Raw genomic sequence first — 72,089 nt, 5'->3', positions numbered from 1 at the left:
GATCTCAGCTTACTGCAAGCTCCGCCTCCCGGGTTCACGCCATTCTCCTGCCTCAGCCTCCCGAGTAGCTGGGACTACAGGTGCCTGCCACCACACCCGGCTAATTGTTTGAAATTTTAATAGAGACAGGGTTTCACCCTGTTAGCCAGGATGGTCTTCAACTCCTGACCTCGTGATCTGCCCACCTTGGCCTCCCAAAGTGCTGGGATTACAGGCATGAGCCACCGCACTCAGCCCATTATGATTTCTTTATTTTGTGGTATGGCCTGAGCATCAGGATTTTTTTTTATTATTATACCTTAAGTTCTAGGGTACATGTGCACAACGTGCAGGTTTGTTACGTAGGTATACACGTGCCATGTTGGTTTGCTGCACCCATCAACTCATCATTTACATTAGGTATTTCTCCTAACGCTATCCTTCCCCCAGCCCCCCAGCCCCCCACCCCCCAACAGGCCCTGGTGTGTGATGTCTCCCACCCTGTGTCCAAGTGTTCTCATTGTTCAATTTCCACCTATAAGTGAGAACATGTGCTGTTTGGTTTTCTGCCCTTGCGATAGTTTGCTGAGAATGATGATTTCCAGCTTCATCCATGTCCCTGCAAAGGACATGAACTCATTCTTTTTCATGGCTGCATAGTATTCCATGGTGTACATGTGCCACATTTTCTTAATCCAGCCTGTCATCGATGGACATTTGAGTTGGTTCCAAGTCTTTGCTATTGTGAATAGTGCCACAATAAACATACATGTGCATGTGTCTTTATAGTAGCATGATTTATAATCCTTTGGGTATGTACCCAGTAATGGGATTGCTGGGTCAAATGGTAATTCTAGCTCTAGATCCTTGAGGAATCACCACACTGTCTTCCACAATGGTTGAACTAATTTACACTCCCACCAACAGTGTAAAAGCATTCCTATTTCTCCACATCCTCTCCAGCATCTGTTGTTTCCTGACTTTTTAATGATCACCATTCTACCTGGCATGAGATCTTATCTCACTGTGGTTTTCATTTGCATTTCTCTGGAGCATCAGGATTTTTAAAAGCTCCCTAGGTAATCCTGATATGCAACTGAAATTAAGAATATAGCCCAGCATGTGAATGAAAGATTTAAGGGTTTCTTTGATAAGACTTAAATTCACTGCTCAGATGTATAAAATGGAACACTTGCTCAGAATGAAGTTATCCTTTGAGGAAAGGAAATCTTTCTACCCAAGAGGAATGGCACTTGGGTAGAAAGTAAGCAGGTCTCTGAATTAGCCAAACAGGATTAGATTTAAAGCCCAAGTGGATGAATAAGCTGTATAGAAGGGAGCAGCCCCTTCCTCTGAGATTGAGGCAAGAAGAGCAACACAAGATTTTGTTAGGGGCTAGAAGCTGGGGCATTCATGTCAACTGTTTTGTAGAGGAAGAGATATTCAGCCAAGCAAACACTTTCTGAGCACTTAGCATGTCCCAGGGGAGGTCACCTGCTGAGCATGGGAAATGAAAGTGGAGTGAAAGACTTGAAGAGAATTGTGAAAATTTAGAACAGTTTCTGTGAACACTAGGAGAAGATGCAGAGCAGGAGACAAATGGCTTTCCCAGTGCTGTTGTCGGCCAGCTGCAGTTAGAAACATTTTTCTGCTGAATAAAAGGAAGAATTTACTGACAGTAAAAACTGTCCTGAGTTGCCATGGGCTTCCCTCGGAAATGGGGAACTTCCAGTGGCTGGATCTCAACCATAGGTTAGATCAGCACTTTTCATCCGAAAAACCTATGTACCAAGAATAGCTGAGTGGGGTGTTACTAGTAATTTTGGCTAATAATGATACCGACCTATGCAAATTCTTAACTTTTAAAATGCACTCTAGGATACAATCAAGGCTGAGCCTGTAATAGCATCCCTCTTAATTACTTGCATTATTGATTCACTTTGAGCGGAAAATAAAAGGTGTGGTGCAAGCTTAGCTGCCAGGAATTGTACAGAACCCACAAACTATCTGATCTCATCAGCAGAGGTAATGTATTTCATATGTGAATGTTATCCATTGAGTGTAGGGGAATGGAAAAATGGGCTGAGAACTGTTGAGACAGATGTCAATGTGGTATTGGGAGATCTAAGAATTGAATGGAGATCTAAGAGTTGAATGTGGAATGGGGATGTTGACTTGAACAGTTAAAGTCCTTCCAACTCTGATATTCTGTGATTCTAAGAAAACACCTGTGTGTCTGGATCTTCTTTGGGCTTGAAACTAAAAGCTTCACACAAGAAGGGAATGAATCACTACATAAATTATTCAGCGCTTGAAGGCCCTCAGAGAATTACTCTCTGTTCTTTGATTGAGGCAGGGATTTTCTCCTAGATCCTTAGTCTGAATAAAGGCTGAGTTTTGGATCTCTCAGGTCCAGAAAAAATGCTATAGATAATTAGGCCGTCATTATCTAGGCCTCCTCCATCTTGAATCATTATGACTATAAAAGCATTACCTTGTGCATAGCTTGCAATACATTCTTTTCCCTACTTACAGTCCAGAATTGCTGGTTGAGATAGATAAGGTGTTGTTGCAAAGGGATTTCATAGCTAGTGGGAAACAGTATGACATAACAGTATGCCTGGGGCCAGATACCAGTTTTACTATGTTCCAGGTGGTTACCTTAACCAGGTTACTTTCTGCTCAGTGCCAGCCTCATCACTGGTAAAATGAGAATAATAATGTATCAGAGGGTTACCATGAAGACATAATACACATCGAGTGCTTAGAATAGCACCTGGCAGGTATAAGGTAGGTAAGTATTCCAGCTACCTTACTTACATAATTGCTACCTTCCAGGAGCTGGAAGAAAGATACACTTAGATGGACATACTTTTTCAACCCATGCAGCCAACAAAATAAGAACATAAAACCAAAACAAAATTAGACAGTGGGTATTTTATTACCTCTTTTTTTTTTTTTTTTGAGAGAGAGAGTCTCGCTCTGTTGCCCAGGCTGGAGTGCAGTGGCGCAATCTCGGCTCACTGCAACCTCCACCTCCCTGGTTCATGCCATTCTCCTGCCTCAGCCTCCTGAGTAGCTGGGACTACGGGTGCCCGCCACCATGCCTGGGTAATTTTTTTTGTATTTTTAGTAGAGATGGGGTTTCACCGTGTTAGCCAGGATGGTCTCAATCTCCTGACCTCATGACCTGCTCGCCTTGGCCTCCCAAAGTGTTGGGATTACAGGCGGGAGACATCGCAACCCACCCTTCCTCCTTTCATAGGTTCTCCTTGTTTAGAAAATTAGACGCCAACTCTTTAGCTTGGTATCAGAATCCTTCATGACAATGCCAATGTTTCAACACACATAATACACTCTTCCCCATTAAGTCAATAACCTACACTTGAACAAAATCAGACCATCTGCTGTGGTCCCAGTGGGCATGATATGTCCCCATCTCTGAAAGCTTACTCATAGTATTCACCCAGTCTGTATGCAATATATTTTTCACTCGTCTTTGCTGGTTGGTATCTTCTCATCCTTTACCATCCAAGCCAAGTGACTTTCTCTATGAAGACTTTCTTTAAAACCCCAGTAGATAAAATATGTCTATCCCTCTCTGTGATACCTTAACACTTTATATACTTGATACTTTCATTACCATACTTTTCATACACTTCCTTGGTATAGAGTTATTTTGTAAATTCCTCCAGATTTTAACTGCCTTGAAAGAGAATTTGTTTCTTATTCATCTTTATTTCTCCTCCTGTGACTGGCTCCCACCGTCACTGCCCCCACAATATGCACAGTGCAGGCCATGCTGCCTTATACACTATAGGCATTTGATAAATGTGGGCTGGTTATGGGACTCTCTGGGATGTAAGAAAGCACTTAATTGGAATGAAGATTGGGAAGAGTTCCCTATCCAGCTTAAGTGGGGCAAGAAAGAACAGATGCTATAACCCAGGGGCTTTGAGCACTTATTAAAATTAGATATTGAATGTCTGAGAACAAATTCTAGCACATACTGAGTATTAGGCATATTTTAGATGCTAGCCACCCCCTCTTCTAGAAGATCTGCCTCCTACCCACAACCCCCGATGAAGTGGTGAATGAATCATCTGTCTTTGTTCTACTGCAGTCCCCACTCCATCTTGAGTCAAAGCCTACCTACCCTACAGCCTCATGAGACAAGATGAGCTCAGCCACTGTCTCTCTCCACTAAGATTTCAAGTTAGGACTTAAAAATACTCAAGTAGGAGCTATAAACTCTAAAATTGTTGCAATACTAACAACAACAAGAACAACTGTATTTATTGAGTGTATACTATGTGCCAGTCACTGTGTGGCACATAGTACATGCTCAATGTACTTAAGGACAATATCTTTACTCCTCACACTACTGTGAAGATGAGGCTGTTATTACCCCCATTTTATTTTATTTTTTATTCTTATTTTTTGAGACGGATTCTTGTTCTGTTGCCCAGGTTGGAGTGCAGTGGCACCATCTTGGCTCACTGCAACCTTTGCCTCCCAGGTTCAAGCGATTCTCCTGCCTCAGACTCCCGTGTAGCAGGAACTACAGACGGGCACCACCACACCTGGTTAGTTTTTGTGTTTTCAGTAGAGACAGGGTTTCACCATTTTGGCCAGGCTGGTCTTGAACTTCTGACCTCAAGTGATCCGCCTGCCTCAGCCTCCCAAAGTGTTGAGATTACAGGTGTGAGCCACTGTGCCCGGCCTCCCCCATTTTACAGGTGAGAAAAGTGGAAAACAGAGAAGTGAAGTTTTAAATCGAGAGTCAAACTCCAGCAACCTGTCTCCAGAGTCTATGCTCTTAACCACTATACTAAAACATGTTTCCCCGGGGCAGGGCAAGTCAAGGTGAAATGTCTCAAGGACTCAAAGATGGGGCACTGACAAGCCAATGAGTAAGCAAAGGAAGTCAGTCTACAGACGTAAAAACAACTAAGGGGTAGGAGCAAAGGGAGAAACATACATGAAAGATTACACAGCCACGAGGCAGCCACAGAAAGACACAGGACAACCCCATTTCCCGATAGCTATAAAATTCCTGCGGCTTGGCAACATCACATTTCCTGCCTTAGGATTTTGTAACCCTCACTGCTTATGATAAACTGACCTTTGCACTAGCTAAATAAGTGGAGCATAAAAAGAACCTGGTGTATATTGTTAAAAGCCTGTGTCTCCATGTTCAGTGTGGACTCAGAAGTCACACTCATTGCTCAGTCCTCAAGTCAGGCCAGCTCCCACTTTGCAGATCATGAGTGAGAAGACCTTATTGGAGCTCTAGCTCTGCCAAGTTATTAAAACGGAGAAACTTTGAACTGGTCCTTAATGTGCTTGGACTTCAGCAGTTTCATTTATAAAATGAGTGTCAGGGGAGGGAAGAACCAATAACAAAACATTAGACCTGCCATCTGCCTCCAGCCAAAAGTTGTGACTGAGGCTCAGTGGAAAGGCCATGCAAATATGGAACTTTTTTTTTTTTTTAAGCTTAGCATTCCTTCGGGCTTGTGTGTAAACCGTGACTGTTATCGGTGGTGGTAAGCCAGTCAGTAAAGAAAAAAGTAATGCTACCTATCACGCTGGCATTGCCCTCTCTCACATCTCTGTTTACAAAGTTACAGGTATTGCCAGAAAATACCCGCATTCCTTTGTTCTCACTAATGAGTCAACTCTGGAAGCACCAGTCCCTTTATCAGTAAGACAGATCTACCTTTTCCAAGTCTCTGTTTACTCATCAACAGAAACATTCTCCTGGGCTGTTCTCCATAGTCTTGGCTCACAGTCTTCCTGTGTCTTTGTGCTTCACCAGACTTTACCTTTTCTGCCCACTTGGACCTAGATGACCTCCCACCCCCAACAACAATGACTGTGATTCCTGCCAGCGAGTCTCTTGCTTGTTTTGGGGAGAAGCTTACTTGGCAACAAAGAGATGGGTCAGATAGTGATTAGCTTGAGTGCCCAGACAGTGTGATTCTCTGATACAGTTAAATTTACAGGACACAGAGATGTTACATTTAATTGAGTTTTGTTGTAGATTTATTTTGCTGAATAAAATTCACAGGAGGCCATTGGTTTGGACTGAGCTCCCCCTGCACTAGATCCACCAGGCCAAACCAAAATGGAGTCACTCGTGCTAATGTTCTGTGCTACCATGTCGAAACTGAGTTGTTTATCTGACCTACCAAGAAATCAAGAGATAATAGCCAACTCCCCAAACAGGCGAGTTTTAGGAAGCCTGCTCTGCCTTAACCTTTACAAGAAAAGCAACTTTGAACACCAATCTACTCTTTGTTCTCTGTTGGGGCTTTCCTCAGCCCTTGCTGAGAAGCTAACCTCCCCTGCTCAGCTCATAGGAACACTCATTCAATTTTATGGAATGAGGTGTTGCCCAACTCTAGAATGGCAAACAAAAGCCAATTAAGATCTTTAAATTTGTTGTAATTTTGTCTTTTGACAGTTTGTAAATGAACTATGCTGCCCTCATAAATATTACTTATATTGGGTTGTCCCCAACTTCAGAAAGGTCTTATGTCTCATCAAAACCACAATATCACTAAATCATAGTCTTCCTGTCTTGTAACTCTTGCAGATATGACCACAATTTCCCACAAATAAATGATAAGATATTTGAAGCTTGCTTTGTTAGATTATGGAATGGGAAGGACCCCGGCAAGTTAAAAGCCCTGGGGTAGGATTGCCAGATAAAATACAGAATGCTGAGTATATATGTGTGTGTATATATATATTTTCTTTTATATATATATATATTTTTTTCTTTTTTCTTTTTTTTTTTCTTTGCTCTGTTGTCTAGGCTGGAATGCAGTAGCATGAACACAGCTCACTGCAGCCTCAACCTCCTGGGCTCAAGTGCTCCTCCTGCCTCAGCTTCCCAAGTAGCTGGGACTACAGGCCTGGGCCACCATGCCTGGCTAATTCCCTTCCCTTCCCTTCCCTTCCCTTCCCTTCCCTTCCCTTCCCTTCCCTTCCCTTCCCTTCCCTTCTCCCTCCCCCCTCCCCCTCCACTCCCCTCCACTCGCCCTCCCCCTCCCCTCCCCATCCCCCTCCCCTCCCCCCCTCTGCTCCCCTCCCCCTGCCCCTCCCCCTCTGCTCCCCCCTCCCCCTCCCCCTCCGCTCCCCCTCCCCCTCCCCCTCCCCTCCCCCCTCCCCCTCCCCCTCCCCTCCCCCCTCCCCCTCCCCCTCCCCTCCCCCCTCCCCCTCCCCTCCCCCTCCCCCTCTCCCTCTCCTTCCCCTCCCCTCCTCCCCTTCCCCTCCCCTCCCCATCCCCCTCCCCATCCCCTCCCCTTCCCCTTCCCTCCCCTCCCCTTCCCCTCCCCTCCCCTTCCCCTCCCCTTCCCCTCCCCTGCCCTTCCCCTCTCCTGGCCTTCCCCTCCCCTCCCCATCCCCCTGCCCTCCCCTCCCTTCCCTTCCGTTTTTGTAAAGACGAGGTCTTGCCATGTTTTCCAGGCTGGTCTTGAACTCCTGGGCTCAAGCAGTCCTCCTGCCTCAGCCTCCCAAAGTGCTGGGATTACTGGCATGAGCTACCACATCCAGCCCCAAGTTAAATTTGAACTCCAGATAAATAATGAATAAACAACCAATATTGCATGGGGCAGAATTATACTAAAAAATTATTTGCTGATAACTGAAATTCAAACTTAAAGGGAATCCTATATTTTCATTTGCTAAATCTGGCAACCCTACCCAGACGTCCAATTCTGACTCTTACAACAGGTAAGAGTTGTAAATTTAAATTTGTCATCCTCAGAATCCTCCATAAAATGAAAAGGCTGAACAAGATGAATCCTAAGGTTTCTTGCAGTTCAATAATTATGTAATTCTGTGACTCAAGTACTAATGAACTACAAATGTGACACTGGGCAAGTTAATTTCTTGGTGGATCAATTTCCTCCTCTTCAAAATAAGGATGATAAAGCCAATGTCAAAATTATTAGATGAATAGACCTGGTTCATGACTTGTCTTAGATAAACAAAGCTAGATATTAGTTAAAGAGGTGAAAGCAGATTTTATTCAACTACTGACAGTAAGGAAAGAGTTGGGCTGCCTTCTGATTTGTGCAAAGGTAACTGGGCATTTTAAAGGGAAAATAAGGGAGGAGGAAGTGTGAGCAGCTCAGGCAGAGTCAGGGAAAGTGAAAAATGACCAAGGGTTAGTCAGGGTAAATGTGATTAGGCTGGCTGCATCTGCTAGCTGGCAATTATGGAAGTCAGGATTCTATCCTCCCGCAGAGACTGGGACTCCCAGACCCTGTTCTTCCTGATTATATTTCAAAGGAATCGTTTTCAGTTCCTTGAGAAAGATACTCCTGAGTTGTAGGACATATGTATACATCTCAAAGCAACAGAGAAAGGACTCAGAATTGTAAGCCACTTTGATTTCATGTGCTAGGAAAGGGAAGTCAGGGGCCTATTGTCAGATGTTGATGAGAACAAACAGTAAATGCTTTTGACAGCCTTGAGATTTTCCTGACAGGAACTCAAAAGGGGGCAGGGTTTTCTCAGTGATGCTGCCTTCCATGCTAGAAACCATTCTATGATTGGTCAAGTCTTAGGGCAGGGGTATGGACTGAGCGGTTGTTATGAGCCAATAGTTCTTTGCAGTTCTCATCTTCAAAAGTGCGTGGCATAGTAACTTGTGCTTAATAATTAATCTCTTGTTTATTCATTTAAAATACTATAAAATCCCTCATGATCAAGCTGTATCTAAAGAAACTTTTTTGTTTTGTTTTGTTTTGTTTTGTTTTGAGACGGAGTCTCGGTCTGTTGCCCAGGCTGGAGTGCAGTGGTGCGATCTCGGCTCACTGCAAGCTCCGCCTCCCAGGTTCACGCCATCCTGTTGCCTCAGCCTCCCAAGTAGCTGGGACTGCAGGCGCCCACCACCACGCCCGGCTAATTTTGTTTTTGTATTTTTAGTAGAGACGGGGTTTCTCTGTGTTAGCCAGGATGGTTTCGATCTCCTGACCTTGTGATCCACCAGCCTCGGCCTCCCAAAGTGCTGGGATTACAGGCGTGAGCCACCGGGCCCAGCCTAAGGAACATTTTTTTTTATAACTTAGTTCTGTGTGAAGAAACGGCTTTTGATGCAAACTTTAAGTGAGAAAAAAGTATAGGACACTTGCTTAACTTGCTCACTTTTTTTATTTTTTTGAGACAGGATTTCACTCTGTCACCCAGGCTGGAGTGTAGTGGTGCGATCACAGCTCACTGCAGCTTTGAACCTCCAGGGCTCTCATGATCCTCCTGCCTCAGCCTCCCAAGTAGCTGAGACCACAGGTGTGTGCCACCATGCCTGGCTATTTTTTTAATTTTTAGTAGAGATGAGGTCTCACTATGTTGCTCAGACTGGTCTGGAGCTCCTGGGCTCAAGTGATCCTCTTGGTTTGGCCTCCCAGAGTGCTGGGATTTCAGGTGTGAGCTACCATGTCTTACCACTTGCTTAAAATATTATGAGTCTTAGCAAATTGTTGGTAAGCAATGATGGTGCTGCAGTTTAAAATGAATGTTATTTCTTCATTAAGGTATCTCTTAAGACTTGTCATTGTCACCATTTTTGTTGACACGAAGTTGGTGACCTATGGACTCAAAATACACATCTTTACTCTAGAATTTGTATGTTAGCTTTCAGCTTGCCCTCCCTTCAGTTGGTCCAAAACAAAAAGATTCCTCAGTTTCTGAATAGGTGAAGGTACTACACTGATTTAATTATATCTGTATTGCGGCAAATCTGAGCTGGATCTGGGGAAGAGTGTGTGTCCTATTTTTGTTTCTCTTTACTCATTAGATTTCTATTTTTAAATGGTGCTAAATTGTGAATTTAATGCAGTGCACACAGAAGCAGTCATGGGTGGAATTTTATCCCTCCTTGGCTCTAAAGAGTTTTCACAGATTTAGGCTTTGTATAAAGAACTTCTTGGCCAGGCGCGGTGGCTCACGCCTGTAATCCCAGCACTTTGGGAGGCCGAGATGGGCGGATCACAAGGTCAGGAGATAGAGACCATCCTGGCTAACACAGTGAAACCCCATCTCTACTAAAAATGCAAAAAAAATTAGCTGGGTGTGGTGGCAGGCGCCTGTAGTCCCAGCTACTTGGGAGGCTGAGGCAGGAGAATAGCATGAACCCAGGAGGCAGAGCTTGCAGTGAGCTGAGATGGCACCACTGTACTCCAGCCTGGGTGACAGAGCGAGACTCCATCTCAAAAAAATAAAAAATAAAAGAAAGAAAGAATTTCTTAATCTTTCTCAGATTATCCTTTTTCTCCACTCCATTGATGTTGCCTTGGTTCTGGCCTTCATTACTGCTTGCCTGGATGATTATCCTCTTGGTTTTTTTTGTTGTTGTTTTGTTTTTTGTTTGTTTGTTTGTTTTGAGATGGATTTTCGCTCTTGTTGCCCAGGCTGGAGTGTAGTGGTGCAATCTCGGCTCTCTGCAACCTTTGCCTCCCAGATTCAAGTGATTCTCCTGCCTCAGTCTCCCTAGTAGCTGGGATTACAGGCATGCACCACCACACCTGGTTAATTTTTTTGTATTTTTAGTAGATATGGAGTTTCACCAGCTTGGCCAGGCTGGTCTGGAACTCCTGACCGCAGATGATCCACCTGCCTCAGCCTCCCAAAGTGCTGGGATTACAGGCGTGAGCCACCGCACCCAGCCGATACTCTTGTTTTAAAATGGTCACTCTGCTTCCAGCATCCCTCACAGTATTTGTTAGGCTAAACTGTATGTAACAAAAGCCCCAAGTAAGAGTGGTATAAACGAGATAGAAATGTATTCTTCTTGCAGATCTTCTGGAGGTGGGGGGATTTTCCCCACTGGCATGGGGAAGAAATGCTGGATAGAAACATGGGGTTGTTTGAGAGAAAGAGATATGGTAGCTGCCATATGACAGAGAACTAGAGAGATACAGAGATGTTTAAGATTTATGTGCAATGCATTTCCCTTCTCCATATTCACAAGAAATTTTAGTAACAATTGACATTACTTGTCTGTGCTTTTATAGCAGCAGTCCCCAACCTTTTTGGCACCAGGGACAGAACTGGTTTTGTAGAAGACAATTTTTCCACAGATCAGGAGTCAGGGATGGTTTCAGGATGAAACTGTTCCACCTTGGATCATCAGGCATTAGATTCTCATAAGGAGCGGGCAACCTAGGTCCTTCACATGCTCAGTTCACAGTAGGGTTTGTGCTCCTGTGAGACTCTAATGTCCCTGCGTGTGTGGTTCACAATGAGGTTCATGCTCCTATGAGAATCTAATACCACCGCTAATCTGACAGGAGGCAGAGCTCAGGTGGTAATGCTCACTCCCCCACAGCTCACTTTCTGTTGTGCAGCCTGATCCCTAACAGGCCATGGACCAGTACCGGTCCACAGCCTGGGGGTTGGGGACCCTTGTTTTAGAGACTCATTTAAATTTGTGATTCTTCCAGAATCATTAAGGCAGGTACTAGGACTTGCCCAAGGAGGCTCAGTTGCATTTAGATTGCAAATGGGTGATGATATCTACCTGGACCCTCTACAGCACCTGGTGAGGTTTCAGAGCAGCATCTTTCAGTGTGTGCGAGTTTAGAAATAGTCATGGGCATTTCCACCAACATACTCTGCTTTTCTCACTTCAAGAGAAATTACCTTTCATCTTTAGCACCAACTCTTATTTATCATGAACAAATAGAATAACTGAGACCACACAAAGGCACTAAGATTCTCAAATCTTTTCTGTTCACAGTTGACTTTGGTAGAATGAAAGAACTCACAGGCTGACTATTCCCAATGGCTTCTTACTACCCTCACCTAAGAAAGAAAGAAACATCAAGATAAGTGGCTAAGTGAGCCCAAATAAGGGGCATCTACATTGTGTTAAATATGATTCTTTATTCTCTGTGGCCAAAACAAAAGCACAGACATGAGTTTCACACAGACCAATAGGAAAGCCCCTATCTAATGTGTCTTGTGGCCTCTGCACCACATTGTGAGAACCATTGCCATCAACTTTTGCTTTATGTTGGTCTTTTGAGACCTTCCTTGCATTCACTGACATTCCCATCCTTATTCTTATTGTCTTTCAAACCTCTGTTTGAAGAAAGAGCTGAAGCAATCCTGACCCTCAATCCTCAGCAGAATATGTCATGAGGCAGTCAGGGGCTTACATTCAAATGTTCTTTTTTGAGGGAAAACAACCACAACTGCCAACAGAATGTCATTTATTGATTGTGCAATGAGAATAGAACGCTGCTTCATGCAGTGAGTAATGACACATAATCATCTACTGTGACGAGGCATGGGTGGAAAAAGCCTTAAGCTTGGAGTCAGAAAACCTGGGCTCAAATCTTGACTTTTTCACTAATACACATTTACGTTATTTGCAAAACCTCTCTAAGCTTTCACTTCTTCATCTATAAAACAGACATGATATTATCTATCTCACAGGATAGTTTTAAGGATAAAATGAGATAATCGATGTAAAATTTCTAGAACCATGTTAGGCGTTCAAAAAATCTGCGTGGGGTGCGGGGCAAGGGGAGGGAGAATATTAGGACAAATACCTAAGGCATGCAGGGCTTAAAACCTAGATGATGGGTTGACAGGTGCAGCAAACCACCGTGATATGTGTATACCTATGTAACAAACCTGCATGATCTGCACATGTATCCCAGAACTTAAAGTAAAAAAAAAAAAAAAAAAAAAAATTAATCTGTGCAAACATTGTACCTCCTCCTTCCATGTAGTCCAGTTGCTAAAAGAAGTAACTTTCAAATAAATACAACCAAAGAGCCAAAAATAATTTTTAGAAAGGACTCAAGCCGGGCACGGTGGCTCACGCCTGTAATCCCAGCACTTTGGGAGGCTGAGGCGGGTGGATCAAGAGGTCAGGAGATCGAGACCATCTTGGCTAACATGGTGAAACCCCGTCTCTGCTAAAAAATACAAAAAATTAGCCGGGCGTGCTGGCGGGCGCCTGTAGTCCCAACTACTTGGGAGGCTGAGGCAGGAGAATGGCGTGAACCCAGGAGGCGGAGCTTGCAGTGAGCCGAGATCGTGCCACTGCGCTCCAGACCAGGAGAGAGAGCTAGACTCCATCTCAAAAAAAAAAAAAAAAGGGACTCAAAACTACTTCTTGGAAAATATGAGAGTATCCAACTCAGATTGTTAGTAAAACTTCTCCCAACCCGTTTCCTATTCTTCTTCTTATTATTATGTCTCACAATCCTAAGAATCCTCCTATTTTGCTAAATCCCAACCCACCTCTCAAAACATCTTGACCAATATCTCCCAGAGTATGGATTTCTTTTCTTATTCATCTTTATCAGGGTGATAAATATAGACCATCTACCTAAGTCCTTCGCTTTTTCTGTAGATCTTTTTTTCTTCCCATTGCTTTATCCAGTTGTTTTTATCAAGCAAGTCTAGCAATGGGGCATGAGAGACAGAAGCACTACTCAAAGGTCAGCGATTGTGGGCAGAAAACCAAGTAGGAAAAGACAACATTCTTCTTTTCAGAAAAGAAGGAAAGACTGGGAGCATCTTCATTTTAAAACTTGCTTTATTCGGTCATATTTGTAAAAACAAAACACAAACAAACAAAAAAACAGATTGAAAGCCAGTTACAGAACACCGGAGGAGACTGGAAGTTCAGTCAAGTCTTCCGGAGGTGTCTGGAGTCAAAGTTTGGAGAAAAGCTGCTACTTTCAGATTGGATGATCAGAGCTAGGGGAGCAGGTCCCAGGTGCTTCCTCATATGAATGGCATCCTATCCAGGAACTCTGTATCCCTCCGTGAGCAGAGCAGGTGTTTGCTCTCCTAAAACTTTCCTCTGGCATCTGTTCTATTGCACCTGGAGTTAGCTCTATCACAAATTCCTTCTTATAGGCACAGGCGATGCCCATGCAAATATACATCTGCAGTTTTGCAGAAAGAAGAACTATAACTCTGAGCCCAACAAAAATGTCACATTCTGCTAATGCAAAACATTTTCCATTGTCTTCAGCTCTCACAACACTAATCTCTAAATCAAACTGAGTACCTCTTTGCTGCAATCATACTTGGGATTGCTCCTCAGAAACAGATTCACTAAACACCTCACTAAAAAAAATGTGGCAGGTGTTTACATGATTCATTTAAACCTGTTTCTTGTGTTTTCTTTTTATCTTTTGTGGCTCGCTTTTACCTTGGAGGGGTAGGTTTCAGGAAAGATGAGGTTAATTTAAAATTGCGACCATATTTGTTTAAGTCACCTTTAGTTGATAGTCCAGCATTTCTGTGGAAGAGACCACTGTAGGTCAAAGTGTTTTATTTCATCTGATTTAATCTGACTTTTTATCTCATTCATTTCTTTTTCCTTGGGTAAGTATCATTCTCACTGATGTTTCCAAACCTAGGTAGCCTCTCAAAAGTTTTCCTTATACCAACCACTTCTCTTCCTTGTTCAAGCTGTTCTCCCAGTGGGAAAGTTTGTGCTAAGTGATACCATCCAGCATCTCAATCAAAATCCATCTGCAGACTTCCTTCTCTCTGGCACCTCTTCCTCATTATGCTCATCATACTCAGTTCACTTCTTATCTCTGCACATTCCTACATCACTAATAAGATGTGATCTGGCATCTGTTGGCTCATTGTGTTGTTGTCGTTTTGTTATTTTTTAATTAAGTTCATATGAATAACTTTATTGAGCACCTACTGTGTGTCAGTTTCTGTTAAAAGTATCCAAGAAATACAAACATGAATAAGACGATCTCTGTGCTCCAGATATTTCTATTTCAACCTTTTTACAGAAACTAAAATTTTTCAAAATCTTTTAACAACTTTATTAAGATAGAATTCCTATGCCATACAATTTACCCACTTAAAGTGTAGAGTTCAGTGGCTTTTATATATTCACAGAATTGTATGTCCATTATCACAATTTGAGAAAATTTTCATTAGACCCCAAAAGAACCATTGTACCTCTTAGCCATCACTTCTCAATCCCCTCCCATTCCCCTGCCCTAGGCAACCACTAATCTACTTTCTGTCTTTATAGATTTGCCTGTTCTGGGACATATAAATGGAATTTTGTATGAATGGAATCATACAATCTGCAGTTCTTTGTGACTGGTTTCTTTCATTTAACATAGTGTTTTCAAGGTTCATCCATGTTGTAACATATATCAGCACTGCCTTTCTTTCCTTCCTTCCTTCCTTTCTTTTTTTTTTTTTTTTTTTGACAGGATCTCACTCTGTGGCCCAGTTTCAAGTGATCCTCCCATCTCAACCTCCCAAGTAGCTGGGACTACAGGTGCCTACCACAACACCTGGCTAATTTTGTTGTTGTTGTTGTTAGAGATGAACTCTTGCTTTGGTGCTCAGGCTAGTTTCAATCTCCAGGCTTCAAGCGATCCTCCCACCTAGACCTCCCGAAGTGTTGGGATTACAGGTGCAAACCACTGTGCCTGGCCCTTTAAAAAAAAAAAAAAAAAAGACTTTTTTTTTTTCCAGAGAAGTTTTAGGATCACTCAAAAATTGAGAGTAAAGTACAGGGATTTCCCACACATACATATCCTCTCCTGTTATCAAAATTCCCCAACAGTGTGGTACATCTGTTACAATTGAGCTTCCTTGTTTTATTTTTTAACCCTTCTTATGTTATTACACATGGCTATTTTTCATCTATCTTTATTAGCTATCTCCTTTGTTACCTTCCCCTCCCGCACTGATGTTTTAGCCCAGTGGCCCAACATAGCTGATAAGAAGCAAACTTTCATTCCAGGTTCATTTTCCCGATTTAGTGTCGAGGGTGCGGGTAGATGAAGTTTTGTTTTGTTTGTTTTGTTTTAGAGAAGTGTATTGCTTTAAAACAGGGAGAGATAGTCTGACGTACTGAAAGGAGGTGGGTCTTTAAAGTTAGCGAAAGGTAGGTAGGAGCCTTACTTTTGCCTTTGGCAAGTTTATTGACCACTATAAGCCTCAGCCTCATCTGTAAAATAAGTTGGATAATGCCCATCTGGAGGAGCTCTTGGGAAGATTGAAGCATGGAAAGCACCTCTCTGGAAGGTTCAAGGAAAGGGAACTAGAATTATGGGTGACAGAATTCCCTGGCTTTCCAATGCTTCACTGTAGGTCGAATGAGCACTCCTAGCAGGCTGGCCTCATGGCACTTCAGAGTCTCTAGCCTGCAGGCTGGGGGCTGGGTATGGACACGATACCTGGAAGGGAACACATATAACTTCCATCGGCGATCCTGGAAAGGCTCGACAAATCACCCATTCATTCATTCTGTGTGTATGTGTGTGCGTGAGAGAGAGAGAGAGAGAGAGAGACAGAGTCTGACTCTGTCACCCAGGCTGGAATGCAGTGGCGCAATCTCGGCTCACTGCAACCTCTGCCTCCCAAGTTCAAGTGATTCTCCCATCTCAGCCCCCCGAGTAGCTGGGATTACAGGAGCCCGCCACCATGCCCGGCTAATTTTTGTATTTTTAGTAGAGACAAGGTTTCACCAAGTTGGCCAGGCTGGTCTCGAACTCCTGACCTCAGGTGATCCGCCCACCTTGGCTTCCCAAAGTGCTGGGATTACAGGCATGAACCACAGCACCTGGCCCATTCATTCATTTTTATTTGAACTTCTCTTCCAGGAAGCCCTCTGAGTTTAGGTTTAGCGACAGGACCCTGATTCAAGTCAACTCGTTTATTTGAAAGCTGCCTGGATAAAAATAAAATAAAATAAAAGATAAACTGGAGGATAACATAAAAGGATCCTTGCAGAGGATTCCTCCTTTTGTGGATCTCACTGAATCTCAGAGTTAGAAGACGCTCAGAGACCTCAACTCTCTCACGGGTCAGACAAGGACAGGTTTTTCATTCTGCCCTGGATCCTCTCACAATAGCCTCGCGGGAGCTGGCCCTCAAAATGATGAAGGAATAAATGAAAGGAGGGATAGAGAAATGAATGATGAAGAAAAAATGAATGAGGTAGGGCTGCTTGTTTGCTGCTATTTTCTTCACAATGCTTTTAAGATTTCCTGGTCCATCTCCTCCTTCACCACTTCTCTCCCTCCCTCGATCTCTTCTCCAACTTGTCTCTTACAGAAGGGCGCCGCGTTCCCGCGCTCCTCCCCTTCCCCTCGCCCCGCCCCTCCCCAGCGAGGCCCCGCCTCGCCGCCCGAGCCCGGCGGGAATGAATGGCAGCGTAGCCGCCGCGCCGCTCGGGGTGCCGATTGGCTGACCGGCGCGCTGACGCGCCGGCGACCGCGGGTGCACGCAGGCGAACAGAGCCGGCGGGGGCGGAGCCGGGCTCCGGGGCGGGGCGCAGGAGCCCCGGGGCGGAGGAGCCGGGGAGGCGGGAGGCGGGAGGCGGGAGGTGTTGGGGCCGTTGAAGCGGCCTCCCTCCCGCCCCCAGCCGCCCGGTCTGGCCCCAGCCCTGTCCCGACCCCCGGCCTGGCCCACTTCGACCCTACCCGGCCGAAGGGTTCCGCTGGACACGCAGGCGGCCTCCGGAGCAGCCCAAGCCCATGAGGGCCGCGCGCCCGGCCGCCGGTGCTGACGAGACGGAGCTCCTGGCCCCCGAGGAGGAGCAGAGGATCAATGCGGTTCAAGAATCGATTCCAGCGGTGAGAGGGATGGCGTCCCGGTCCCGCTGCCCGTGTCAGAAGCGGGTCCCCAAATCCCGCCGTTAAGCGCACGGCTCCCCGCTCCTCACCTGGATTCATCCTGGGTGGATCCCGCACCTTGGCCAGGGATCAGTTCCCTGGGGATTCCCCACCCTGCTGTCCCTGGGCGATCCCCTTCCTCCAAGGATGGGAGCTCCTGCCTCACCCGGGTCTCCCCTCGCGATCTGCGGACCTCAGATGGATTCCCGGCCCCGGGACTCCAAGCCTGTCCTCCTTCCCGGGGATCCCTTTGCTCCTGGGGCTCACCCTCCCGACCCCCATACAGGCTGGGCTCTGGCTCTCTCTGGGAACCCGAACCCCATCCCCGGGCACCGCCCCCGAGTCCTCCGACCTGGCTTTGGCCTCCATCCCTTTACCTCCAGGGTGGGGGGTCTCCCGGGGCGCGCGGAACGGGGTGGCGCCCTGCGGAGAGATTTGTCGTAAAGCGGGGTGCTAGGCATTTTGGGTGCTTTGTGAACGGCCCTAGCAACAGGGAAACTGAGGCACGCTCCGCCAGCTTAGCCCTGCCTGGCCGTGTAGGGGCCTTGCTGGTTCTCCAGCTGAACGTCCCAGGGCGGTGCTATTTTTGGGCTCTGCGAAGGGGCATGTTAGCTTTCGGGTGGCGAGACCTGCTGTGGAGGCGCCGGTGTTAGGAAACGAGGAGGAGGAACCGTGGAGGCGCCACCGGAAGGCTGGCCGACTGCTCATTCACTGTAGAGCTGGTGGAAATGCCGGGCTGGGGGGCGCCGTGGCCTTACTCCCCTCTGGGGCTCCACCGTCTAACAATGGATGGATGTTAGCCCATGACTCTGAGAGGAACTCCGGGCTTTTCTTTTCTGTTTAAGTGGGTGAAAGTTCACCTCTCCAGGGCATATGGTAACTCTGCATCCCTTTGTGTGAATTCCCGGACCTTCACCACCAGCAGGTTTGCTGGGGGTGCAGTGACAGGGGAAATTTTAAGAAATGCATGAAATCTTCCAAGAAGGTTGTTGAGTTTTTAGACACTACCTTTTATTTCAGAATTTTAAAGTACACATTTTTTTTTTCTTTCCAATCTCCATGCCCTCACTGCCCTCTCACCCATCTCATTCCTCCCCCAGTCCCAAAGGGTAAAAGAGGCAACAAATGCACAGAAGAGTTGCCATGGTCTGGGCCACCAGGAAGGGGATCAGCTTGAAGACTTGGATTGACTTCTGAATATATTGCTTATCAGTCAGGGTGTTGAATGCCTGGCACTGTTCCCCCAGTGGAACTTCATACCGGTGTGTCTAAGGGCAAAATGGAACCGTAGTGTTCTGACTTTAGAACCTGATGTCAGAAATGAAGACCGGAGGGGCTTTTAGAGAGAATGTAACATGCACTCCAGTCATGATCAGTGAAGCCCTGTGCATGCGGTTTGATTTGGTTTTACTTCTCTACACGTCTGTGCTCTTCCTGTTTTCAGAGAACAGTGGCAATATTCTGTGAAATTGCCCCTTCCTTGTTTGATTAAGAGTTTGTCATTCTTACCTATACCTTTGGATTCTCTAAAAAGAAAACAAACAAACCCTGTTCAATTATTTGTTGCACAAACGTTAAAACTGTTAAAACAACAACAACAACAACTTCATTTAGGATGCTACCCTCTCAGCTTATTGAACTGACTTTTTAATTATTTTTGCTGGACACTGATCTCTCCATTCCTTATTAGCACAGTTGTAATGTGATTTTTGCGCTATTATTCACTTAAAAACTAAAAATACAGGTATTTTCTTTTGGTGTGGCATAGACTGTAATTTTCTTGGGGGCTTGTGGGTTTCTCAATGGATATTTAACAGTTTCTTTCTTGATGACATCTAGATCTACCCTGATTTTCTTTGAAGATTTGTGTGAACTCATAATTTCTTGGTTTTCTATCATAAGCTAGGTTGGAAACATATTTCTAAGCATCAATTTTAACTTGGAAATAAAGCCTGTAAACAAAAAGTAATATAATGAGAATGTCCTGATTTTTGTGGTTCACACATTAAAATGCTGAGAGTACTATTCTGCATCTTTTAATGCTGTGTTCATGATATATCTTTCTGAGCATTCCCAGGTAGGTAAATTGCAAAGGAACTGGAGGGAGAGACACACTGTCTCTGAAGGGAGACATGCTTCCTCCCTCCTGATAGATTTATTGGGACTGGATGGAGGAGCATGAGGAGGGTTTATGCAATGATGGCTTCTTAACAAACTTAGGATGTGAAAAATTCCACTGGAACACAGAGGCATATTTTATCTTCCTTATTTTATGTTTCACACTTGAGTATCCCCAAGATACCTACACACACATAGACAAACACAAAGTCATCCTCTCCCCTTCATAGCATCTCTGATTGATGGCAATAACTGCTAATATTTGTTGAGTGCCGTTTATCTATGCCAGGCACTGGCTGGGCGCTTGTATATTACTCATCCTCAACTATAACTCTGGAAGACATAAATGTTATACCCATTTAATAGAAGAGTAAATAGGTTTAGAGAATGAAAGGGAACTTGCCCATAGTCACACAGCTAGGAAGGGGTAGACCCAAGAGTTCAACTTCATGTCTGTCTCTCAACCAGGCATGCTGCTAGCTTACCTCTTTCTCTCTCTTAACTCTCTGCCCACACCACATCTGTGTGTGGGCACACAGATCTTATAGGCATAAGATCCACAGAGCTCTACTGTATCTTCTTGTTGGTGTGTACTCATTTCAACAGTCTTGCAACCAAAAATCCAAGGAAAAAGAAGCCCTTTTCCTCAGCCCCAACCTCATGATCATGCAGCTAGCTTCAAAACTGGATATGTGGGAAAGCATTTTAATCTACAGTATTAGAAGTCTTACAGGGCTACCTATTGTCTTTTTTCCCATGTTCTTAAAGCACTAAATCATAGGCATGAGGTAGTCTCCTTATATATGCCATCTTCCTTTATTTAATAATTAAGTCAAGATTGGCACTATTGACAGTAGACACTTTTCCTGAACAAATACGCTCAGTCATAAAGGGGAGCTAATAGTAAGAGGGGTCCACTTATACGTTGCAACATAAATGATGTTGAAGGGGCCCTTGGAATATCCACTGTCTTGGATTTTAAGTGTTTGTGTGTGTGTGTGAGATTCGGGGTTCTCTTGGTTCCAAGGCTGCCTGTTTCTCTTACTTACAGAACCTGCTGTGTCCACAGTAAAGCTAATTGACTATGGGATATCTTTGTTAAGACAAAATAGTTCAGCAGTAGCTGGAATGTCTTTCTATTCATTCAACAATTATTAAGCTCTAGCAATAAGCTGGGCATTGTACTTCAGTTTGGTAATGGAAAGGTGAACAAGACAGCCTTCGTGGAATTCACACTACAGTGGGAAAAGATGAAATAAAAAATAAGCTAAAACAAATCAAAGTCTTACCAATTGTGACATAGGGCTCTGGTTGGATGGGGAGGGTTGAAATGATACTTCAGTTAGGATAGTCTGGAAAACCTCTCTTGAGGAGGTGACATCTGAGCTGAGCTGAAAGGATGAGAAGAGAGCTGAGCATTCTGGAGAATATCCTAGACAGAAGTAAACAGCAAGTACACATGCCCGGAGGCAGACACAACCTTGATGTGTTTAAGGAGCAGAAAGGAGGTGGTATAGCCAGAGGATGGAGAGAGAGAAAGATGCCACCCTGAGACTGGAGGGGTAGTGAGGCCCAGACCACTCAGGGCTTGTGGGCCTCTGAACACTGTGTTACAGTGCTATCGTAAGCACTTTGGGAAGCCAGAGGCAGACTTTAAGCTGGGATTGGGGTGTGTGATGTGATCTGGGTTTTTTGTTGTTGTTTGTTTTTGAGACAGGGTCTTGTTCTGTCACCCAGACTGGAGTGCAGTGGTGCCATCACAACTCACTGTTGCAGCCTTGACCTCCGAGGCTCAAGCAGTCCTTCTACCTCAGTCAGAAGTAGCTGGGGCTACAGGCATACACTACCACATCTGGCTAATTTTTACCTTTTTGTTGTGTGTGTAGAGATGGGATCTCACTATACCGCCTAGGCTGGTCTCAAACTCTTGGGCTCAAGCAACCTCCCGCCTCAGCTCCCCAAAAGTGCTGGGATTACAGGTGTGAGCCACCATGCCCAGCCCCTCATCTGTTTCTAATGGAAAACTGTAGCTGCTATGTAAAGAAGAGAGTCTGTACTGGGTCAAGCAGGAAGACTAGTTAAGAGACTTTGTATTTGTACAGACCTGAGATGTTAGGTCTTTATTTAAGGTAGGAGATGCGGAGCTGGGATTACAGGTGCACACCACCACACCAGGCTAATTTTTGTATTTTTGTAGAGATGGAGTTTCTCTATGTTGGCCAGGCTGGTCTTGAACTCCTGACCTCAAGTGATGAGGTGGACTTATTTGAAATATATTTTGAAGGTAGTGTTGATGGTACTTGCACTCGGAGAATGAGGAACACTTGTGGGATTTGATCTACTGAGATCAGCCTCTGAGATCTGCTGGTGGGTTGCAGATCTACTTAGTGGGCACAGTGCTTTAGGTTGAATTTAAAGTGTGTTGGTGTGCTAAGGAGTGTTCCCAGGTCTCTGATCTGTTCTTTCCCTCCATGGTTTTGAAATTCTGTCATGGCATGGGAGAGGGGTATGGGGGAAGGAGGAGGTGATAAGAATGTTGGGCAAGGGGGAAGGCAGGAGAGTTTTGAAAGAGAAAGTGAAGGAATGAGTTAAAAAACTCTGCCTAACTAGTAGCTTTATTAAGTGCAGCTCCCACTCCCAGGACTGAATCACCTTCCTTCAAACCCTCTAGAGCTTGTTGGTTACTCAAGCATTGAGTAACCATTAGGGCCACTCCGCTTTAAATAGAGATGTCTTCCATAAATGGATGCTGTTTTCCATAACCAGCACTTGAACCTTTCCCATTCTTTTTTCGGGGAAGAGATGAAGGCCAGAGTGTGGGAGTTGATTTACATTTTACATCTGCTTTTCCATTTAGGTCTTAGGAGTGATTTCTTCAGGAGGCTGTGGAGGAGGCTTGATTGCACCCTGGCAGGTTAGAGAGAAATGGGAAAATTGTATTGTACTTTCCCAGCAGAACAATTATGCTGTCTATCCTACTGAGCCCCAGATTTAGAGAATTGCTTCCAGGATAGTTACCCTTATCTTTCCCTATTGCCCGTGTCTTGCCCTGTGCATCAGGATAGAGTGCCTTAAGTCACCATGGGTGGGATATTTTTCTGTATAACTTTCTACTTTTATTTTTTAATGTGAATTATTCCAGGTGATCAGGGACTAAGCTGTCACAAACATGGCCATCCAGTTTATTTGTTTTTAGGAGAAAATGTGAAAGTCTATCCCTGTTGCTGGGTAATGGCTTGACTATTTTTAGATTGGGCTGCCAGAGATATAAATTGCTATTTTAGTCTGCAGCCTGGTGGTGGGTAGACAAATCCTACTTACTGCACCCTACACAGAGCACATTCAATTTCATCTAACTACAGCCATCTTGGGGCCTTGCTCTTTAGCCTTGAAAATTCCTAATAGGGTATGCTACTTATAGCTCTGTTGTTATGTCTCAGGACAATGATGTGGTATATCGTCCAATTCTTGGGACACTTTTAAAGCATTCTTCCCAAGAGTGTAATTATTTTCTTTTTTGCTAATAAGAGCTGTATAGCAACACTCTTGTCCCTTAGGAAATTAGTAAAATTATTTAAAATATTATCAGGGGAGAAAAGATGATGCTTAATAATAGTTAACTATATTTGAGAATAGCTTGGATAAATTTTGAAGCTACTAACTGTATATTTCTCTTTAACAGTTGGTTTTCAAACCATCTGGTAGATTATACTCAGTAAGTACATATTTTGTACACTAGTTAAATATCTTAACCCATCAGTGGGCCAAGTGAAATATCTTCACTGTCCCAAATTCATTCCCCAGTGGATTTTCCACCTGAACTATCTGTATTGTGTTAATAGTGGCTGCCACTTTATTTTTATTTATTTGATCTAACGATAACAGGCTCTTCCTAACTCAGGGAGAGAGTATTGGCTGGTCTTTTATTAATAAACTTGGCACTCTCTAAAATGGCTTGGTCATGCGTTTTAGCCAATTTTTGGCAACTTGGTTCTACCATTTATTTGGTTCAGCCCTGTACCATTTTTTATTTTGTGTATGAATAAGGTAATGAGTAGTTAGAACTCATTAGTGGCACAAAATACCAACCCCCAACCCCCATTCACACTTCTTTAAACTAGCTTGAGCAAAAGGATGATTTATTGTGCAAAGCCTGTTGACTGACGTCTTACAGACTCTTAAGCACAGGAGTGCAGTGGACCTCTGCAACCTGAATGCTGTTGAATTTTTTTTTTTTTTACGTCCGTCTGTTTCTGTGCATCTACCTCTTTCTTCTTTTATTCAGACAGCTGCTTTTTTCTCTCCTGAGAAAAAAAGGATTAATTAGACTAATCCAGAGTCCCTCATGAAACCTGTTGTGGGTATGGGTTGGGTTTTTGGTGGGGAGGGCATCCTCACTCAGCATACTAAAATGGAAGAATGCTATCCTCTCTTTAGGTTCTGTGGTATTCATGCTTTTCTCTGTACTACTGATGGTCACAAAGTTAGCCTAAAGGGAAGTGCGGAATATGGGCATATGTCTATATATGTAAAAGATTTTGATATTTAGATACGTACACACATTTGTGTGTATATATGAATTTTATAGCCAAAAGAATCAGGTAGTAGTCATGTGTTTGGTTTTTGAAGCAGACTTTTTGATTTCAGGAAGAACAAAGGTGAAAACATACCTCCGGTTTTAAGTTGCCTAGAGGTAGCCAGGTGTCATTTATTTAAGCTGTCTGGTAATACAATATAGGGAAACTAGTGGGACAGGCCTGTTAATCATGGGATGTAGGGTTTAAAGATGTGCCTATATAAAGCTTTATAAATTTTAAGAGAGAAAATAGAAACTTTGTTTTTCAAATGTAGTGTATCCCTTTTCACTAAATGACAATAAAATTTAGAAAAATTCGTTTTTTCTAGTTGTACCGTGTGTGTGTGTGTGTGTGTGTGTGTGTGTGTGTGTGTGTGTGTGAATGGAGGAGGAGGGTTCCAGTTGAAGGGTTGGATATGGTTTCTCTTTGCTTTTGGTTGTAGAAGTTTGCTTTTGGTTATGGAAGGTTTTTCTTTCGAATAAACTGGAAGAAGGCTTAATCTAATAAACTAGGGTATTTGCTTAAGGATCATTGCTATTGGCTCAGTTTACTCCTCTTTAGTGGCTTTGGCTTTATTACCGCAACTGGGTATTTCCACCAGTCACTTCTTTGCGTAGAATAGACCACAGACCCACTGGTGGGTTTCCTCATTGTTCTTCACACACTTTGAGTTTTTCTTACATGATGTTCTTTTTGTTTTTACAGGTTCATGAACCATCGAGCTCCAGCCAATGGCCGCTACAAGCCAACTTGCTATGAACATGCTGCTAACTGTTACACACACGCAGTGAGTACAAGTTTTCCACCATTGCCATCCTTTCCACGGGGCTTTGGCGGGAGGAAAGGGTAGTTATCTCTAGTAACCTCAGCACAATTAGTTGGATTTACCCATCTGTGACCTTATCTACCAGGAAATCAGTTCTGGGTCGTGTCACCAGAAACTATGTAAGCATGTAGAATGCTTTGTGTGTTCTAACCTACAGTCAGCTCTGTCCTGGATTCGCTTTCTCCAACAAGATATTCTTTAAAGGAATAATAATAGTATGTACCCTAGTTATAGAAAAACCAAAGACACCTATTTATGAAGACTGTCACCCCTAGAATGAAATGAATCGCCTTTTCAAGACAATCAACTGTGTTCATTTGGCAAAGAGAGTTCACAGTTTGTTGAAAAAGATGCTTTTTAAAATTAAGTGATCCTCTGAAATGGGGAGGGGAGCCATAGCCTCCCACCCCTGCAGTGGCCATTGCTTCCCAGAGGAGATGTTATTCCATATTGGTGAAGAAAAAGCCGATGTGATCCCTAAATTTTTTGTTAATTTTTTTCTGCTTTGTAAAAGCAAAACATGCTTATTATAAGAAACTTTAAAAATACTGAAAAATATATAAGAAAAACAAAACTAACCAGAAATAAACTGTTAACACTTCGGTGCATTTCTTTGTGTGTGTGTGTGTGTGTATGTGTGTGTCTCTGTGTTGGGGGTGTTTGTGAATATGTATGTATTTTCAGTTTTCCTGTTAATGTGACATTAATGGCATTTCTTATGTCATTATAAATTTTTTACTTTACCTGTGGTTTCATTATTCCCTTGCATTTAGTGACGTTGAGGGAAAAATAGTGGCTGGGATACAGTCTGAAAACAAGAAATAGAGAAAAGACCAGTTTACTTCTTTAACAATGAGTGTTTGGAACAGGCTAGTTTAACTGTGGTAGACACTGTTGCTACAATACAATGGTTCAGATGTTGAAACACACAGCTTACCTTTAGGAATAATATTTACTCAGGATGAACCTGAATAAACCTTAACTTGTCTCTTCTGAGCGTGTCACAGGTTAAGGAACACTTGTGTAAACTTAAGGGAGACCTGACAAAACCCCCATATTAATTTTTTTAGAACAGAAAATATAATCTTATTAAACCATATCTTGAATTTTTGGATTTCAGGGACCAGTAATATTTCTAACACAGACAAAACACCCCTATTGTCATCATTTCATTGAAGAGAAGATACTTTAACATGAAAAGTAGAAAGGACATGATCTCAAGATAAAGGGCATTCCTTTAAATGAAATACATTTTGTTTTATGAAAAACTTTATTGTACTTAAATGTACTTAAATCCTCTGAAATAGGAAGGCGAGCCATAGACTCTCACCCCTACAGTGGCCATTGCTTCCCGGAGGAGATGCAATTGTATTTAATGTTCTAATTTTGCTTGGGCCAACGAAAACTTCAGCATCTGAAAAACTCATGCCAGTCTCATCTAGGGGATTTAATAGTCTGTTGCAAGATGACAAATGTAGGTTTGGGGAGAAAAAAGATAAGCAAATTGCTAACATTTGTATTCTTTGTCAAGTACGCTTATTCTAATATCTAATAAAGTAGTTTATTCTCCTGGGAGCTTCTGTCATTATAAGATGTTTACTAGTCATAGTCATACACATATGACTAGACATTAAAGTTTGTGACCATGTGGACTATGAAATATGATGCAGAAAGCAAAATTCTCTCTAAAATTCTCAAGATTTTTTGAATAGGTGGGCCTTGGAAATGGTTTGCTCTTGCTTACTTAAAAGGCTCTGTTAAAAATGAAGTGACCCCAAAACTCTTACATTCTGCAGTAGCTCTCAAATTGGTGGAATGTACAGATCCAAACTGAAAATCAGGGTATATAACTTCAACAATTGACTTTTTGTATGTGTGTGTTGCTATGTACATTATAATACCTATTACTTGATTTGTTCAATTATCCTGTCCTGAAATATTGAGATTTCAATTGCAATAGGACAGATATTTTAAAATGAGGACCTCCCTGAAAAATCTGAGTATATGCTTGGCTGTTTTTTGAAATGGGGTCTCACTCTGCCTCCCAGGTTGGAGTTCAGTGGTACAATCATGGCTCACTGTAGCCTCAACCTTTCAGGCCCAAGCAGTCTTCCCACCTCAGCCTGCCAAATAGCTGGGACTACAGGTGTTTGCCACCATGCCTGGCGAATTTTTTAAATTTTTGTAGATACAGAGTCTTGCTGTGTTGCCCAGGCTGGTCTGGAACTCCAGGGCTCAAGGGATTCTCCTGCCTCAGCCTCCCAAAGTGCTGGGATTACAGTCATGAGCTACCACACCCTTCCTGCTTGGCATTTGAATATTTTAAGTAATTACTCTAAATCAGATTATAAAGTAGAATGAAACATGTCCTTATTTAATGTAATTAGGATAAAAAAAAACATCTGTTTTGCAACAGCTGAATGATGTTGCATCCTTGATGGCTTAATTGTATCCCCACTGGTTGGCACAATTCCTGGACCCTGAGTGGTATTACCTGCTTTCCAGTGTAGCAGCTAACTTCATCTGGCTCTCGTTATGATTATCCAGGAGAGACAAATACTTGCTCTAAGATTATTTTACTAAAATTGTTCCTGGTAAACCTCTGTATTTTTAGACTCAATTCCATAAAAGCCAGAATATTCCATTCACCATTCTTTATCTTTCCCTCAGTTCCTCATTGTTCCGGCCATCGTGGGCAGTGCCCTCCTCCATCGGCTGTCTGATGACTGCTGGGAAAAGATAACAGCATGGATTTATGGAATGGGACTCTGTGCCCTCTTCATCGTTTCTACAGTATTTCACATTGTATCATGGAAAAAGAGCCACTTAAGGTACAGTGGATGGCATGCTGTTTCAACAGATCCAAATAGTTGACTCAACGTGTTTGGTACCCTCCCAAGCTGGCATGCTTTAGTCAAGTAGGGCAAAGAGTAGAATTTTTCTGCCTTGTAGACTAGAATACTATCCCATTATTCAGGACTTGTTCTTTGGACTGGATGAAGTTTTAGGACTCCTCCCCAGTAGGCATCTAAAAAGGTAGGCCTTTGCTCAGTAACCCCAAACAAAACCTAACTGATTCCCCAGGACTTACCACTTAAAAACCTGAGAGCTATTTTCCAATACTATCAAGCACACTAAGGATATGATGAGAGCAGCAGCTATGGGGTAGTGACAAAGCACACTGAGCTTGGAGTCAGCAGGCAGGCTTTGAGGCCCAGCCCTGCTCTTTAATTTTGGGTAAATCACGACCTTGTGGAGCCTCAGTATCTGTATCACTAAAATGAGAATAATAATACCTGAGTCACACAGTCAGTGTGATAGGTGAATGAGATAAGGTACTTGAAAATAACTTGAAAATTACAAAAGACCCTATGAGTGTGTGAGGTGTGAAGGTATACTTATAGTTTGCGTTTACCATTTTGCAAAGTTTAGCTTTCAGAATTAAGTCTTGTGTATATTATTCAAACAGAGTTCACGTATTTTGCTATTAATAGTCAAGCACTTTCAAAACAATACTATAGCTCTTGGCCTGCCAATGAGAAGAACGTAAACGCTTTCCTCCTCTGAGTGAAGGATTGATTTTGGAGCACCACACCATTTAGGTGGGAATGGTTTGCTTGTGAAATGGATTCTGCACAACCCTAAAGGGCAAAACTTCTTTTCAAAAAAGGAAGTTTCAGAGCAGACTATGAGCAATTTAAAGAAATACTCGAATATGCCTTTTGGTTTTAAAGAACGTCCAAAAAAAACTCAAACTATTCAAACAATCTGATATTTAAAAGATATGCTCCTTTTACAAGCAGGATTTGAGATTTATGAGATGATTACTGGTTTCCTCACATGCAGAATCCTAGAGTTTTAGAGCTGGGAGGATCTTTAGAAATCATCTAATTCAAATCACTTCATTTTTATTTGGGGGAACTGAGGCTCAGAGAAGTGGCCTGACTTGTCTGAGTCAGTGAAACTGGCAAAATCTGATTATTCCAAGACCTCTGACTCCAAGTCCTAGTTTTTTTCACCATATCTTTTACAATATTGCATATAGCTTGCAGTCTGCTACCTTTTCCTGTAAGGTGACAGTTTCCTGGGCTTAAAATAAAACCACAGCATTGAATCACAAGGGCACTCTGGGACACACTCACAAGAGAACCACAAAAGTGCCTGTCCTGGCTCCTTAGGACACACTGTCGCAGCGCCCAGAGGCCAGTTTAGATGCAAAGTACTATATTACCTTCTTGGCACAATTTAGTGCTTGTGGTTGTTTCAGCAAACTTGGCTTTGCTGTCTAGATTCTGGATCAATAAAAAGTTGTAGGTACCTACTTCAGTATTCTGGGTCTCCCTGCCAGAGGTGTAATAGAAACTAGATTCTCTTTAACTTTGAATAGCATTGCTAGAATCATATGCCATGTGTAGATTTTTGCTCCTCATTAAAATTTCTAAATATCAAAAAAGCCTTATTTAAGTAAAAGTGAGAAGGGAATTCGCATTTATTATGTGGTAGGTGCTCCTGTGTGCTAGGTACTATGCTAGATATGTGGCCTACATTATCTCATTTAATGTTCACACATACTCCATGAGAAAGATCTTATTTCCACTTTACCTATGAGGTAAGTGAGAGTCAGAGAGGTCGGTGGCAGATCTTGGATAAGATTCCAGGTCTGTTGTCTACCTACTCTAACAGCGTATAACAATCTAGAAAACAGAATTAGAAAGGCCCAAAACCTTGCTAGAAATCACAGTCATCCAAGGAGTTTTAAAAACTTATTCTTCTCCTTCCTCCACCCTCTATCTCACCTCCTAGCCCTTCAGAGTCTTCTGAACTGGAGGCCATCACTGTATTTTGTAAGCTCCCCAGGGGATGATATGCAGTCAAGTTTGAAAAGCATTGACGTAATGTTTGCTTCTTTAGACCTATGGCGTAAAGTATCATCTATGGGTATGCTATAGCTTCTGATGACTAGTAGACTGAAACCCATTCTTTCTCACAAATGTATTTTTCATTCCTTTAAAACTTTTTTCTTATTTTTAATTTTTGTGGATACATGGTAGGTATATATATTTATGGAATACATTTTTGTTTTTTTTGAGACAGACTATCACTCTGTTGCCCAGACTGGAGTGCAGTGGTGCGATCTCAGCTCACTGCCACCTCCGCCTCCTGGGTTCAAGTGATTCTTGTGCTTCAGCCATCCGAGTAGCTTGGACTACAGGCGTGCGCCACCACACCTGGCTAATTTTTGTATTTTTAGTAGAGACAGTGTTTCACCGTGTTGGCCAGGCCGGTCTCAAATTCCTGACCTCAAGTGATCCACCTGCCTCAGCCTCCCAAAGTGCTGTGATTATTGCTGTGAGCCACCATGCCCAGGCTTTATGGGGTATGTTTTTTCACTTACTCACACAAGTCTTTATTAGTTTGCTTTGGTCAATGTTACGTGTAGGGGGAGGAAAGTCTAATACTAGCGTTCCCTCAAATTATAGTTATACCTGCTTGGACACTGAAAATAGATTCAAGATGATATTACAAATTTGTACTTTTAAATTACCTCAGTAAAGGGCAAATTCCATCTAATCCATTTTATGAATAGACCTCAGTGAACCAAACTCTTTGTACATATACCTCTGACTTTTCAGTTTTGGAAGGAGGAACTTGCTTAGAAATACAGGTGGCTATGCTTTTGTAGTAAATGTGCCATTTTTTGTTTTTGTTACTGTTTTTCCTAAGTTAGTTTCTGAATTTCCTTTATTACTGTTTACTGTCCACACCAGGATATTTGAAGTAAAAACTGTAAATACATTCTAAAAAGACACAAAGAATGTTATTTCAGCTCAGGGAGTGTTTACTGAACATCAGGACTTTGCCCTGCACTGATAGGAGCTGGGGCAGGTTGCGGGGAGGTGGTCTCCCCTCCAGGAACTTCATTTTTCTGTTAGAGGGGATCCAAAAGAAATGGAAAACATCAGAAAAAGACAGATTTTGTTTGTTTGCTTTAACCACTTCAGGCTTTCTAACTATCATGGGGCTCTGTCCCTATGTCTCATATATGCTGAGAGAATCTATTGTATGTGCAACCTAAAAAATAACAGAAAGCTTTTACTCATGACTTCATAACATTAACAGCAACAAAAATCTGTGTAACCTTGGAAGAACAAGTGTAAAGGCCATGAGAACTAGAACAAGAATGGGAATTGCAACATAGTGGAGTGATAACCCGTACTTCCCATCTGAATACTTTCTGACAAATTTACTTTTTTTTCCCCCTCACTAGGACAGTGGAGCATTGTTTTCACATGTGTGATAGAATGGTTATCTATTTCTTCATTGCTGCTTCTTATGCTCCATGGTAAGATACAGTCTTCCTATTTTCGAAGGTAGTGATTTTATGATTAGAATTCCTCCCTCTTGTCCCCACCCTCAGCCCTCATGTGTACACCACCTCCCCTCCTCCTGAACACATACATGCATGCATTTTTTTTCCCATTTGATGTACTTGGGTCAGATTGCATATTTGAAGGGGAGAATATTGCTGCTGTTTATAATATCTGGGTATTGGATTGTTCAAGAAGTGCTATGAACTTGTGTGCAGATAGCTTGCTCACTCTTGAAATCTGTAACCTTTGCTCTCCATATTGTTTCCCTATACCTCTGCTATTGTTCAGAACACTAGAAAATTGAATTGTTCAAGTGGAAATGCTGTAAATATGTATGAGGAAAGCAAGCTTATTTATTTATTTATTTATTTATTTATTTATTTATTTATTTATTTTGAGACGGAGTCTCACAATCTCGGCTCACTGCAACCTCTGCCTCCCGAGTTTAAGAGATTCTTCTGCCTCAGCCTCCTGAGTAACTGGGATTACAGGCACATGCTACCATGCCTGGCTAATTTTTGTACTTTTAGTAGAGACGGGGTTTCACCATGTTGGCCAGGCTGGTCAGGAACTCCTGACCTCAAGTGATCTGCCCACCTTGATCTCCCAAAGTGCTGGGATTACAGGCGTGAGCCTCCGTGCCCGGCCTATTTTTTTATTTTTTGAGACAGGGTCTCACTCTGTCTCCCAGGCTGGAATGCAGTGGCGTGATCTCAGCTCACTACAATCTCTGCCTCCTGGGTTCAAGTGATTCTCACACCTCATTCTCCCAAGTAGCTGGGACTACAGGCATGTGCCACCACACCCAGCTAATTTTTGTATTTTTGGGGGGAGACGGGATTTCACTGTGTTGGCCATGCAGCTCACTGCAACCTCCACCTCTCAGATTCAAGTGATTCTCCCACCTCATTCTCCCAAGTAGCTGGGACTACAGGCGTGTGCCACCACACTGAGCTAATTTTTGTATTTTTTGGTGGAGATAGGGTTTCACCATGTTGTCGATACCAGGTTGGTATCGAACTCCGACCCCAAGTGATCTGCCCGCCTCTGCCTCCCAAAGTGTTGGGATTACAGGCATGAGCCACCATGCTTGGCCATTTTTGTTTGTTTGTTTGTTTGTTTGTTTTGAGACAGAGTCTCACTATGTTGCCCAGGCTGGAGTACAGTGGCAGTGGCCCATGGTCTCAGCTCATGCAACCTCCACCTCCCGGGTTCAAGCGATTCTCCTGCCTCAGCCTCTCGAGTAGCTGGGATTATAGGTGCCTGCTACCACATCTGGCTTCTTTGTTTGTTGGTTTTTTGAGACAGAGTCTCACTCTGTCACCAAGGCTGGGGTACAGAGGTGTGATCTCAGCTCACTGCAACCTCTGCCTCCCAGGTTCAAGTGATTCTCCTGTCTCAGCCTTTGAGTAGCTGGGGCCACAGGCATGTGCCACCATGCCTGGCTAATTTTTCTATTTTTAGTAGAGACGAGGTTTCGCCATGTTACCCAGGCTGGTCTCAAACTCCTGACCTCAAGTGATCTGCCCACCTCAGCCTCCCAAAGTGCTGGGATTACAGGCGAGAGCCACCGCACCCAGCCTGTTTTTGAAATTTAAGCCATTTGTCTTCAATTCACCTTAAGTGCAGTAGCTACTATATAGCAAGTGTGTTTATCATTTCTTTTGCTGAGTAAGAGAACCATTTAAAATACCTAGTATCCTGTTCATTGCCTTTGATCTTTCTGCCTTTTTGGTGCTGATCAAATATAATCTTTTGTTGCTTTGAAACTCTTAATTAAAGAAACATTAGCTTTCTTCTACAAGACATAATCCAGTTTTAAAAACTCAGAAGCTTATATTTTGCAATCATCTACTGTAGTCATTAGAAACAGTATGCCTCTAGATTCTGGCTAATGCAGCATCAATGATTCAAAAGAAACCTGATTATCTGAAGGAGTAAAAAGTAAGTGCTATCTTTGCCCAGCATCTGACTAAATTATAGGTCGGCTTCATGTTGGAAGAAGAACACTGAAAGGCTTTTATGAATGGACATTAAATGCCCAGAACAATGCTTATTTCAGTAGGAACCTGCAGGGTGTTCCAAACAGGATTCCTTACTTAGTTATTTTAAATTCTTTAATTTAAAATAAGTAAATGAATAAAAATAATTTAAATGTGAGCTGAGGAGTTAAATATCATAGTAGGCAATTTGTTTACCTGTAGTTTTAGATATGTAGGCTGTACTTTTTCCATTTGGAAATGTGACTTTTGTAGTTACAGATAATCAGGACAACATTTGTTTTTTCCTCATTTATTCTTTTTCTTTGAGACGCAGTTTTGCTCTTGTTGCCCAGGCTGGACTGGACTGCAATGGTGCGATCTTGGCTCACCGCAACCTCTGCCTCCTGGGTTCAAGAGATTCTCCTGCCTCAGCCTTCCAAGTAGCTGGGATTACAGGCACGTGCCACCATGCCCAGCTAATTTTTTTGTATTTTTAGTAGAGATGGGGTTTCACCATGTTAGTCAGGCTGGTCTCCAACCCCTGACCTCAGGTGATCCACCCATGTCAGCTTCCTAAAGTGCTGGGATTACAGGTGTGAGCCACCGCACCTGGCCTCATTTATTTTATTTATTTTTTTTGAGACAGAGTCTTGTTCTGTCACCCAGGCTGGAGTGCAGTGGTGTGATCTCAGCTCACTGCAACCTCTACCTCCTGGGTTCAAGCGATTCTCCTGCCTCAGCCTCCCTAGTAGCTGGTATTACAGGTGCCCACCACCATGCCCAGCTAACTTTTGTATTTTTAGTAGAGACTGGGTTCCACCATGTTGGCCAGGCTGGTCTTGAACTCCTGACCTGAAGTGATCTGCCTGCCTTGGCCTCCCAAAGTTCTGGGATTACAGGTGTGAGCCACTGTTCCTGAACTTCTCATGTATTCTTAATATGAAATTAGTACAAATGAATTTGCAGCATTTTAAAATTCAAACCTCACAACAGTCCATGGTTAAATTCTAACAAAATGTCTTCCATAATACATGTTAGGAATAATTCTTCTCATACTCTCTCTTGGCAGAGAGACTGATAATGGAGACACATTTGGTTTGTGTATTAGGTATCCACTGTGGGTATCTGATCCTGGGTCAAAATTTTGTTCCAGGTTCTTCTCATTAAGCTTTGTAAGTAATCTGCTCCCAAATACATGGTCAGAAATTAAAGGGCAAGCAGTTTTGACCTCATTCTGCCTAATAGGGTAAGTTAGGCGTCATAAGAGTGCTGGGACTCCCTTCAACTTGTCTGCTTTTAGCTGGTTCTATTTTTAAACCATGTTGAAACTAATTTTTTTTTTTTTTAGGTGGAGTCTTGCTCTGTCGCCCAGACTGGAGTGCAGTGGTGCAATCTCAGCTCACTGCAACCTCCGCCTCCCGGGCTCAAGCAATTCTCCTGCCTCAGCCTCCCGAGCAACTTGGATTACAGGCACATGCCACCACACCTGGCTAATTTTTGTATTTTTAGTAGAGATGGGGTTTCACCATGTTGGCCAGGCTCATCTTGAACTCCTGACCTCAAGTGATCCGTCTGCCTCGGCCTCCCAAAGTGCTGGGATTACAGATGTGAGCCACCACTCCCGGCCTAATTCTGAGTCTTAAAGGTCGACTGACAAATTTGTTTTTGAGTTGCTTAATTTTACCTAAATTGCCCAAATGCCTGCTTGATGTGTTGAGGGTGTTTTCTTCCTGCTCTTATCCTAAGACTTTCTCAGTTTTCAATGACACAGGTTCTATGAATTCCCTTCATTTATCACTTCTGTTGTTTGTTGTCACGTTTACATTTTTAGGTTAAATCTTCGTGAACTTGGACCCCTGGCATCTCATATGCGTTGGTTTATCTGGCTCATGGCAGCTGGAGGAACCATTTATGTATTTCTCTACCATGAAAAGTAAGAGAAAATAATTTACATTTGATAGTTTTAAAATTGACTGCCTAAATATTATCTGCACTGCAATACAATTTACTTTTATTTGTACTTCAAAACAGTAGAAATACATAAATAGAATATGTTATTTTTAATAAATCTTCAAAACCATTTGGTATTCATTATTAGTGGAAAGATTGCTGTGGAAAAACAAGAGTGGTACAGGTTTGGTATAATGTAGTTGAGGGGACATGGTGACCAGCCCCTTTGGAGTCCATCAGACTTCATTTCTATAGCATGAGGCAAATTGGCCTTATTCTCTGTGATTCAGTCATCACGTGAGAAAACCAGCCACTTGTCAAGGTGTCTATGAAGATTGGAGAGAATAGATATTAAGTGCTCAGTACAATATACCTAAATAAGGGCCTAGAGGGTATTCCAAAAAGGGTATCTTGAGAAAAAGGATGTTGGGAAGGACATTGGAACTCTTAATATCCTATGCCTAGGGCACAGCTTTTTAGCCAGTTATTCATAGCTGATAGTCCTAATTATTGAGCCATATAAAAACAAAAGCTAATTGAAATTTAGTATCTTTGCTCTAGAGGAGACCTTCAAGGTCCCCTATTCCAACTTCATGATTAAAAAGTCAGAATATTTAGGATATGCATCAAATTAGTGACTCATCTGGAAATTAGGACCCAAACATCCAAGTTCTGATTCCATTGCTCTTTTTATTACCCTGTATGTTTGAATTTGAGAAACACACAACCAGGAAATCTTTGTCATTGGGTTTATTTACAGTTCATTAAATTCTTTATCTATTGTGCTTGGCAGAATGGCTCTCAGAATTGAACATAATTTGTGTTTATCAGAAAATACTAAATTGTTTTCCCCTTTCAGAAGAAGAAAATGGTAGTTTTCACTAACTTCTTTTTGTCTCTGAAATTCACTTAAATACCTTTTTGACCATAATTAGCAATGCTGAGTAGTGTTATATATTATAGCATATTTAAGTCCAAGGGAACGGTTTGCTTCTTGGACTCAAATCTCTTATTTATATCCTTGGATAAAATAGGAAGTCAAGAAAGGCAACTATCTTTTCTCCTTTTCCCGGCCTTCTGGTGTAAACAAAACCCATAAACCCATTCTTCCCCTATCTGATTATTTCATGGTAGGCTTTGAGTATAAAACACGATGAATGAGGTATGAGTCACCCTTGGCCATTCAGTTTGGCAGACATTAGGGAGTACCTAAATTGTGTCAGGTACTGTTCTAGGATTTACAGATCAAAACATAATTAATCTTGGTTCCTGCCTTTGAGGAGCTTATCGTCTGGTTTGATTAGGCTGAAATGTAATTTGAATTTCAATACAATGTATTTCTTAGGGTTTTTAGATCTTTTGTAGTCTAACGTGATGAGCCTTAAAATTACAGTTTGTGCAGGTGCAAAATAAAGAGACAAGCAAAATTACACGTCCTTTCCTTAGGGCTTGCTGTTCCTTTTTGCTGATAAACTAGGCTCCAGGCTGCATCTCCATTCATCTTCAGAATTTCACTTCTAGCTCTGGATTGGAATGGTAATGAAAGCAGACACTGTAGGATCAGAAGAGGAAATATTTTACAAGGTGGAGTGGGTTAAACGATAACTACTTTTGGCAGAAAACATTTTCTTTTTTTTTTTTTTTTTTTTTTTTGAGACTGAGTCTCGCTCTGTCACCCAGACTGGATGGAGTGCAGTGGTGCGATCTCGGCTCGCTGCAAGCTCCGCCTCCCGGGTTCACGCCATTCTCCTGCCTCATCTCCCGGAGTAGCTGGGACTACAGGCGCTCGCCACGCCCAGCTAATTTTTTGTGTTTTTAGTAGGGACGGGTTTCACCGTGTTAATCAGGATGGTCTCAATCTCCTGACCTCGTGATCCGCCCGCCTCGGCTTCCCAAAGTGCTGGGATTACAGGCATGAGACACCGTGCCCGGCCGGCAGAAAACATTTTCTAGGTGGCATGTGGGATTTGATGCCTTTTCAACCCTGAGAGAAATGCTAGTTCCTTGTTACTCAGCTACTGTGTTTTAGTTAGAGGCCTAGTGGTTGCCTACTGAGAAATAAAGTTTTATTTGAATAGTTAAGAGTTTACATTTCTTTCTCAAAAGTAAAAAGGAAAGGCTGGTATGTAAATTGTTAGGTGTTATAGAAATTTATAAGTTAAATTAACTGCATTTTTGTTCCTGCAGATATAAGGTGGTTGAACTCTTTTTCTATCTCACAATGGGATTCTCTCCAGCCTTGGTGGTGACATCAATGGTAAGACATGGCTTCAGAATTTTAGTTATTTTCTTTTAAGCTGCTGGAACTTAACATGATTATGGATATGATATGTAGCTTTTCTTTATAAAGTTATGTCCATTAAATAGAGGCTCAAAAGAAAAAGAACTTATAAATAATGAAGTGTTTAGCTGGGCATGGTGGCATGTGCCTGTGGTCCCAGCTGCATGGGAGGCTGAGGCAGGAGGATTGCTTGAGCCCAGGAGGTTGAGGCTGTGGTGAGCTGTGTTCATGCCACTGCACTACAGCCTGAGGAACAGAACGAGACCCTGTCTCAAAAAAATAATAAAAATAATGAAGTGTGCCAGCAACTCGTAAGCTTGCACTAGGTACCGTGTACTGTTTGGGAAAGCTATAAATTTAGGTATGTTTCTGTCTTTGTGGTACTTGCCTGAATCAGAACCAGAATAGGTTCAGAGAGGTATTTTTCAAATCCCTTTACTCTTACTTTTCCTTTCCCTTGCTTTTAAGTCGTAAGTCAAGCACTTTTTTTGTTTGTTTGTTCTGTTTTCTAAGGCAAGCACTTTTTTTTTTTTCTTTTACTTTGCTTGAAAATATCTTTTGGGGATTTTCGTGGGTAAAGTGTAACATTACCTGTAATAGGCAGTTGCATGTATATATTTGAATTCCCTTTCAAATTGAATTACTGTTGAGAAGTCTGTGTGTGTCTGTCTTTTTGAAATGAAAATATATTATTACGACTTCATGGTTCCATCCACCTGGTTACCAGCCCTTTAGCTTATATATTGCAGTATCTTAGGCTCTAGGCACTATATTAACTAAGGAGGTCCCAAGGTGTTTCGTTTGAACCCTTCTGAGCCTACATTGTTCAGAAGAACTGTGCTTAGGATTTCACTCCTAATCTCATAGGCACATTGTAAGAACCTTTTTTTTTTTTTTTTTTTTTGAGACAAAGTCTTGCTCTGTCGCCCAGGCTGGAGTGCAGTAGAGCGATCTTGGCTCACTGCAACCTCCGCCTCCTGAGTTCAAGTGATTCTCCCACCTCAGCCTCCTAAGTAGCTGAGATTACAGATGCAGGCTGCAACCCTTGGCTAATTTTTTGTATTTTTAGTAGAGATGGGGTTTCACCAAGTTGGCTAGTCTGTTCTTGAACTCCTGAGCTCAGGTGATCCACCTGCCTCGGCCTCCCAAAGTGCTGGGATTATAGGCGTAAGCCATCACGCCTGGCCGTAAGAACATAATTCTGTGATAGTTTTTTTCCTGGTCACAAAAACACCTATAAAAGGTTTAAAAGTTTCAAATCTGGTTCTGTTTTTTCAGGGGATGTCTTCATGAGAATATAACAAAATACATTTCTTTGAGATACGAGGTTTATGATGGCTTTAATAATTACCTAGCACCCAAAATACATATAGATGGTAAAAGCAACAGGGAATGGTAAGGAGGAGGAGTTAAAGGACAGAAATGAGAAAATCAGCCTTGAAGGCCATATAGTTAGAAGGCATTTCAGGACACCCCAAGCAATATAAGCAAGGTTTGTGCAGCTTAATAGAGTAGAATTTCAAGCAAATTCCCTCTGGGTATCATAAGAGCAGGTTAATCCAGTAATTTCACTAGCCTAAATTTGAAATTGACATTTCCATAAGTGGTACAATAGCAGGTGACTAATGTTTGTGATAATCAAGCAGGATGATCCCCGACACTGCCTTCATAGAACTTAGAGTCAAGCAGGCAAATGCAGTTCCTATTAAAGAAAAAGAGATCATGAAATTTGATAAAATATTTGATGGGGGAAAGTTCAGGCTGCTATGGGAACACGACAGAAGTACCAGAGGAAGTGATATTTCAGCTGATTTGGAAAAACATGTAGAAGCTGAGAGATGGTAGGGGTGAGGCAAGTGTTACAGGTAGAGAATACAGCATGAAGGAAGCCCAGAGAAGGGGAAAGCACCAGCATCTTTGGAGAAATGAAAATGGCTCATTGTTTGTAACATAAAATACATGTACCAGCTTGAGTTATGTACATATGCATGGTGGGGGCAGGTATGCAGGTAGCACAAGTCTTGTAATAAAGGTGGAGAGCTAGACAAGAGTCCAGATCACAAAGGACCTCAAAAGCCACTAACACAGTAACAGAATGAATGAAAATGCGAATCTTTGGTTCTGGCCAGAATCATGGGTCTCAGACTTACCCTTCTGCCATAAAGAACTGTAAAACTAGAAAAAGAATAAAGGCAACTGTTTTTTGGCTCTGAACCCAAACAGTACAGGACTGTGATCCTTGAAGGAAGAGAAACCAAGAAAATGAGCTTTGAATTCACCCCAGTTGTTTCCCTGGAGACACTTTCCAAACAGCAACAAAAGGAGGTAAAGCCCAGAGAACAGCAGCCTGGGTGGAGGAAACAGAAATTACAGTTCAGGTTACTGACATGGCTGCAGTTTGTGGGGCAGGGTATGGAAGAGGAGGAAGCCGCTCAGGGAGGATGCTTCAGAAATCCATGAAGCAGTTTCCGTGAGTCGTTGTCCAGATATCAAGCTGAATGTTGTACGGGGCAAAACTCTGCAAGCTCCAGTTGCAAATAACTCTTAGAAGGCTGGAAGATAAATGGAAATTCCAGACAGTTCCCAGTGCTGAAAGACATTGAAGTTCCAACCAAGCAGAGTTCAGAGATGGTGCTGGACATCCCAGGCACTCAGTTGACCCTGCCAAGGCCACAGCTTAGGAGTAGAGCTACTCTATCCCTAGAGAGAGGGCTACTCTAGAACTGCCATAACAAGGCCCAGACAAACCTTGAAAGGATAAAATTGATCCTCCAGTAAATAAACCGCCTAACAGAACAAAATCAACAATTTTTAAAGGAATACAACAGAATCTTTACTGTAACAACTTAGCATGTACCATAAGTAAATATTATCAGAAATAAATCAATAATAATGTAATAAAATAAATAATAAATATATAATAAATATTATCAGATAGGCAAGAAACTGGAAAGTGACACATACCTAAGGGAAAACAGATCAACAGACACAGATCAAAAGACGGGAGAGATACTGAGATTCGCACACAGGGAGTTTAAAACAGATGAGAAATCTCAGAAAATACCTGGATACTTATGAAGAAGAATCCACATGGAGATTCTAGATCCGAAAACTGTGATGTCTTAAGAAAAAAAAATTATTGGAGGGATTTAATAACAGATTGGATATTGCAGAAGCAAAGTTCAGTGAACTTGAAGCCAGGTCAGTAGAAACTATACAAACTGAAGCATGAGAGAAAAGAGTGATTTAAAAATGAACAAAAGAAGAAAGAAATTGGGGCAGTTTTTTGTTTTGGGTTTTTTGTTTTACAGTTTTTCTTTTTCTTTTTTTTTTTTTTTGAAGAAATAATAGTTACAACTTTTCCAAATTTGATGAAAAATATCAACCTAGAGATCCACAAAGCACGAGGAGGCCTGAGCAGGATAAACACAAAGAAAACTACACTAAGACACATTAAAGTCAAATTACTAAAAAACAAAGGCAAAGACAAGACCTTAAAATCAGCCAGAGAGAGAAAAAAGAGCAAGGAGAGAAGATGACCACTGACATTTTATCAGAATTCATGGGAGCAGGAATACAATGTAATGGCACATTTAAAATGCTGAAAGGGGCCAGGTGCTGTGGCTCACGCATGTAATCCCAGCACGTTGGAGGCTGAGGCAGGTGGATCATGTGAAGTCAGGAGTTCAAGACCAGCCTGGCCAACATGGTGAAACCCTGTCTCTACTAAAAATACAAAAATTAGCCGAATGTGATGGCAGAGCTCCTGTAATCCCAGCTACTCGAGAGGCTGAGGCTGAGGCAGGAAAATCGCCTGAACCCAAGAGGTGGAGGTTGTAGGAGGTTGTAGTGAGCTGAGGTCGGGCCACTGCACTCCAGCCTAGGCAACAACATGAGACTCCATCTCAAAAATAAATAAAATAAAATAAATAAATAAATAAAATGCGGAAAGGAAAAAACAAAAAAACCCTATCAACTTCAAGTTGAAGTTAGCACAGTTTAGTAATATTAATGTCAAAAATTTAACCAGGGAGGCCAAGGCAGGCAGATCACTTGAGGTCAGGAGTTCGAGACCAGCCTAGCCAACATGGCAAAACCCGTCTCTACTAAAAATACAAAAATTAGCTGGGCGTGGTGGTGGGCACCTGTAGTCCCAGCTACTTGGGAGGCTGAGGCAGGAGAATCACTAGAACACGGGAGGCAGAGGTTACAGTGAGCCAAGATCGTGCCACTGCACTCCAGCCTGGGCAACGGAGCAAGATGCTGTCTCTAAATAAATAAATAAATAAACCAGGATTGCTAGAAATGATGAATTTGTATGTAAATACATGGCTGTTTTTCATTTCTTAATTTCTTCACAAGATAACATGGGGGTTTCTAACATGTAGAAGTAAAGTACATGGTAACAATGGATGGGGTGGAGAAATAGAAGCACATTGTTTTAAGGGTCTTAACCTTGTATAGGGGATATAATAATAAAGGTACATTGTGATGAGCTAAGGATGCACACTGTAATCCGTAGAATAACCACCACTGGCCAGGCGTGGTGGCTCACGCCTGTAATCCCAGCACTTTGGGAGGCCGAGTTGGGTGGATCACGAGGTCAGGAGTTCGAGACCAGCCTGACCGACATGATGAAACCCCATCTCTACTAAAAATACAAAAATTAGCCAGGTGTGGTGGCACACGCCTGTAATCCCATCTACTTGGGAGGCTGAGGCAGGAGAATCCACTTGAACCCGGGAGGCGGAGTTTGCAGTGAGCTGAGATCATGCACTGCACTCCAGCCTGGGCAACAGAACAAGACTCCATCTCAGAAAAAAAAAAGAATAACCACCACCACCAACAACAACAACAAAAGCAAAATAAATGTTATAGTTAAGTAGTCAAGAGAAAAGATAAAATGGAATCCCAAAGTTATTCAATTTAGTCTAAAGCAGGTGGGAAAATTGGAAAACGGAAACAAAGGATGGATGAAACCAAATAGAAAACAGAGAGCAAGACGGGAGGCTTCAATACAACCATATCAGTAATTAGGTACCTCATATATAATAACAATTACATCACAATGGACTGAACACTCCAACTAAAAGGCAGAGATTGTCAGACTGGATAAAAAAGTTTTCTCATCTGTATAATGGGGATAATAGTACCTAATTTAGGGTCGTTGTGAAGATTAAATGAATAAATATATGAAGTGCTTCAAACAGTGCCTGGCACATAGTTACAATAATGATAATGATAATGAAAAAAAAATTCTGTTTTGATACAGAATTAACTATGTTCTAGGTCTTTGAAAGTTGAGGTAAATGTGGTATCTTGAGGATACTAGTTAACAGAATGCATGTCAAAACTAACCTGTGTACTTGGTTTGGTGTCTTGCTTGTTTTGGCAGAAAGAAAAAAAAAAGGGTATTTTGTAACAGTGACTGGCCATGTGATTTTATTCAGGCCACTTCACTGCTCTGGCCTTAGTCTCCTCACCTCTGCAATAAGGGGGTTGTGTTAGATGAGTGACTCTTACTATTTGGGAGTCCCTGTGCCCCTTTGTGAATCTGATGAGAGCCTTACCCCTATCCTAGAAGAGGGCTCCTAATACACACACAAATACTTTTGTATAATGTGTATTCATTGCTGTATAACCTTGAGGAATTAATAACGTGTGGTATTTTGTCTTTGTTTTTACTTTTTAAATAAAAATAAATCTAGCTGAAGTCCTTTCTTACCAAGGTTAGGAAGAAATCCAATGTCAGTCCATTTGGATTGGCTCCTTCCCCATCTTTTGATCCCACACAAAACATGGGGGCTTCTGTGAACTTTGAAAAAGGACTGAAGCTCACAGCTGGCCCTAGATCCTCACACCTGGTCCTTAGCTCATGATGGTCTATTGTTGCCTTGCTTTTAGCCGAGGCCCTTGGGGCCCATTCTAATCAGGTGCCTGAGTTAGAGCTTCCCTTTACTCTTGCGGGGCACACAAGGCTGCTGCCCAGTGCCCAGGCCTCTAGGACACCCACACACCTATCCCCTTCCAAGGCCCTGCCGTGATCTGCCTTAGGTTTCCATTCACTCTGCAGAACCTGTCTCCTTTCTATTCCTAGTCCTCAGAAATCCAGGGGACTAACTTGTTTCTTCATCAGCTTCTAAGCATTTCCTCTATTCTCTCTCCTCATTCATACAAGCCATTTTAATCTTGTAGATGGGCCTTGGTCTTTGAAAACCAAGAACAGCCTAAAAAATTCTCCCTTCTGCCCTAAGACACACAAGAATATTAACTTATTGCTAAGCCAAGCAATGGCCAGGCTCAAAGACAAAAAGGCCTGGAGACATCTAGAAGGCTAGGAAATATCTTGTACTATGTGATCTGTGATCTCAGAGGTCACTTCTAGTTACGATTTTCCTGTGTCAGCCTTAAGGAATCTATAAGCTCACATAAGCAGGGGAAGTCTCAAAGCAGCAATCAGTGTAGAACAGTGTTTGAGAAGGACAAAGGGAAGTAAATACCCTGCCTGAGATGTAAATTATAAATAGAGTGGCTTGGGCCTGCCTTAGTAGGGAAGGAAGCATTTAAAGGGGAAGATGAGAACAGAGGATTGCACTTTATTAAAATGAACTCCCATGTCTGGCTATGATTGCAGTTTGCTTAAATATGCTGTAAATGAGCAGAATGTTCTGCTTTTTCATTTGGGACCTGTAATGTGATTGCTTGCTCAACTCAAGATTGTCAGTCCAAAGGGCAATCCAGGTCGATGTATAAGAGACTTTTTTTATGTTTGGTTCATGTTTACAGATCAGGATTGTGTTCACACAGCTTCTTCATTGTCTAGAAAATCAAGAGCCTTAGAGAGAATTACAGTTATCTGTAGCTTGCCATGCAGAGTAACATCAAACCCTTTTTATTTTTTTTTTTCTCTGTTGACAGAACAACACCGATGGACTTCAGGAACTTGCCTGTGGGGGCTTAATTTATTGCTTGGGAGTTGTGTTCTTCAAGAGTGATGGCATCATTCCATTTGCCCACGCCATCTGGCACCTGTTTGTGGCCACGGCAGCTGCAGTGCATTACTACGCCATTTGGAAATACCTTTACCGAAGTCCTACGGACTTTATGCGGCATTTATGACCAATGTGTACTAATTCTCCAAACCAGTATTATTTCAATTATGGCACTTGGGAGTGGGGTGAGAGCTGAACATTGCACAGGGAAAGAAAAAAAATAACTGCACTGACTTTATATCTTTTGAATATAATTACTGTGAAAGTATAAAGGCTGTGTTCTGGAATTTTCTGCCTCACAGCAAATAAATAAGGTAGTGAATTAATTATTCATTCCATTCCACTATCATGAAGGACTCTGAATAGACTTGGCCAACTGATGTTTACAAACCAGACTTTTATATTTTAATTTTACAGATTTTACTACATGATTTTTCTAAATTACTATGTCAGGTTGTAAAAGTCAGTGCAATAACAAACCTTCCTTTTTAAGAAGAAAATTGTTTCTATTACTTTCCCATTCACTAGGTAAAGAATCATGGACAGAACTTACACTACTTTTTACCATGTTTCATCTTGGCATAACATGGTTCTTTTTTAAATAGAAACTTTAGTTTTTTGTAAATTTTTAAAAAAATATTTCATTGATATGCATCTCTGCAGGTCCTCATTCATGTTGTAAATTTTTGCAGCAAGCAGTCAACATTCCACAAACGAACAAACATTATACCTCTTCTGATAGTTTTATTAAGCATGGAGAAATTGCCAATTTTTAAAAACTGCAGTTTTCCAAACTTTTCTGCCAACCTCTTACTCTGAATTCAGTGCTGCTTTGGGACATATACTTGACCTAGCTTGGTTTACCAGTGATGGAAAAGTATTTTGATATCATTAACTTTTTCAAAAGATCCAACTTTTCCTCTATGCCTTTGCCACATTCTCTTCAGGGTCTCTTTCCACAGTGGATAAATGTTTTTTCTGTATTATGACAGTATTGTTGTGATGGCCATCTGCTGGAAACTCCTGAAGAGCATTATGTATTACAGTGAGCAGTTGTATTGCCTGTTTGGTGCCCAATGGTTAAGTCATTGTCACTTAGCTTTATATTGTCAGTTTGATATTTATTTTAAATTGTGGAACTAGATGCATAAATTCACATTTCTGCCTTTCCTTTGCATCTTCTCATATATTGTGTTTTTTTTTTTTCCTAGAAAAAATATTTAAAGCATTGTTTGACAGGTAGAAACTCATGTATCTGTAGTCCATGAGTTATATCCTGGCTCAGTGGAGTGATATTTATGTATTATTTTTACTTTTCTCTCAGTGTCTTATATTAAGATTAACATGTTGTTAATAGTTGCTTTGTTGATTAATCTCTCTTGTTGGTGTTTTAATAAATGAAATAGGCTTGCCTTTAGATCGGGTGCTGATATTGCCTGTTTCCTAGTAATGGGCTGATCAAATGTTCAGTGGAATTCTTGGTTTGATGATAAGCTTATTAATTGAAATTTTTTACTGATGTGGCTTTAAAAGAGGTTTATTTTGTATATGTTTAGAACTCTCTGATTTTGATGAATTATATGGGAATGAGAAACAGAAGAAGTGGTATTTGCTGGTGAGTTAAATAGGCAAGGTACCCAGTGATAACACCAACCAAACCACTCCTATCTGCATGATTCTGAACATCTGGATGCCTGTTGTTTTACTGTGTATATTTTATTTTTAATATATTAACTTTGTGGATTCATTTAAGGTCTACTCAAAAGTAACACTGTCAAAACCACTAATATGTATGTAAAAATTGTGCTGTATACTACAATAAAGTTGTTACTTGGATTTGTTCCACTGTTTCTAAATTAGATGACTGTGAAAATAATAATGCATATTTGAGAGTTTGAGCTCATCCAGCATTTGTAATTTGTATACTAGTCTTTAAAAAAAAAAAGTCCAAATGGAAAGAAAAATGAATACACCCTGTCACTTAGAACTTTCTAGTCTACTTTTTAATAATTGAAATGCCAGAGCCAGCTCAAACATTAATCAACAGACATTTTCAGTTTAAAATACACTAGTCAGGACCTAATGATTTCAAGTTTTTTAGATGATGCATCCTTACCAAGATAAGCCTTTTGGTTTAGCATATTTAATATTCTATAGGACTGAGGTGACAGTCTTTTATGTTACCAACCAGACAAGTAGCAGATTATAAATCTTAACAACTCTCCGAGTGTTAGATGCCATTCTACCTCTTCTGTAGTGTGGGAAACCAGGGCCAGAGAAGTTTAACTGCTTCGCCCTAAATCAGGGAGCTGGAACAGCAACCAGCTCTATCTGATTCCGAAGCCTCCCATTGACTCTATACCACTGCATTTCTAGAGTCAGCAAAAACAAATAAAAAAACTTGAACTAAAAATTCATCAGACATGGACACAGAAAAGAAAACACTATTCACATGGTTTAGAGCCTCAATAATCCCTCAGATAACTCTCCGTCAAATCTAATTTTGAGGATTGAGTGTCTTGAAGCGTTATGATTCCCAAGAGTTCTGTCCTCTAGGTCACCAGTGTGACCTCATCCATTTCTAGAGTGTCCCCACTATTGTGCTGTCAGCTTCTTGGTCAGTATCTCCAGCCTTAAACTATTTTCTAAGGACTAGACCTCTCTCTAATCAACTGCCTAAATGCTCCCAGACATATTGACTCAAACCGTCCCAAACTGATTTCATTATCTTTCCTCATCCTACCACCAAACCTATTTTCTGAAATTTCCTAACTTAGTTAATGGCATGGCCACAGCCATCTGTTCATTCATGCATCCTTGATTTCTTGCACCCCCCAGATGCAACAGGTCAGCCAGAACTGTCACCCCTGCCCTTCTCACAACTCCCTGGTCTGGTTCCTCACCTCTCTTCACACTGCAGGGTCCTAAAAAGACCTACTTAGCACTCATCAGACTACAGCAGCCACCTCCTCATTTGTATCCCTGCCACTGCTTACACCCCTCAAATGAGCTCATCCTCCACACTGTACCAGCATTATCTTCCCAAAATAAAATCTGAGCATGTGTCTCGATGCTCCAAAACTTCCACTGACTATTATCCTATAAGATTCACGCCAGATGCTTTAGCGTGGACTCTTCACATGCTGACTCCGCCTGATCGGCCCTCTCCCCAGCTGAACCCCACTTGACATCAGCCCTGCTAGTGATTTTCACAGCCTCCCCCACAACACACATGCCCTCATGGTGCTTTTGCAGCTGTGTTTTTGTACCTGCTGTTCCTTGGCCTGGAATGCCCTTACTCCAGCCCCTTTCCTACCTGGCAAATAGTTGCTTATTCCAAGCCTTCATCAGGTGCCACCCATCTCCCTTGTGCCATTGACCAAGTTCCCCCTGGCATGAGTAGTAGTGCCCTCCTTTGACCCCATGGCACAGATATTCCTTCATGGCCCCTGTCATGGTGCATTGTGATTGTGTCATGGTGCATTGTGATTGTGTTTACTGTCTTTACCTCTGGTCTTGGGACTGACCTCCTTCAGGCAGGGACAGAGTCTCATCCACTTCTGTTCCTAGCTTCTAGGATAGCACTGGCTTATGACAAGAGTGAAGAAGTTTTGTTGAATGAAAGGGGCAGGGTCGGGGGAAGGTTGGAGAATGTTGCTGTGGAAGGGAAAGACTGAGAATAAAGCATTTTTTAGGACAGACTTTGGTTTTAGCAAGTTTATCCTGTCCATCACAAGCACTCTTACTAGCTGGAAACTGACTTTTAGCTTCTTAGGCCTTAGAGGCTTTTTTGACCACAAGGGTCAGCTAGAACATTCGTGGCAACCACAGGAAAGTTGATGAGAAAAAAGAGTGTAAATATTAGAAAATATGTCCTAAAGAAGAAAATGTCCAGCATTTTTATTGGTGATTTCCTAGAAATAACTCAACAATTTACAAAATTATTTTGGGAGAAAAAAGTATTTGGCCTAACGTATTTCCCTCTGGTCCTCTTTTCTGAATATAGTAATAAAATAAAACAATTGTGCAATCATTGGGTCTTAGTGCAGATTATACTCCAGAAGCAACAACTTAAATTTTTAAAAATATTTTGAATATTTTTACTTTAAAAATCATACAGCTATATAAAATCCTTTGGAAAATAAAGCTAAAAATTATCCAGCATTCATTTATCATAATATATTTTAATATACTTGCAATTTTTTATTTCCCTATTTTTATTATACAGCTGTAAATATGCCACATATGTAATTTTATATACTTTTTCCTACTTATTATAAGCATTTAAAAATACTATTATATTGGCCGGGCGCGGTGGCTCACGCCTGTAATCCCAACACTTTGGGAGGCCAAGACGGGTGGATCACGAGGTCAGGAGTTCAAGACAAGCCTGACCAACATGGTGAAACCCCGTCTCTACTAAAAATACAAAAAAAAATTAGCTGGACTTGGCGGTGCATGCCTGTAATCCCAGCTACTCAGGAGGCTGAAGCAGGAGAATTGCTTGAACCTGGGAGGTGGAGGTTGCTGTGAGCCAAGATCACACCACTGCACTCCAGCCTGGGCAATGGAGCAAGACTCCATCTCAAAAAAAAAAAAAAAAAAAAAAAACTATTATTACTATTATATCATTTCATAGCAAGAATTTTCAATGATTTCATCATCTTTCAGAACTGGATATGCAGCCTATTTTGCTTAATCATTTGCCTAATTTTGGATATTTAGATTGCTTTAGATTTTTTATTATAAACAATGCTGCAGTGAACATACAGCTTCGTCCATATTTATGACTGGGTTTTAAAGGTAATAATAATAAACAATTGACTGTTTCTTATGTATCAGGTACTCTGCTAGTTTACATGGATTATCTCATTTTATGTTTACAAAAAACTTATAGATAAATCATTTTCTTATTCCCATTTTACAGATGAGGAAACAAATACAGATGAATAAGTTTCCTTGCCCAAGGTAAGTGGCAGAACCCGAGTGAACCCAGGAAACCTAGAGGCTTTTTTCATTTTCAAGAGAGCCATTCCTGGGGCAAAGGTTTATTGATGGGTTTACCCAAAGGAAGACCTTTTAAAAATAGAGCTCATTTCCAAATCTCTACATTTATACTTGGTGTCTTCAGTTTATGTCTACTCTTCTCACGTGCCAGTGAGATGGAGAGTGGAATAGGAAAATCTCCAAAGGAAACTGACCTTGAAGAAGCTGGTTCACCTCCCTCCTTGTGCAGCAAAATAAAAGTTTCTCAAGGGGCCCCGAGGAATGTTTTTAGTTTAACAAGGTTAGAATTACTGCATTTATGTCTTTCTACTGCTTTTGCTATTTTAAATAGACAGTGCCAATATGTTCTTACATTCTGTGCCATTCCCACCTACATCCCTGCAATGGATTGGTGGTGTTATTTTTCCAAGAAACAGTGCCACTGTGCACTCTCGCCACTCTGCAAGGGGAGTTAAGCTATTCTCATCAGGGGCCTGTTCAACACAACAGAACGCTTTCTCATTCTGCCACACAGCTCATTATCACTCAGACTTTCACTGCAGTCAGACTTGTGAAGTCAAAATAGACTAGCAAGGCTTAAGGGGGGCTTGGGAAAGTAGGCTTTGGAGGCTTGCCCTATCTCCTGGGAGAGGTCACAGGTCCTTTGCTGTTCTGTGCCAGGCCACACTTAACACACCAGATCTACTTTGTCAGTCACTGAAAAGGTCAGGAAAACTTTTTGATCATTAGGATTTGGTTCTCTTAAAGTCTCTTAAAGTGTTTTTTTGAATCCCATCTATGAGCTGCGTGTTGAGTCAGGGTGGAAGCAGACAGCCTGTGACAAATTGGCTGGGTGAGCTTCGGCAAGTTTGGTATTACTTTTGAGCTTCAGTTCCTGTCTGCAAAAGGGGTATATCACTTCTCTTGCAGTGCGGTCATAAGGATTAAATAATATGTTGAAAGTGTCAAGTTTATACAGTCTGACATATGATTGACACTGGGTAAATAATCCTAGTGCTTCTTTCCCATATGGCTGAGCTTTTAAAATTATGATTACAGCCCACCTGGGGATATTTTTCATGCACAAACAACCTGAAGAACAGTTCAGTACCACTCTTAAAATTGTTCTGTGCATTTTCTAGCTCTTATAAATGGTTCTGGATCAATGATGGCCGAGGCTGAACTGAGGCATGTGGTTACCCCAGCCTTTCTAATAATTTTGTGTCATTTTAAACAATGTTCTTTAAACATTCAAGTTTTTTTGTTTGTCTGTCTGTCTGTTTGTTTGTTTTTTGCGGAGTCTTGCCCTGTCACCCAGGCTGGAGTGCAGTGGTGCAATCTCGGCTCACTGCCACCTCCGCCTCCCAGGTTCAAGCGATTCTCTTGCCTCAGTCTCCTGAGTAGCTGGGACTACAGGTGTGTGCTACCATGCCCGGCTAATTTTTGTATTTTTAGTAGAAACAGGGTTTCACTATGTTGTCCAGGCTGGTCTCGAGCTCCTGACCTCAGGTGATCTGCCAGTCTCTGGCTCCCAAAGTGCTGAGATTACAGGCGTGAGCCACCATGCCCGGCCAAATATTCAACATTTCTTTAGACAAGAACATGAGTATTCACAGAGAAAGGGTAGAAAAGGAGGAGGCTGGGGCAGTTCTTTATGTCCAGATAGGAGCTGCATGCTTTGCTTAGCAAAACAAAAGGCCTTCAATACATTGAGCCCACACTCTGTCAATTTGGACAGCAATTTGGTCACCATCTCTGCACTCTCGCCAACCTGAGCATGCCTCCTGGGGGACTCACACCAACGGACTCCTAGTGGCTTATTAAAGAATTCCTTCCAACTATAGTCGTTTAATGCCTTCTCCACCTTGTTTCTTTCCCAGTGATGTTGTAGGGTCCTTTATTCACACATTCATTCAACAGATGTTTATTGGGTGTCGTCTATGTGCCAGGGACCAGTCTAGGGATTGAGGATGTTATAACAGAAAAAAAAAAAAAATAGGAACAAAAAGGCCAAATTCCTGCTTGTTGCTCAGGCTAGATGATTCTCTGCCCCCCAACTTCCTTAATCTGGATTTGACGTTTTGGGGAGCTTTTGTCAATCTGTTTGTTGGCATCACACAGATAGATGACTGTGGCCAGTGAATGTGACAGTGTGCATGACCAAGTAGAAAGTGATGCTGATTTACCTGTCTTTTCAACAAGGGTCCTGTACTTTGTGTTATTCATTTGTGCATCTGCTAGGGTGAGGTCGAATTGCCTGTTTGAAAGATGGCTCTTACTTATGAGAGCACCAAAGCAGCTCATTATTTAAAGAAACTTGTGAACTCTGCCCTCAAATGAATAACCCTCATGTGTGAATGAATCACCCTTTGCTTTAGCTGAACATTTAAGCATGCCGGGTTCATTCGAAGCAGGGCTTACCTATCCTCCCAGGCAAAGGATGATGAATGGGCAACACCTGTGTGGGCTGAGATATTTTTTCCTTCCTTGTTTACTGTGTCTGGGATGCCTGAGGTCCATCCATCATTCCCCCAGTCCTGCCATGTGTCATACTTGTATTAGAGGCTGGGGACACAGTGTCCAATAAGGTAAGTCTCTGCCCTCAGGGGAGAAGGATGTGGAGACAAATGAACAACTATAACACAACATAATCTCCACCTGTGTATTGGATGCTATTATTGGAGGAGGGAGTGATTAGCCCTGTCCAGGGCAGTCAGAAATCTCTGTACAGAAGCAGTAGTATGGCTGACACTCAAAGGGTGAATGAGGAATTGCCAGGGAGTCAAGTGAGGGGGCAGTGGGTAGAGACAGGGTCAAAGAAAGACATATTCCAGGGAGAGGAAAGAGCAGGCTTCAGGAAAGGGTGAGGTGTGTGGAAGGGTACATAATAATAATAGCTAATATTGACTGACTCCCTACTAAGGGCCCAGTTCATTCTTTATGTTTTACATACCTATTGACTCATCTATTATTTTGAGGAGTGAGGAAGACAATCTTGTATACATATGAATTCTTCTGCAGCAGACTAAATCTTAGATGGCGTATTGTTCAGTTCTTGCACTGCTATAAAGAAATACCTGAGACTGGGTAATTTATAAAGAAAAGAGGTTTAATTGGCTCACCATTCTGCAGGCTGTACAGGAAGCCTAAGAGCTTCTGCTTCTGGGGAGCCCTCAGGAAATTTACAATCATGGGGGAAGGTGAAGGGTGAGCCAGCACTTCACAGGGCTGGAGCGGGAGGAAGAGGCGGGGGAAGGTACTACACACTTTTAAACAACCAGGTCTCACAGTAACTCACTCACTATCACAAGAACAGCACTGAGGGGATGGTGCTAACCCATTCATGAGAACTCTGTCCCCATGATCCAATCACCTTCCACCAGGCCCCACCTCCAACACTGAGGACTACAATTCCACATGAGATTTGGTGGGCACACAGATCCAAACCATATCAGATGGATTTCTTTGTCTTAATATTTGGAACTTCTTTTCCTTTTTTGCCCCCTTGCAAACATGTACCAACATAGACTTCTTACGGAAGGTGAATATTTTGTCATTCACCTGAGCTAATTTCTGTGATACTGTATTAAATGGAAAGAAAGCATGATGAAGTATATTATGAATTGGTTGGACTACTGGGGATTTCTTTACTACAGGGGATTTCTTTGCTTTTTTTTTTTTTTTTTTTTTTGAGACGGAGTCTTGCTCTGTCACCCAGGCTAGAGTACAGTGGCAAAATCTCGGCTCACTGCAACCTCTGCCTCCGGGGTTCAAGTGATTCTCCTGCCTCAGCCTCCTGAGTAACTGGGAATACAGGTGCCTGCCACTGTGCCCAGCTAATTTTTGTATTTTTAGTAGAGACGGGGTTTCACCATCTTGGCCAGGCTAGTCTCAAACTCCTGACCTCGTGATCCACCCACCTCGGCCTCCTAGAGTGCTGGGATTAGAGGCGTGAGCCACTGCGCTCGGCCTACTATTGGGGATTCTTATCCTTTGGTACTGACATAGATCATCTGGATCCAAGGGTATTTATAGAGACCCTCATCCAGGTGTCCAATTCATTTAAAGAGTGAGCCCCTCGTAGGTGCCAGATGCTGCTCCTGGTGTTGAGGATAAAGCTGTGAACAGAACAGACACAAGTTCCTCCTTCATAGAACAGACATTCTAGTTGTGGGGAAAATAGCCAATAAACAAATATATAAAGAAAATATGTAGTGTATGAGATGGTGATATGTGCTAGGGTGAAAAATCAATCAGGGAAGAGGTGTGGAAAATGCTGAGGGTGTGCGGACGTGTGCTCATAAACATGGAAGCTAGGGACAGTCTCATTGAGAAGGGGATATTTGGGTAAGACCTGAAAGGCCAAGGGTCCTGGCCCCCAGACACCCGCTAAGAAAGGCATCCAGGCCTAGCAGGTGCAAAGGCCTGAGGTGGGCATAGCCTGGTGCAGAAAAAGGCCCGTGATGTAGGGTTTTGAGCGAGGGGAGAGCAGGGTCGGCAATGAGGTCAGGGTTGTGACAAAGACTCTCTTTTGACCAGACTTGACTCAGGCTTCTCTGAGTCCTCTTTCTGACTAATACCTGACCTTGGGTGTTGTCATCCTATTTGGTCCAGTTTTAGCAAGAATCCTACTGGGTCATTTCAGCGAAAATTCCCCACTCTTGATATCTGATCAACCTCCTTATTATTCCGCTGGACTGCCTTCAGCAAGAATCATTCAAGTTGTGACATTTCTTCTTAGTAATTTTCCATCCACTGACCCCTACCCTGCTCCTTGTCTATAAATCTCCACTTGTCCTTGTTGTTTTTGGAATTGATCCTGATCTCTCTCTCCTACTACAAAATCCCATTCTAGTAGTCCCGCTGAATAAAATCTTCCTTAGCATCTTTAACAAGTGTCATGAATTATTTTTTTCTTTAGGAGGGGTACTGAATGCCGGGGTACACAGGGTCCTGTAAGCCTTGGTAAGGCCCACAGGCACAAGTGCAAGGTGATTATTAGTGGAAGAATCATTCATGCTTGGGTATTAGAACATCCCAGCCTCTGGATTCATAGCACTGAGTTAAGTCCTAGCTCCTAAAGCCAAAGGAACATGGGCAAGCCCCCAAGCCTCTGCTTATCTTTAAAATACAGATTATACTAATAAGACCATCAGCCTCACAGGGTAGAAAAACACTGTGAACATATGAGTTTAAACATGACACTGTCAACCCAAATGAGAGAATGAGGCAGGAGTCTCAATCACCCAAGGTTTATTGAGCCAGAGCCTGAGGGAACACCTGGGAAAAATACAGGTCATAGAAGCCCCTGTGGCCTGTGCTGTCCAAAGAGGTTTTCAGGAGGCTCAGCATTTATATGTTTCTTTAAAGGCGAAAAGCATGCAGGAAGGGGGGACTAGGCGGTGAGGCAAACGATTACATTCTTGTGAGGCTCTACTTAGTGCCCAGTAAATCTACATTGTACACAAGATTCAGTGAACATTTAAAGAAGAGGGAGTAAAAACGAAGAGTCAATTATGTAGACATGGCAGGGTGGAGGAAGGAATGATTGATCTCGTCTAGTCCTTGTTCTGTACCTGGGGAGATAAGCTCGATATTTGTCCATGTGAGATTTAACAGACCTTAGTTTTAGGAGTTAAATTCAGCTTACAGACCTAAAGTTACAATTGACATGTACTTGTTTTATAGGAGGATATACATCTTGAAAGGTTAAGGGGTCATCCCTTGTGAGGGCAGTCATCCAGAGGGGTGCAGGAGGCCTTTTGCCTTTGTGGGGGTCTGGTTAATGTATAATGCTTTGACACAAGGTTGGGAAGTAATCGCTGTCTGTTTGGGAAAAGGATGGTAACGTTACCTGACTCAGGCTTAACTCTTCCTTTGGCATAATGAGTTTGGAAATCCTGAGACTTTTATTTTGCTTTACATCACCAACTTTCAAGATAAAATGAACCAGGTATTCCCAAGCAGCCCTGAAGTCATCCTGGCTGACCTCCCTCCCCAACATCACCCACTCCCCTCGTGCCCCCCTCCCCCAGCTGTCCTTTGCCCCTTTGAAAGAAAGCATTTTTGTAGCCGAGCACGGTGGCTCACGCCTGTAATCCTAGCACTTTGGGAGGCCGAGGAGGGCGGATCACGAGGTCAGGAGATCGAGACCATCCTGGCTAACACGATGAAACCCCATCTCTACTAAAAATACACAAAAATTAGCCAGGCGTGGTGGTAGGTGCCTGTAGTCCCAGCTACCCGGGAGGCTGAGGCAGGAGAATGGTGTGAACCTGGGAGATGGAGCTTGCAGTGAGCCAAGATCGTGCCACTGCACTCCAGCCTGGGCTACAGAGCGAGACTCAGTCTCAAAAAAAAAAAAAAAAAGAAAAAGAAAAAGAAAGAAAGCATCTTTGTGCAGTGTCTTATCTCTCTTCTACCCATTGATTTAAGTATGTTCCTGTGAATGTGTTCGTGGTAGAAATAGCATCCTACATCTGGCCCAAGTCTATCTTTATTTTCACTTATCGGCATTAGGAGCTCGAGCCAGTGAGAAATAAAAGACTCTTCACAGATCCGTTTTGGGGAATGTGACCTGGCAATCAGTGGAGAGGAAAGAGACCAGCAGTTGACTTGGCCATGCTGAGCCTTGATTTCCTCATCTTGAAAGGGAGGATTATGCTGTCAGCCTCAAAGGGCTGCAGTGAGATGATTTACATAAAGTATCTAGCACAGGACCTGACCATCAATATGTGCTGAATTCCATTCCCAGCTATGCACCTTCATCAGAGGTGCTCTGATGAATGTTGAATAGCCCTTGGTTATGAAGGGAAAGAGGTACAGGTAGATTGCTCTCATATTTATCTCCTTTCATTTCATATTAGGGAAAAATGGCCCTCCTTCTATCAAAGGCTCTTCTTCAAGCCCATCAGCTATTTGGACCTTATCCTACCAATCCTCTCTTCCTTTCCCTATTTCTGGCCTTCATCATACTTATCGTCCCTAAGGAACTTGATAGAATTGTGCACTTTCCCTTCTTAAATCTCCCCCAGGCCTGGCTTCCCTCACATTACTGCCTGGTTTCTCTCATGCATTTCTGGCCTTTCTCTTAGTCTTCTTACCTTGTTCCTCCTGCTCTGTTTACCTTTAAACCTTGGTGTATCCATGGTCCCTTGGCTCTCCACCCACTTTCCCATGGCGATCTCACTTGCATCTATGGTAAGAGTCTCTGGCACTAAACTCTCTCCCGATTTCCAAATCGTTTTTTAAATATTTATGTATTTATTTTTCAGAGATGGGGTCTCACTCTACTGCCCAGGCTGGAGTGTAGTGGCATGATCATAACTCACTGCAGCCTCAAATTCCTGGGCTCAAGTGATGCTCCCATCTCAGCCTCCCAAGTAGCTGGGATTACAGGGTTGAACCACTGCACCCAGCTATGACTTGTAAAGCCTGAAACCCATTTGTCCACTGGCAATCTCCCCATAGATGCCCAACCATACCCACCTTAAAGTCAGTAGTTTCAGAGCTAAACAAATCATCTTTTCTCCCAATCCTGAATCTCCTCTTATATTTTCTATATAAGCCAACAGTATAACTATCTCCACAATCAGCTAAGCCCCAAACCTGGGAGTAATTCTAGACTCCCTTTTTCATATCTATCCTCCACACTCCATGGTCGCCAAGTCCTTTATACTTCTGCTCAGATCTCTCTAGCCCTCTCACCTTCTCCACAGGCACTGCCTTAGTAAAGGTCCTTATCCATTCTCAGGTGCTTTACTGTGATGGCTCCCAGCAGGTCCCTCTGCCACCCACCCTGCACCTTCAATCTCACATGCCTCTAATCTATTCACATTTCTACCAGTGCACTTTTTAAAATGAGAATCTGATTCAATTAAGTCTGGGGAAAATCTCTGAACTAGTTCCCCTTCTCCTTCACAATAGACCCAGCACTGGATCTGGCACCAATTTACCTGTCTAGCCTCATCTCTTGCTCCTCCACAGCTAATCAAACTGCTTGCTCAACTCCTTGAATATGCCACTGCTTTACCACGCCTCCACACCTGCGCATGTGCCGCACCCTCTTCCTAGAACACCTTCCCTTAATCTATCCACATTGAAAATTTCTCCCTATTAGCTGGACATGGTGGCGCACACCCGTAATCCCAGCTACTCGGGAGACTGAGGTGACAATCGGTTGAACTTCCGGGAGGCAGAAGTTGCAGTGATCCGAGATTGCGCCACTGCACTCCAGCCTTGGGGACAGAGCGAGACTCTGTCACAAAAAAAAAAGAAGGAAAGAAAGGAAGAAAGAAAGAAAGAAAGAGAGAGAGAGAGAGAAAGAAAGAAAGAAAGAGAAAGGAAGGAAGGAAGGAAAGAAAGAGAGAGAGAAAGAAAGAAAGAGAAAGAAAGAAAAGCAAGAAAAGCAAATAAAAATTCTCCCTATCCTTCCAGTCCAAGTGTCACCTTCTCCTAAAAGTCTTTTCTGACTCACCTGGGCTTAGAGAGGGCTCCTTCTTCACATTCCCCCAGGGCATTCCATTATGATAGTCATTAATGAACCTGTAGTTTATTCATCTGTTTCTCACAATGGATCTCAAGGTCGAGGAAATTTTCTAATTTTTATACTCCGAATCCTTAAGAAGTTCTTGACATTTAGGAGTCACTTGGAACTTGCCTATTGAGTGAATGAATGAATGATTTTGAATGAAGACTTGATAGTCAGTGTCATCAAAAGGATCATTTGTTGAGAGAATATCAGTGGTGTTGAGAAGACAAGAAGACCTGGGAGACCAAGCTGTCAGATGCACTGCCGGCCTGTGTACTGAAGTCTTCAAAAGTGATGGCAAAGAGAAGAAAACCTTGAGCCAGGATTAACCCCAATCTTCCTCCCAGCACGCAACATCTATCTGGGCTGCTGCTCCCTTGCCTCTTGCAAAGCTCAGCCTGAACAAAACAAAATAAAATTATGAAGATAAAACTTTTAAAATTATTACTGCAATGCTGAATTTAAATGACCATGCTCTTTGAGATTATCTGCTCTTTGAGCTTATGCTCTGCCTTTAGCAAGGATAATCAAGGACTATTTCTTTTTCTCAGATTCTCTTTCCTGATGCACCAGAGCAACTTGTTAACACTTTATGAGATGAAAACTGTCAAACCAAACAAATCAACCAGGGGACAGCCTGGAGGACCAGAAAGAGCAAAGGATTCAGACCTGAGGTCCCTTCCCAGCCCACATAGATTATAAAGGCCCTGTCAACTTTAATGCCAGGGCAGCAGAGGGCCCTGTCTGTAGTAACTCACAGACTAGGTGGTTCTGAGAAATGCTCTAATGGTAATGTCTCCAAACCTAAGACATCTCTCTATGGAAAACATCCAAGTGCCTTTGTGGCTATCACCTACCTTCTTTTCCTTTTTCTTGAGGCCATTTAGTGGCACATATTCTAAATCCGATGTTACAGTTGGAGAGACTGAACCTTCCAGGAGGTAAATAACAACCCAAGATCACACAGCAAATTGGAGATCAAGCCAGGACCTGCACCCAAGCAGAAATAACTTATGAAAGGCTATTTTACCAAGTCTTCTATGAAGCATCATCTGTTCTTTATTTAAGTCTGGGGGAAAATTAAATTTGAGAAAAAAGAATAGAAGCATAATTAAAAGATCTGGCAAGAGAATATAAAACCCGGAGGGAACAAATCATTCCTTTGTGTCTTTTTTTTTTTTTTTTTTTTTTTAGCTGCTTGAGCACGCATATGATTTTCCTTTTTCCTTATTCCCAAATGTTCCTCCTTCTTTTTTAAAGTTAAATCTTAAAGGCTGAAGCCTAAACCCTTCAGCACCTGACTTCCTTGGGGCCTGACCTCCCCTGGATTTACTCTTCCAGGGGCTGACCAAGCAACTCAACTCTATTCTTTAAAATTTCTTAAAAGTTTTATTATGGAAAATTTTCTATGTGTACGAAAGTACGAAGCAACTCAACCCTAAACAGAAAAAATAAATACAAAACAAAAAACCTAGCCCTAAGCAGTTTTCAATGTATTTTCATCTCAGGACATCATTACCGTGTTTTCCAATGGTGTAAGATGAACTCAGGACTCGAAGGAGAATGAATATCTGGATCCAGCTTTCCTTTGTCTTAACTGTGTGGTGTTTGGAAAATTGCTCTGAGGCTTGTTTTTTTCACTTTCAGAATCAGAATAATCAAACTAGCCCCACAGAATGGCTGTGACGATGAAATGAGATAATGTCTGGGAACATGTCCTGTAAGTTATAAAATGCTCTTAAAATGTGAAGAACTATTATTCATATTTCACAGGGCCCTTGGAGCATTGCCATGCAAAAGTGTGGGTAACGTGCTCAGGAATGTGGGCAGAAGGTGTGTGTGCCAGGAGTCCATGTGCCCACCCTGCTGAGACTCCGTCCTGGACCCTTCACCTCACGCCATCGTATTTTTCACCCACTTGACTACTGACCTCGCTGTCACTACCCCCTTTCCTCCTTCCTTCAAGGGTGATACTTTTTATCAATTTTGTCTCCCCAAATTTACTCCAGCTCCTCTGATCACCTGTCCTGTTTTTCCACCTAGGCTATGCCAACTTAGGCTGTCTTCATTTAGAAAGATCCCCTTCAAGGGGCACCTGTGATCTTCTTCTTTTTTTTAGGCAGGGTCTCACTCTGTTGCCGAGGCTGGAGGGCAGTGCAGTGATCACAGCTCACTGCAGCCATGACTTCCAGGGCTCAAGAAATCCTCCTGCCTTAGCCTCCCGAGTAGCTGAGACTACAGGCATTCACCACCACACCTGGCTCATTTTTTTTCTATTTTTTTTTTTTTAGAGACAGAGTCTCACTATGTTGCCCAGGCTGGTTTCAAACTCCTGGGCTCAAGCGATCCTCCCATCTCAGCCTCCCAAAGTGCTGGGATTACAGACATGAGCCACCTGTGATCTTTCATTCCAGCAAAATCCTGATTGGTAGCACCCTAATCAGTGTCAGGACCCAGGCAGGAAGCACCATGGGCATAGGAAGGAGGGCAGAGAGGGAAGACTCCTCGTAGCAGGCTCAGCCTCTATCTCATGGACTAAAGAGGGAACCACTCTCCTTAGAAGGTGGTTTAAGGAACAGTGGTGAACAAAATGAAATCCACACCCTCATGGAACTTATATTTCAGAGGGAGAGTTGAGTATAAATGAGTAGATATGCAAATAAATAATAAGTAATATTTAAAAAACATAATATTTCAAATTGTGTAAAGAAATGATACAGAGTTAGGGACTAGCAAGAGACTGGAGGTGGGGTGGCTAATTCAGATAGTGTGGTTAAGTTCATGGACTGTGGCTTTATTTTATAAGTGCTACCCCCCACCACACCCCATTGTGAATAAGGAAGCTAAGAGCCCTACATGCTGCTGGCAGCCATCCTAATAACCATGGGGGAGGCCATTTTAGGATGAAGCCATTGCTGTAGATAACAGAACAGAAAAAGATAAAACTGAGTCTTTGATGCTGTGGTTAAGCCACCATATGTCATTGATTCCTGAAGCCCACGCAGGTCTGGGCCTTTCAGTTAGGTGAGCCAGTGACTTTTTCAGGCCATTTTGATTTGGGTTTTCAATTCTAATAACCAAATACATCATAATTGATGCATGCTTCTAGTGGGCTATCATTCCCCGCCCAGGCAGCTTATCCATCTAGCCACACACAGCTATTCTCATGCGAATTCTGAGAAGCCCGTGTTTCTCCATCTTCCAACGTTTCCATGCTGAGGCACTTCTTAATGTACCTGACATATTAATGATACTTGACAAATATTTGTTGAACTGGATTGAGAGAATAATCCAGAGAACTGCTTAAGGAGAAAAGATGCACAAAATCCTAGCCTCCCCAAAGACAAGGACATTCCAAAATAAAATTTTGCAGCCCTTTCTAGGTCACAGAAAGCTTTCACATACATTACACCATTTAATCTTTTGCTACCCCAGGGACCGTCATTATCTTTATTTTATGGCTGAAGAAATAGAGAATGAGAAAGGTTAAGTCAGGGGCATCACAATTAGGTGATGCTCACAGGTTTTCCGACTCCCAATTTCCCACTCATTTCCCACTCTTGTTTGGGCTCTGAAAATAAACCCGATGATGCAGTAGATGATCCAAATTCCAGGTAAGCCAGAAGAACGACCACAGTGATGTGCATAGGCTTATTGATTCAGGAGAACAAAGCTTTTAGAGATGACAGCAGGGAAAACATTTATCCAGGATCAGCCAGTCACTGGAAGGGCTGAAGATTTGTGTCAGGAACACAGGAGTCCTTTTTCTGTGCTGCTGCAACCAAAGCTGACTGTCAACCCCAAAGAATGAAGAGAAAGCAGAATAAAGGCTTGTATAGCACTTTCCTCCCGCCAAACCTCCCGCCACTTTATTATGCCGGCAATACATTGGTTGTACATTTTCCATTGCACAATTCATCTTTTTAAATTTTATTTTATTATTCTTATTTTTTTTAGGGATGGGGTCTTGCTATGTTGCCCAGGCTGGAGTGCAGTGGCTATTTACAGAGGCAATCATAACACACTGCAGCCTCAAACTCCTGGACCCACGTGATCCTCCTGCCTCAGCCTCTCAAGTAGTTGGGACTACAAGTGCACACTACCATGCCTGGCTCTTTTTATTTATTTATTTATTTTTCCAAACAGGGTCTTACTCTGTCACCCAGGCTGGGGTGCAGTGGCATGATCACAGCTCACTGCAGCCTTGAACTCCCAGCTCAAGTGATCCTCCCACCTCAGTGCCCTGAATAGCTGGGACCACAGGTGCATACCACCACTCAGCTAATTTTTAAAATTTTGTAGAGACAGGGTCTCCCTATGTTGTCCAGACTGGTCTCAAACTCCAGGGCTCAAGTCATCCTCCTGCCTCAGCCTCCTGAGTGCTGAGATTACAGGTGTGAGCCACTGTACCCAGCCTTTCATAAACTATTTTTATTTTTACTTTACAGCAAAGTTATGACATTAGTGCAGAGTTTCCCATATACCCTCATGCCCAGTTTCTCCTGTTATTAACATCTTACATTAGGATGATATATGAGTCACAATGAGTGAACCAAAATCGATCAATTATTATGCACTAAAGTTCATACTTTGTTCAGATTTCTTTGTTTTTTACCTAATGTTCTTTGTTTCAAGATCTCATCCAGGAGACCACATTGTATTTAGCCATCCTGTCTCCTTAGGCTCCTGTTGGCTAGTATAGTTTCTCAGACTCTCCTTGTTTTTTCTAATGACCTTGACAGTTTCCAGGAGTACTGGTTACATATTTTGTAGAATGTCCCTGATATGGTTTGGCTGTGTTCCCACCCAAATTTCATCTTGAACTGTAGCTCCCATAATTCCCACGTGTTGTGGGAGGGACCCAGTGGGAGATAACTGAATCATGGGGGTGGTTTCCCCCATACTGTTCTCATGGTAGTGAATAAGTCTCATGAGATCTGATGCTTTTATAAGGGGAAACCCGTTTCACATGGCTCTCATATCCTCTCTTGCCTGTCGCCATGTAAGACATGGCTTTTGCCTTCCGCCATGATTGTGAGGCCTCCCAGCCACGTGGAACTGTGAGTCCATTAAACCTCTTTTTCTTTATAAATTACCCAATCTCAGATATGTTTTTATCAGCAGCGTGAAAATGGACTAATTCAGTCCCTTAATTGGGATTCACCTGATTTTTTTTTATATGATTAAACTGGTATCATGAGTTTTTGAGAGCGAGACCACAAAGACGCAATGTTATTCTCATCACATGTTACTAAGGGACATGACTTATCACGGTTGATGTTGACCTTGATCAGCTGGCTGAGGTGGTGTTCGTCAGGTTGCTCCACTATAAATGTACCTTTTTTCCCTCTGTCCCTACTGGACTCTTAGGAAGGAAATCACTATGTGCGGCCTGCACTTGAGTAGTGGGGAATTATGCTCTACCTCCTGGAGCATGGAATGTCTACATAAATTATTTGGAATTCTGCTGCAGGGATATTTGGCTATTCTCCCCCATTACTTATTTATTTTGTCATTTATTTGTATCAGCATAGACTCTTGGATATGTATTTTATACTTCGGGGTATAATCCAATACTACTTTATTTATGTTGCTCAAATTGCTCTAGCTTTGGCCATGAGAAGCTCTTTCCATTGGCTGATTGCACTTTCAACCCAAACAAATGTTCTGATGTCTTTTTACCTAACAGCATGAACAAGAGTCAGGAAAACTGCGAGTTGTTTGTCACGCCATCTCTACCACAAATTTTTGTGTCACTTTGGTAAAAGCTCAACTTGTCTTTCCTTTTCTTCACCTGTACAGTGAACTTAACACCATCTGCTTCCCTTTGCCTCTGCTGTGGCTGTGAAACTATAGTGAGATGACAAGTAGGACAGGACTCTGGAAAATTAAAAACAAAAACCAAAAAACATGCCAACCCAAAGCCTAGCTTAAAATCTCCACTTCTTTTTCTCACTTGCATCTATAGAGCTTCACAATTCAAGCACACAATAAATATTTTCATGTTTTCTGAGTAAATGAATAAGTGAATGAGCGAAAATGCATACAGGCTTCTGAGCTGCAACAACAGATAAGCAAGGGGGAAGAAAGGCCACAGGCCAGGTATGCTGGAGCATACTGGCTCCAACTCAGCTCATTTCAGAGTGATTTTGCAAACTTTGCAGGTAGGCCTAGGATGGGTGTGTTAGGCCATTTTCTTTTCTTTTCTTTCTTTTTGTTTTTGTTTTTTTGAGACAGAGTCTCACTCTATCTCCCAGGCTGGGGTGCAGTGGCGCAATCTCTGCTCACTGCAACCTCTGTCTCCCAAGTTCAAGCAATTCTCCACCCCAGCCTCCCAAGTAGCTGGGATTACAGGCGCTCGCTGCCTGGCTAATTTTTTTGTATTTTAAGTAGAGATGGGGGTTTCACCATCTTGGCCAGGCTGGTCTTGAACTCCTGACCTCGTTATCCACCCACCTCAGCCTCCCAAAGTGCTGGGATTACAGGTGTGAGCCACTGCACCCAGCTGTATTAGCCCATTTTCATACCGCTATAAAGAAATGCCTGAGACTGGGTAACTTATACAGAAAAAGAGGTTTAATGGAGTCATGGTTCCACATGTCTGTGGAGGCCTCACAATCATGGTGGAAGGTGAAGGAGAATGTATTAGTTCGTTTTCACACTGCTGATAAAGACATACCTGAGACTAGGCAATTATAAGAGAGAGGTTTAATGGACTTACAGTTCCACGTGGCTGGGGAGGCTTCACGATCATGGCAGAAGGCAAGGAGGAGCAAATCACTTCTTACATAGATGACAGCAGGCCAAAAGAGCTTGTGCAGGGAAACTCTCATTTTTAAAACCATCAGATCTCCTGAGACTTATTCACTACCACAAGAACAGCATGGGAAAGCCCCACCCCCTTGATTCAATTATCTTCTACTGGATCTCTCCCACAACACACGGGAATTATGGGAGCTACAAGATGAGATTTAGGTGGGGACACAGCCAAACCATATCATTCCACCCCTGGCCCCTCCCCAGTCTAATGTCTCACATTTCAAAATCAATTATGCCTTCCCAACAGTCCCCCAAAGTATTAACTCATTTCAGCATTAACTCAAAAGTCCACAGTCTAAAGTCCCATCTGAGACAAAGCAAGTCCCTTCTGCCTATGAGCCTATAAAATCAAAAGCAAATTAGTTACTTCCTGGATACAATGGGGGTACAGGCATTGGGTAAATACAGCCATTCCAAATGGGAGAAATTGGCCAAAACGAAGGGGATACAGGCCTCATGCAAGTCTGAAATCCAGCATGGCAGTCAAATCTCAAAGCTCTGAAATGATCTCCTTTGACTCCATGCCTCACATCTAGGTCATGATGATGCAAGAGGTGGGCTCCTACAGTCTTGGGCAGCTCCGCCACTGTTGCTTTACAGGGTACGGCCTCCCTCCTGGCTGCTTTCATGGACTGGCATTGAGTGTCTGCAGCTTTTCCAGGTGCAAGGTGTAAGCTGTCAGTGGATCTACCATTCCAGGATCTGAAGGACATGGCTCTCTTCTCACAGCTCCACTAGGCGGTGTCCCAGTAGGGACTCTGTGTGGGGGCTCTGACCCCACATTTTCGTTTTGCACTGTCCTAGCAGAGGTTCTCCATGAGAGCCTGCCACTGCAGCAAACTACTACTTGGACATCCAGGCATTTCCATACATCCTCTGAAATCTAGGTTGAGGATCCCAAGCCCCAGTTCTTGACTTCTGTGCACTCACAGGCTCAACACCATGTGGAAGCTGCCAATGCTTGAGGCTTGCACCCTCTGAAGCCATGGCCTGAGCTCTGTGTTGGCCTTTTTCAGCCATGGCTGGAGCAGCTGGAATGCAGGGCACCAAGTCCCTAGACTGCACACAGCACTGGGACCCTGGGCCTGGCCCAATAAACCCGTGTTTCCCCCTGGGCCTCCAGATCTATAATGAAAGGGGCTGCTGTGAAGACCTCTGACATGCCCTGGAGACATTTTCCCCAATGTCTTGGGGACTAACATTTGGCTTCTCATTCATTAGCAAATTTTCTGCAGCTGGCTTGAATTTCTCCTCAAAAAATGGGATTTTCTTTTCTGTTGCATTGTCAGGCTGTGAATTTTACCAACTTTTATGCTCTGTTTCTCTTTTAAAACTGAATGCCTTTAACAGCACCCAAGTCACATCTTGAATGCTTTGCTACTTAGTAATTTCTTCAATCAGATACCCTAAATCACCTTTCTCAAGTTCAAAGTTCCACAAGTCTCTAGGGCAGGGGCAAAATGCTGCCAGTCTCTTTGCTAAAACCTAACAAGAGTCACCTTTGCTCCAGTTTCAATCAAGTTCCTCATCTCCATCTGAGACCACCTCAGCCTGGATTTCATTGTCCATATTCATTATCAGTATTTTGGTCAAAGCCATTCAACAAGTCTCTAGGAAGTTCCAAACTTTCCCACATTTTCCTCTCTTCTTATGAGCCCACCAAACCATTCCAACCTCTGCCTGTGACCCAGTTCCAAAATTGCTTCCACAATTTTGCGTATCTTTTCAGCAGCGCCCCACTCTACTGGTAGCAATTTACTGTATTAGTATGTTTTCACACTGCTGATAAAGACATACCTGAGACTGGGCAATTTACAAAAGAAAGAGGCTTATTAGACTTACAGTTCCACATGGCTGGGGAGGCCTCACAATCATGGAGGAAGGCAAGGAGGAGCAAGTCACATCTTACACAGATGGCAGCAGGCAAAAAGAGCATGTTCAGGGAAACTCTCTTTTTTTTTTTTTTTTTTGAGACAGAGTCTCGCTCTGTCGCCCAGGCTGGAGTGCAGTGGCGTGATCTCGGCTCACTGCAAGTTCCACCTCCCAGGTTCACACCATTCTTCTGCCTCAGCCTCCCGAGTAGCTGGGACTACAGGCACACACCACCACGCCTGGCTAATTTTTTGTGTTTTTAGTAGAGACGGGGTTTCACTGTGTTAGCCAGAATGGTCTTGATCTCCTGACCTCGTGATCTGCCCACCTCGGCCTCCCAAAGTGCTGGGATTACAGGTGTGAGCCACTGCGCCTGGCCAACTCTCATTTTTAAAACCACTGGATCTCGTGAGACTTATTCGCTATCATGAGAACAGCATGGGAAAGATCTGCCCCCATGATTCAATTATCTCCCACTGGGCCCCTCCCATAACATGTGGGAATTATGGGAACTACAAGATGAGATTTGGGTGGAGACACAGAGCCAAACCATATCAGAGGCGCAAAGGCACATCTTACATGGCAATAAGTGAGAGAGCGTTTGCAGGAGAACTGCCCTTTATAAAACCATCAGATCTTGTGACACTTATTAACTATCATGAGAACAGGAGCGGGGAAGCCACCTCCATGATTCAATTATCTCCACCTGGTTCCTCCCATGACATGTGGGGATTATGGGAACTACAATTCAAGATGAGATTTGGGTGGAGACATAGACAGAACATACCAATGGGCAAACCCTGGGCTTGTGGACAGCAGTGATGCATAAGCTACCCAATTTACAATCTAGCAGGGATCCAGACACACAAACAACTGTTCATAGAGAGTGATATTTCTTATGGGTACCAGAAATGCATGTCTACTTTGTTATTTTCCATAACTTAAATCTCTATAAATGTCTCCATCCCCACTGCTGACCAATCACTTAGTCAAGCCAATTCCAGGCTGCCTCAGTCAAGCCTTCCCCTTTGATTCAGGTCTTTCTCCCTCCCAAAACACTCCTCCTTAGGATTGCATCTGAATTCTAAACGTCATGCACTGAATAGGCATTACAGGTGGGGAAGCATCTGATACCTGGGTGTCACCTGGTACCATTGTGCTGGCCTCTACCTGATGCTCAGGTATGGTTACCTGGGGTGCGGCTTACCTGTCCCTCTCCTTTGCCATGGTGCTGATGCCGTCAATATCTGCCTGCTGGCTGTCTTTGTCTTTAATGGAGATACAGGGAAAGTTGGAATTCTTTCACACTGCTTTGGAGCCTTAGGAAAGTGAGGGTGGCCACTTCAGATCCTTTCTGCTGTCAGCTTGTCACATAACAGTCTTTGCCTTCTGCTCTTAGGCCACAAGGGTATAAGGAACACCTGCATAATGCCTGGGTCCCAGTCAAGAATTAGGGCACAGTTCCCGAACTCTTCAATACCCACACTTATCAGGGGACACTACCATCCAGCCCACTTTGAAGCTGACTCTGGGGAAGAGGGCCCCTTCTCAGGTGCATTCACCATCTGCTTTCCTGCTTTCATTCTAACCCTCTCATGTTCTTCCTCTTGGGAGATGGACATGGGTGGATGGGAGCCTAGCTCAGCAAATTTTCTGTTAAATCAATACTGCTTAGACCTCAGCTAGGATGTTTATCTTAAGATGCAACAATGTGACAAAGTTCTTCCTGCTTTTTAGTCTCATCTTGGACTCCAGAGACTTTTTATTGAGCCGCCTGTATGCAGAAAGATCTCAAGAGGATGAAAGAGCCAGATGCAGTAATTGGGTGACACATCATAACCAATGAGCATAAAAACAGCATCTTTTCCTTTCAGGAACAAAATGCAATGTGGAAAATAGGACAGAGGGGCAGTCGATGTCTTCATCAGGGACCACATTCATGCAACAGAGTTAAGTGCATGATTCTTCAAAAAGAGCTTATCCTTCTCTTCTAGTCTGTGCTGGTTACCTTCTGAGATTAAATAATAATAGGAGCTTAGGTTTGCCTAACTCTTCACAATTTACCAAGCAGGACTCTATAAGGCAAGCACTTTATCTCCCTTACAGCATTTGATGACTAAGCAGGGAGTTCTAATGATCCTCATTTCACAGATGAGGAGACCAGGGTTTAGAGAAGTTAAGGGACTTGGCCCAGGCAAACCAGAGAATGACAACAGTTGCTAGAACTGAACATCTCCTGTTTCTGTATTCTTTGCGGTGGGTGTACTCAAAAGTGTGGCTCATGACCTTTGGAGAAGGAAGAAAATGGCAAGGCAGAAAGCCCATCTCACTTCTAGGGATTCAGGGAAATAGCAATGATGTGACAATCAAGACAAGAGCATTAATTCTTCAGCGCTGGTAAATTGCTGCCCTTCAAGTCCATGGAGGGGAGTGTGTATGTCATAGCAAAAACGGTTTATGTTTAGGTATTATTTATTCATTCAACAAACATTAATTAAATGTCTACTAGTGCTGGGTGCTGTTCTGGGTGCTAGGGGTACAAAGGATGAGTACCATAAGATTTGAGCAGCTTATCTCTAGTAAGGGGAGATATGTGAACAAGTAAGTGAAATACGATCTTGTGAGAATCTTAGAGGTTGATACAGAGCTCGGTTTGGCTCAAAGGAGGGATATTTTTTCTTTCTTTCTTTCTTTTTTTTTTTTTTTTTTTTTTTTTTGAGATGGAGTCTGCTCTGTTGTCCAGGCTGGAATGCAGTGGTGAAATCTCGGCTCACTGCAAGCTCCACCTCCCGGGTTCACACCATTCTCTTGCCTCAGCCTCCCGAGTAGCTGGGACTACAGGCGCCCGCCACCACGCCTGGCGAAATTTTTTTTGTATTTTTTGTAGAGACGGAGTTTCACCATGTTAGCCAGGATGGTCTCAATCTCCTGACCTCGTGATCCGCCTGCCTCGGCCTCCCAAGGTGCTGGGATTACACGCATGAGCCACCATGCCTGGCGGCTCAAAGGAGGGATTGAACAGTCCTGGGTATCTGCACCACGACAGAGGTGGGAGGTATCATAGAGGAGGTGCCTCTTGAGCCAAGACTAAAAATGAGTGTTTTTTTTTAGGAGTGCAAAAGGCTAAAAAATGTACAAATAAATAAATAAAAATGAGTGGGTTTTTGCTAAGTGAATAGGGAGATGAGGGGAAGGGCAATTGAGGGACAGGCTATGCTATGGGGAAAGTCCTGAGGCGTGAAGTGACATGAAATATCTTGAGAAATGCACTTCCATGAAACTGACTCCTTATGTGCAGCAGGGAATTAAATAGAGACAAGACTGAAGAACTTGGAAAGAAGCTAGGTCCTCGATAGCCTTGTAAGCCATGCTGAGGGGTTAGAATTTTCTCTTGAAGTCCATGCTGACCAAAACAGCAGCCACAAGCCACATGGGTCGGTAGAGCATTTGAAATGTGGTTAGTGTCAATGAGAACACTTGAACACAGGAAGGGGAACATCACACACCAGGGCCTGTCGTGGGGTTGGGGGAGGGGGGAGGGATAGCATTAGGAGATATGCCTAATGTAAATGACGAGCTAATGGGTGCAGCACACCAACATGGCACATGGATACATATGTAACAAACCTGCACGATGTGCACATGTACCCTAGAACTTAAAGTATAATAAAAAGAAAGAAATGTGGTTAGTGTGAGTGAGGAATTTAATTTTTAACTTTAATTAATTTAAATGTAAAAACTGATACTCAATTCAGTTCTTGGAAAGCTTTTTATTTTATTTTTGAGATAGGGTCTCACTCTGTCACCAAGGCTGGAGCTCAGTGGTGTGTCACCACGCTTGGGATAGGGTCCCACTATGTTGCCCAGACTGGTCTCAAACTCCTGGGCTCAAGTGATCCACCCACCTTGGCCTCCCAAAATGCTGGGAGTATAGGCGTAAGCCACCGTGGCTGGCCAGAAAACTTTTAAGTATGTTTGGAACAACCTGGATAAGTACATCAACTCTGTCAGTTATGAAATCTAAAGACAAATCATTTCAGTGAAAGTATAATATCTGAATTGAGGTGGGCTGTAAGTGAAGAAATATACCCCAGATTTCAAACATCTGGCATGAAATATTAATGATTTTTGTATTCGTTACAGGTTGAAATAATATTTTTGATACATTGGGTTCAATAATATACATTTTAATGTTAATTTGACATTTCTTTTTACTTTTTAAGTTTTCTAGTAGCCACATAATATTACATATGTGGTCCACATTATATTTCTATTAAATATTACATATGTGGTCCACATTATATTTTTCCCTTATTTGGGAGAACAGTGAAGGAGTTTATGTAGGACAGAGACATGATCCAATTTTCATTTCATAGAGAACGTTCTGGTAGGAAAGAGGATAGATTGGTGCGATCTAAGGCTAGAGAAAGGAACGCTAGTTGGGAAATGATTGCAATAGTTTAGGCATAAGATAATGAGGGCCTGCCTTAAAGCAGGAGCTTTAGGAATGGGATAATTAGAGAAAGATAAGGACAATTAGAGCATGCATCAGATTCCCTGGAGGGCTTAAGATGCAGATTCCCTGGCCTCACCCCCAGAGATCCTGATTTAGGAGAAATCGGGTGGGATCCTAAACATTTTCATTGCTAACTAGTTTCCAGACACTGCCGCTGCTGGTGGTGGTTTGGATACCTCACCCTGAAAACCTTTCCTTATAATACTTGGTGACAAATCGGATATATCAAGAGAGGGAGAAGTCTATGAAGACTTCCAGGTTCCTGCTCTGACTAGCTGAGTAGACAGGGACTAAAAAGAGGAGAAGCTTATTTGGGAAAGAGTAGGATAGGTTTAGTTTGGGATATATTGAGTTTGAGGTCCCTTTGGAACTCCTAGGAGGCGATCTCTCAAGAGTAATTGTATATCTATGGATCTGGAACTCAGGAAAGAGATCACACTATAATTAAAGATTTGAAAGTCATCAGAATTTAGTTGGCCCTAAGCATGAGCGAGATTGCCCAGAGAATCAGTGCAGTATGAGAAAGAAACAAACCCCAGGACAGATTCCTGTAGTGAAGCTCTGTTTTGATCAAAATCATTAGTGTTCAAGAAAAAGAAGATAGGCATGAATTTCCACTTGTCGTTTTTAACCATCTGCCTCTTG

General features: G+C 42.6%; 1 protein-coding gene across 1 annotated transcript; it reads left to right on the top strand.

Moving 5' to 3' along the window:
• The first annotated feature begins 17,273 nt into the window (after positions 1-17,273).
• Positions 17,274-46,557, top strand: MMD (monocyte to macrophage differentiation associated). The gene is made up of 7 exons (XM_511895.8): positions 17,274-17,585; positions 25,025-25,106; positions 27,816-27,976; positions 31,414-31,488; positions 35,330-35,431; positions 37,636-37,705; positions 44,648-46,557. The coding sequence occupies exons 1-7, from the start codon at positions 17,560-17,562 to the stop codon at positions 44,846-44,848; spliced, it is 717 nt and encodes a 238-aa protein (XP_511895.1). The 5' UTR covers positions 17,274-17,559; the 3' UTR covers positions 44,849-46,557.
• Positions 46,558-72,089: the final 25,532 nt, after the last annotated feature.

This window comes from Pan troglodytes, chromosome 19 (genome assembly GCF_028858775.2).
Source record: "Pan troglodytes isolate AG18354 chromosome 19, NHGRI_mPanTro3-v2.0_pri, whole genome shotgun sequence".
In the NCBI taxonomy this organism is placed as follows: domain Eukaryota; kingdom Metazoa; phylum Chordata; class Mammalia; order Primates; family Hominidae; genus Pan; species Pan troglodytes.
The sequence above is the reverse complement of the archived record's forward strand: the minus strand, read 5'-3'. Positions and strand labels throughout refer to the sequence as shown.

Coding starts and splice junctions, on each gene's coding strand:
- MMD (XM_511895.8), top strand. CDS start 17,560: ATGCGGTTCAAGAATCGATTCCAGCG. Junction 25,107..27,815: donor CTAACTGTTACACACACGCA/GTGAGTACAAGT, acceptor TCTTTCCCTCAG/TTCCTCATTGTTCCGGCCAT. Junction 35,432..37,635: donor GTATTTCTCTACCATGAAAA/GTAAGAGAAAAT, acceptor TTGTTCCTGCAG/ATATAAGGTGGTTGAACTCT.